The 52,357-nt window shown below is 41.5% G+C and overlaps 3 protein-coding genes across 8 annotated transcripts; 1 reads left to right on the top strand and 2 right to left on the bottom strand.

Annotated features, from left to right (window-relative positions):
• Positions 1-8,403: 8,403 nt before the first annotated feature.
• LOC146659949 (apoptosis-associated speck-like protein containing a CARD) lies at positions 8,404-8,746 on the bottom strand (the record flags this gene model as incomplete). The annotated part of the gene is made up of 1 exon (XM_085423937.1): positions 8,404-8,746. A coding segment is annotated over one exon (267 nt), but the record flags the coding sequence as incomplete, so codon positions are not given.
• A 3,839-nt stretch (positions 8,747-12,585) lies between these two features.
• Positions 12,586-31,543, bottom strand: LOC146659948 (uncharacterized). Of its 6 annotated transcripts, none has more exons than XM_085423928.1 (7): positions 30,357-31,543; positions 19,079-19,331; positions 18,056-18,084; positions 17,134-17,416; positions 15,959-16,903; positions 13,669-15,360; positions 12,586-12,686 (listed from the first exon to the last, which is right to left on the bottom strand). In XM_085423928.1, exons 1-5 carry the CDS (start codon positions 30,387-30,389, stop codon positions 16,845-16,847), a joined length of 657 nt encoding a protein of 218 aa, XP_085280054.1. In that variant the 5' UTR covers positions 30,390-31,543; the 3' UTR covers positions 12,586-12,686; positions 13,669-15,360; positions 15,959-16,844. The 6 variants fall into 6 exon arrangements, 5 of the variants coding, with proteins under 5 accessions (XP_085280054.1, XP_085280056.1, XP_085280057.1 ...); XM_085423930.1 differs by having other exon boundaries at positions 13,669-16,094; positions 16,229-16,903; XM_085423931.1 differs by having other exon boundaries at positions 13,669-16,094; positions 16,769-16,903.
• Positions 31,544-32,486: 943 nt separating this feature from the next.
• On the top strand, positions 32,487-46,769 carry LOC146659947 (uncharacterized). Its single transcript, XM_085424217.1, has 15 exons — positions 32,487-32,493; positions 32,577-32,621; positions 35,770-36,069; positions 39,768-39,815; positions 40,103-40,146; positions 40,520-40,802; positions 41,175-41,218; positions 41,775-42,060; positions 42,570-42,613; positions 42,917-43,190; positions 43,574-43,623; positions 43,712-43,785; positions 43,962-44,080; positions 44,348-44,395; positions 46,294-46,769. Exons 1-15 carry the CDS (start codon positions 32,487-32,489, stop codon positions 46,563-46,565), a joined length of 1,938 nt encoding a protein of 645 aa, XP_085280343.1. The 3' UTR covers positions 46,566-46,769.
• The last annotated feature ends 5,588 nt before the right edge of the window (positions 46,770-52,357 follow it).

The following is a 52,357-nucleotide window of genomic DNA, read 5'->3' as shown; positions in this document are numbered from 1 at the left end:
TTCCCAGATGAATGTGCCTGATCCCATCTGCCGGTGGATCACTGACTTCCTGTCGGACAGGAAGCAGCATGTGAGGCTGGGAAAGAATGTCTCGGACTCCTGGACCATCAGCACCAGCTCCCCTCAGGGCTGTGTTCTTTCTCCTCTGCTCTTCTCCCTGTACACCAACTGCTGCACCTCCACCCACCAGTCTGTCAAGCTAATCAAGTTTGCAGATGACACCACCGTCATTGGGCTCATCTCTGACGGGGATGAGTCTGCCTACAGGAGGGAGGTTGAACGTCTGGTGTCTTGGTGCAGCCACAACAACCTGGTGCTGAATGCCCAGAAGACAGTGGAGATTATTGTGGACTTCAGGAAGCACACAGCCCCACTCCCCCCCATCATCCTGACTGACACCCCCATCACCTCTGTGGACTCATTCCGCTTCCTGGGTACCACCATCACCCAGGACCTGAAGTGGGAGCCCACCATCACCTCCGTCATTAAGAAAGCCCAGCAGAGGATGTACTTCCTGAGGCAGCTGAAGAAATTCAACCTGCCAACACGGACGATGATGCAATTCTACACTGCAATCATCGAGTCCATCCTCACCTCCTCCATCACCGTGTGGTACGCTGGAGCCACTATCAGGGACAAACAGAGACTGCAGCGTGTTGTGCGCTCTGCTGAGAAGGTGATTGGCTGCAGACTCCCATCTCTGCAGGACCTGTACACCTCCAGGACACTGGGGCGTGCAGCTCGAATCTCAGCTGACCCTTCTCACCCTGGACACAGTCTGTTTGACCTGCTCCCCTCAGGCAGGAGGCTCCGGTCCATTCGCACCAGAACCTCTCGCCATAAGAACAGTTTCTTCCCCTCTGCTGTTGGACACATGAACAATAACCACATGACTGTCCCCGCCACTAACACATGACACTGCACTGTCATGTGCAGTGCAGTGTGTTCACTGCATCATTCCATGTTTGCACTGATCACCACCTGCACTCATGTATATATCTTTCTACATAGCACTTTTAATTCTTATTCTTATTTTTATTTTCATGTCTATTTAAGCATTTATGACAGTATGTTTGCACTGAAGCACCGCAGCAATTTCCTAATGTTGTAAACCTGCTCAACATTTGGCAATAAAACCCTTCTGATTCTTCTGATTCTGATTCTGATTCTGAAAACACAGATACATTTAGTAACGAGGGCCTGAGCATTCACAGTGTGAAGACCTTGTTGTGTATTCACTATTATTATTATTATTGTTTGTGAAGGTTCTCAGTCATCCAGGTCATCGTAGTCTAAGGAGCTTAGAAAGAAAAGTGTCTGGACTTCTTTAAGTTGCTTGAAGACGTTTCACCTCTCATCCGAGAAGCTTCTTGAAGACCATGGCATGAAGACCATCACTGGATTCAGGCCAACCAACAGCAGGGGAGCTGAGGGAGGTGAGAATAGAGCCAACGAGTTGAATCTGTTTTTCAGTAGATTCGACACCACAGTGTCTGCTCACTCCCCCACAACCTCACCTGTAGTCAGCCTGGAACCCAGAGCCACACCACTGTGCCAGCCTCTCTCTTCACATGTTGCCTCCTGTGAGATTCCTGACACCCCTCCCCCACCCATCACCTTCACTCAATACCAGGTTGAGATGCAAATGAGGAGACTTCACTCAGGCAAGTCTGCTGGACCAGACGGAGTGAGTCCCCTTGTCCTCAAGACCTGTGCCCCCCAGCTGTGTGGAGTCTTTCATAAACTGTTTATGCTGAGTCTGAGTCTGCAGAGGGTCCCGGTGATGTGGAAGACATCATGCCTCGTCCCTGTACCAAAGACGCCACGTCCCAGTGGCCCCCAGGATTACAGGCCCGTGGCACTGACCTCCCACATCATGAAGACCCTGGAAAGGCTCATCCTGGACCAGCTGCGACCCATAGTAAGACCACATCTGGATCCCCTTCAGTTCGCTTATCAGCCTCGTCTCGGAACTGAGGACGCCATCATCTACCTGCTCAATCGTGTCTACACCCATCTGGACCAGCCGGCGAGCACTGTGAGGGTCATGTTTTTTGACTTTTCCAGTGCTTTCAACAGCATCAGGCCGACCCTCCTGGGTGATAAGTTAGCAGCGATGCAGGTGGATGCTTCTCTGGTGTCCTGGATTGTTGATTACCTGACAGGAAGACCACAATATGTACGTCTCCCACAGTGTGTGTCTGACAAGGTGATCAGCCACACAGGGGCACCACAGGGGACTCCCCCTTCCTCTTCACCCTCTACACCACAGACTTCAGCCACTGCACAGAGACCTGCCATCTTCAGAAGTTTTCTGATGACTCTGCGGTGGTTGGATGCATCAGCAGGGATGATGAGACAGAGTACCGGGCTGTGATCGACTCCTTTGTCACGTGGTGTGAGCAGAATCATCTGCAGCTCAACGTGGCAAAGACCAAGGAACTGATCGTGGACTTCAGGAAGACCAGGAAACACTTGACCCCTGTTTCAATCCAGGGGGTCAGTGTTGACATTGTGGAGGACTATAAATACCTTGGAGTACACATTGACAATAAACTGGACTGGGCTAAAAACACCACAGCACTTTACAGGAAGGGCCAGAGTCGTCTCTATTTTTTGAGGCGACTGAGGTCCTTCAACATCTGCCAGAAAATGCTGAGGATTTTCTATGAGTCTGTGGTGGCCAGTGCGATCCTCTATGCTGTTGCATGCTGGGGGAGCAGGCTGAGGGTCGCAGATGCCAACAGACTTAATAAACTGATCCGTAAGGCCAGCAATGTTGTGGGGATGGAGCTGGACACCCTCAAGGTGGTGTCAGAGAGGCGGATGCTGTCCAAGATAAAGACAATGTTGGATAACACCTCCCACCCACTCCATGACATGCTGGTCAGTCACAGGAGCACGTTCAGTGAGAGACTGAGATTACCGAAAAGCACCACTGAACGACACAGGAAATCTTTCCTGCCTGTGGCTCCCTGTACAACGCATCCACTTAACACACTGTTTGCTGCTACAACTACACATGTTTCTTTTCCAACTATTTATTTATGAGTGACTTATGTATGTATGTATGTATGTATGTATATATATGTATATATTGTACTATTCTTAGTTAGTGTATTGTCTGTCTTGTCTTAATGTTGGTTTAAAATGGAGCACTGTAACAAAAAATAATTTCCCCCAGGGATCAATAAAGTATTCTGATTCTGATTCTGATTCTTCAGTTCTAGGATCAAATGGTGGAGAGTCCCAGATTTAAACCCAGTGGGAGTTTCCCCCCAAAGACGGACGAAGGACCCCCTGATGATCCTCTACCTAATCACATGAGCCAAGGTGTGAAAACGGGTGTGGGTCACAATCAGCCAGGGTTTCAGGTGAGCTCATTGTGAAACCTGGCCCCACCCTATCATGTGATTTCCTGAGGTCAGACGCCCCAGGATGTGAGTGGGCGTTAAGGCGTCTGGGAAGGATCTCAGAACTGGATTATAGATGGCAGAGAGTTGGTGTCATAAGCCGTGTGTACATTGGCATCCTCGAGGATGCCAATGTACACACGGACAGACAGGACAGATGGTTTGAAAGAGGAGTGAAAGAAGCCATTTCTGTCCACTGTGAGCGACCATCTTTGAACAGTGGCGGTGGTTTACGACACCAACTGTCTGCCATCTATAATCCAGTGTTGAGATCCTTCCCAGACGCCTTAACACCCACTCACATGCTTTTCTTTCCAAGCTCCTTAGACCACTATTATTATTATTCAGGCAAATGAATCACTTTTTTGAGGACACACATATAACTGAGAATTGGATAAGAAGGGCCTCTGCCTTTGACCACCACTCAGTACATGTTAAACCCACCCACTGCACTGCCCCCTGCAGGTGGTGGGCCTACAGGACGATGGGCCCGAGCCACCCAAAGAGCTATCCAGTCTAATTGATTACATTATGATTGTCATTCTGCATCTTACTGAATAAAAGCTGAGCTCTGCACAGAGAGGATGAGGGAATATGTTGAGAACAAGTTTTGGTATTTTTAACTATTTACTTACTTGTTGGCTCTGAGCTGCTGTCTGACAGCTGCTGAGTCAGATCCGTCATCTTCATCTCCTTTAAAACCTCCATGGTTTTCTTTACTGACTGTTGGCCATAAGCCTGTAACATTAAAAACACTGTGTCCTGCGGGTCTGCCACCTTCAGCAACCTCCATGGGACGGCTGAGTTATATTTCCTCTTGAGGCCTTTCTTTAAGTCCATGAGCTCGCTGTCACTCAGATTCCCCAGTGTCTCTGAAAGCAGCTGAATGAGAGACTCCATCGTTTCTACCTGGCAAAAACAGAGGTCACATGACAGACATGTGCAATTCAAATGGTTGTTCCACCTCTGATTAACAGAAAATTGTTCAGTTTGTTAAAGGAAGATTCATTTTCAACATGATACTTTTCAAAGCCCGAAAATACAACTTTTCACCTCTGACCCATTTTCAGGCATGAAAGTTGTCTTTTATACTGCCATGACTGAATTTTTGCAATCCTTCTTATCCACTGCAGACCTATTGCAACTATTATATCATGATGAGATGCTGTGGGTGAGGACACGTTCAAGTGCAGCAGTAGAGACACCACAATGTTTGGAGCAGGGGCGATTTTAGCCCATTTTCGGGGGTGCTGAATGAATCAAAGCACCCCCAAAGATTTCTTACTTTTTTTGACAATATTTGCTGTTTGTGTGACACACTGCTAAAAATATAAAAAGCATACAGTACTTGGTTGAGACATAACATTTTAACAACAAAAGTATAGATAACCCCTCCCCCCTCCCAAAATGGTTTGTTCCAGCTCCCCCCTGCTCTGGCGCTCTTGCTGCCAGAGCGATGGTGGCTGAGACGCAGGGGAGTGGAGGTGTAAGTGCCTGGCTTAAAACAGGACATATTAGCTGCATTTAACCTTCAGTTGCTCTTTATATAGTTAGGTAGGAGTCAGGCCATGTTTCTTTTTAGCTGAAAAACATTACACCAGGCAAGGGCGTAGATTTGGTTTTGGCATTGGTGGGGACGGATGATTCAACCACCGAACCCCGCCCTGTTTCTTTTTTTCCCCTTTTTGTCTTTGCTTCTTGATAAAAGGAGAAGTATACTTGCCTACATATGCTATTCTACATGCTTTTAAACCATTTAAAATCACAACTCATAGTTTTATATGTGAATGATATAATGTTAAATTACTATTAAACAAATGACTGCCTAAGTATTTCAGGCTTTAGTTCACTTCAGCCATATTCCATATAAATCAGGTATCATACAAAAATAAAAATAGCTTCAAATACTGTCATGACAATAAAAGAATATGACTTTAAGGACTTAACAACATTACTTCAGTTATAGCACACCAACATCTCTGATACATTAGCACTAAGGGAACACTGAATGACCTGCTGGTTTTTGTCCATAAAACTACTCATCTCAGATTACCACAAAGTAAAAGATCTCTCAGCAAGATTATGCAACATTTTAGGCACTATTGCCCCGATCAAGTCAGTGAGCTGAGATTTTCTATTCTAAACATGAACTACTGTTACAGCAACATGGACTACTGGTGTCCCACACAACTCAATGTCCACTGTGTGAAGCAGCCAAACACAGGCCTGCTCCTCTCGTTAACTGAGATAAACTGCTGGCATATTGGTTTTACATCTATACTGTCCAGTCTCTCCTGGTGGACACACAGCAGCATTGTTTAATCTCATTTGAGTCATTGTTGACCTTAGCCAACTTTTTAGTCCTCTGAGAGCACTGAAGCTTCTTTCAGCCTCAGTACCTGCGTTCTATCCTCAGATTAAAATTATTATTAAGTGCCTGATGTGCCTCATGTTTGGCCCTGGCTCTTCCCCTCTGACTGCACTAGGACATATTGCCACCTGATAAAATAACACACTGATTCGTGCCATATAAAACGTGAGACATGTCAATTCAGATTCTTTGTCAAATACACTAATGAATCAATTTACATCAGCAGCCTAACAATTGTCATGATAATAAATACTATTTAATCTACAGCACCAAATCATCAGTCAGTCACCTGTGAGCTCACCTCTCCACCTCTGTCTGAGCTACAACATGGCAGAGCTGCCTCTGTCACCTGATCAATAACAGTGAGACATTCCACATACATGCAGTCACACATGTGCTTCAAATACAGTCATGAACCAACAAGTCATCATCAAATTTCACCTGTGATCTTGTATCACCATTGCTCTCTGAGCTTTGTGTTGGTTCTGCTGTCACCTGACAAATAGGACATACATGACAATAAGAATAAAATGTGGAGCTGCTTCAGTGTTTCTGTCACTTTGTGCAGATCTTGACTGATCAGTAATGTTTGTAGGCTGAGTGCATTTTTAAAACAATGTGTGCAAACTGCACTACAAGGTGGATATTTGCAAAAGCATGACTTCCTCATGACATTTTGTCTCAAAAATTAACCCTATGAATACGTCAGTGCCATTAGGATGTAATTATTGTGTCACCAACATTTTAACGTTAGACATATAATTCTAACAGCCTCTGTAAACTAATACTGTTCGAGGCTGCTGTTTTCTCTGACAGTTTCAATCAAAATTAGAAATGCTGCTCTGAGACTGAGAGAACTAATAGTGCTGCCTGTTGTGCAGTTAGTTTCCAAAACACGTTATTCATGGTTACATACAATTTTAGACTGATGTGGGCCAAAGCCTAGCACAGCCTGTAACGTTATTATGACGGACACATTTTATGAGTTAATTTGGCTTTAAGTGACTTGCAGGTTTCTTTGAAAAATACTTTCTTATATCCAGGTTCTTCCTTTTTGCTGCCATCCTCCTCTCCTCCTTGCAGCGCAGGCTTGCAGCTGCTAAAACTAAACAGAGCTCCCTGAAAGGCTCAGCCAATCACATTGGCCATATTTGTCACATGAGGTAGGACTCCAGTAGAGAACGTAATTTAACCCTTTCTGCACCGCTGGGTGAATGAGACGCTGACAGATCTTTTTTTTTCTTTTCTTTCTATCGGGTTTGATTTTCTTTACTCGAATAGATCAAATTATTGGTGGGGACATGTCCCTTCCGTCCATGCCAAATCTACGCCCTTGCTCCTTAGACTATCTGGGATAATAAATTTCATATTGCATGCATATATGTCTACCAATTAAATCTGGCCTGAGGTCTGCCATGTTTTAAATTCAGTTATTTCTCTCAGAAATTTGAGATCAAAATTACGACTGTGTTACCTTTATACTGTCACTAGTTAGTGCAAATAGCTCAATGGGACATAGAAACCTTTAAATTAAATTCCATCACCTGATATATATTCTCAAATGATATCAACGCTTTGAAAGCTGTTTACGGTCAGAATTTTTTGAAAACTGTAATTGTAAATAAATTCAAACAATTGAGCTTCTCTCTCTGTGTTAAATATAATTCCCCAAAGCAATGATAACTTCATTGTATCCACAGAAGGGAGTTCCAAGCTCGAGTGAATAAATAACTACTTGATATCTTCAGTGGCACAGGAGACGAGTGGACATCATATTTCTTGCAATGATGCAATAAATGACTTTGCCTCTAGAAAAACTAGAAAACAGGTTCAAAGAAGAGGGAGGAGAACTGAGGAAAAGTAGAGTTATGTTTGATTTCTAAACCGTGTTTTGGGAAGCTCAGGTAGATATTATTGGCTCATCATTCAAACCCTTTTTACTGCAGACAGGCACAGTGCAATACTCATTACACTAGAATTTAAAATCTGACATTTTACTTGATGCCAGAGGAGAGTCCTGAGGGTCGTTTTACATTTAAAAAATGCAAATTTAAAAATATGTACAGTTTGAATATAGATACAGTCACCTAACACTATATAACAAATTCAAATCAGCTGCAACAAAAGGCTAATACACACATTAATGAATCAGTAATTAAGGCCAGTGACATCATGTAAATGATCCTGATTTCATTTTAGGTACTTTAGGTGAAGTCTGATGCTCAAAGCTTTGCAGATTAATTACAAAGTAAGTTGATTGAGGAGGATCGTGACTTTATTTGTTTAGCCAGTTTCAAAGGTCAATTTATTAAATTCTTTTAATTCTTCGAGTTTAATTCTGGTTTATTTTTAAGGACAATAAATGTTTGCTATATATGTTTTACTTTATAGAAGATAATGAAATCTGAAAATAAATTTATGACAGTTTGAGTCATGGATAAAAACATGGCTGATGACATCGTCAGTTCATCTTTAAGTGATACAATTTACATTTTTAATATAAAAAAATTTAAATATCCAAAGTGTTTCATGTAAAATGGATCAATTAAAGGAGAGTCACTGAGGAGCAAAGGCACCACATAGCAGAACAATTTTCCACAAAGAAAAGACATCTCCACCTTTTTAATGTAAACATGTTATGTTCAGGTAGATCGTGTACGTTTGGTCTAAAAATGTGTTTTTTTCCCCAACACATTTACTTCTTTGAAAGGTCTTCAACGAGAAATTTCTCATTTGCCAAAAGGCTTTCATAGAAGATGTCTTTGCAGGCTGCACTGGCTTTCAGGGGACCACTGTAGAGCTCCCTCATCCTGTCCTGAGAGGTAGGCAGAGCTCTAATTTTGTCATATTGTTCTTGGTCGATAACTCCCTTGTATTGGAGCTCATCCAAAATGGGTGCGATGTTGCTCACTCTCTGGATCAGCTGGACTCTGTGTTTATCCACAAAATGCTTTCCTGGAGAAAAAAGGAAAGAAATGACAATAAAAGTTTACGGTTGTTTATCATGTGAAAATTTTATTCACTTTATTCTCAGCTTTCATAACAAAATGCTTTAAAAAAATCACACTTATTTCATAATTAAAATTAATTAAATGTTAAAAATAGAACATAAATGATGTCTGTAGGAGCCATATGAGTTGTTCCTTTTTGACTAAGTGGGTTGGTTTAAATGGACTCACTGTATTGGTGCACAGGCGTGTGGGGCGTGTTTCATGGGTGTGGTAGATGATAAATGTGGTTGCACTCACCTGTTTACGGCACCTGATGTTGATGAGCAGAAAGGTAAGGTGAGCATGAGGCAAAACTTTCTGTTGACCGCAGCTTGAATGATTTTGATGTATTTTAACTGGAACTTGATGGTTTATGTATATTTATGCACTAATTGATGCCATAGGCCAAGTTGTAGTTTGGTATAGTAGTTAGTGCAGTTCTTTGTGAGTAGCAGTTATTTGTTTGTGCAGTCTGTGCATTTGTTTAATAGTTAATCCCACGTGCTGATTTGTATATTGGACAGCTGCATGTGGAATAAAAGAAGCAAATGGTACAGAAGTGTATTTTATGCTTTTATTGTTGCGTGTCATCTGTATCCTCATGTTTAGCCTGCCGCGGCCATAGTTGGAAGAGCCACAACAAATTGTCAACAGAAAAGTTTATAGGTTTTATTGGATTGTTTATATATAGATGAGTTTTATTGGTGAGAGTCTTATGGTTTGCTGTTGCCTTTGTCCACGCAGCTTTTAGATTAAGCCTTTGGCTACACAATACAGATTTCTTTCAGGAGTCTTATTCCCCTGTTAGGTTTCAGCAGTACAGCTGCACAAGGCGTTGTACTGATTTGCTTTCTAGTTATTGTGCATCAGGCGGCTGAAGCCATTGGCTTGGGAGTACCGCCGCAGTTTGTGTTTAAGACAGTTTGTCTTCCTCACAGCTGACGGTATGGAGGTACATAAATACCCACCGCTAGTATGTACAGAAGACTAGGTTGAGTTAGTTAGGTTTAATAGGCAGATAGAGGGGGATATTGCTCCTGTTAATTGTGTATGTCCAAGGTTGATTGAAGGGAATGTCATCAAGTTGATGTGTTGGGATGAGGCTGTGTGGCATAGGTGCAGTTCAGCGTTTGGATTTTGTAATGTTTTGAAGAAAAATGGAGACACACCAATTAATACAATGTGGTGATGTGGATGGAAAGAAAAGACAGCCGAAATCGACTGCTAAGGCTTTGGAGAATCAGATAGAAAGGCTGCAAACAGAACGTCATACTAAGATTAATAAAATTAAAAAGGTCGTAAAAATTATTAAAGAGTTAAAGCAATCTGAGGATAATGTTTCCACTGTTCAGGCTCAGTTAGAGAATTTGTCTGTGTTGCTTAATGAGGCAACTCGTCTGCATGAAACCTTGCTTCCTTTGCTTCCTCAAGAAGAGCAAGAGAAACAAACTGCTTGGTTTATAAGTGTGAAAGCACATAATACTGAGTTTGTGGAAGAGATAAAGAAATGGCTTCGTGATGCAAAGGGAAACCCTCAGAGCAAAAATCAGGTGTCTGAGCTTGATTTGCCACATTTAAATCCACCTGGTGTTGAGTCTTCTGATGTATTACCTGCTGGAAATGGTTCTGGTGCTTCTAGGCACACCGGGAATGTTGGTAAAGGTGCTGCGATAGATGATGTTAATCCAAGTGATAGCGTCTCTAATGTTGCAAGCAGAAGTTGTAGGAAAAGTAAATCATCACTCAGTGGCTCAATGGTTTCATCTGCCTTGTCAGCACGCATAATGGCAGAAGCTGACATGGCTGCCCTTCTTGTTCGACAGAGGTTGTTGAAAGAAAAGCATGCTTTGGAAGAACAAGAAACACAGCTTAAGAAAAGAAAGGAGCTGCTTGACTTAGAAACTGAAATAGCAGCTTCAGCAGCAGAGGTGAATGTTTTAAAAGTTTCTGAAATGTCCCGAGTCTCAAGTGCGGTTAATGGTAAATCTGATGGAATGAATTCGTATTTAGAACGAGAGCAGGGGCGTTTGGGCGTTTTAAATCCTAACGCTCCTACGTTCAAACCTGTTACCAGAGCCCCAGGCCCACCAGAGGTGTACGAAGACCCCGAACCTCCCTCCACCCGCTCATGTGTAGTGTTGCTGTGTCCTGTTCTAAAGTGCTTTTAAAACATGGCAGGGCATGGCTTCCTGCCAGAGAGCAGCGAGTGTCAGCACGGCCCCTCTTGAGAACCCTCAATGTTTACATGCATTTAAAATTCAGAGGTGGCGCCAGAGGTGAGGCTGGGCGCTGTATAGTGTGTCCACCCCCACAGCCCTATATGTATGTGTGAGTGTGAGTAATGTGGATGTCTAAGTTGTGGAATAACATTTTATGGCCCGCAAGATCATTTTATATAGATTTATTATTATTGTTATGCATGCCCCGGCGATATGGGGTCCTCAGGGACTAGTAAAGCGCTATACAAATACAGGCCATTTACCAATTCAGCAGACGTTTGTCACCAGAGCAAAGCCACAAACTGAAGCTGTTGTGAAAGCAAGTTCTATTGTAGCAGAGGAGCCAAATCAGCCCGGCCATTTACCGAGGGAGAGTTTCTGAAGAGCTGCATGATGAAGCTGTGCAACGTCTTGTGTCCAGACAAAACGCAGATCTTGGCAAATGTGAGCCTGAGCAGAAATACGATTGCTGATCGGGTTGGTGAGATGGCCACTGATTTAAGAACACAGTTGTGTGAAAGAAGCAAAACCTTCATTGCATACTCTCTTGCTGTGGATGAAAGTACAGACATGATGGACATTGCACAGCTGACCATCTTCATCCGTGGAGTGTAAATATTGAACATTAAATCAATGCACGGGACAACGACAGGAAAAGACATGTTTGAAAAAGTATTTCAAAGTGTAACCGACATGAAACTGCCCTGGGACAACAGATGGAGCGCTGGTGTTGTGCAGGATGTAGGATCTAGTAAAGATGCAGGAGAACTGTACGGTGAGTTAACAGCATATCACTGCATCACACACCAGGAAAGGCTGTGTGGTAAAGTCCTAAAAATGGAGCATGTAATGATCACCGTAACACAGACCGTAAATTTGATCTGAGCTAAAGGTGTAAATCAGCGTCAATTTCAGTCTTTTATGTGGGAAATAGATTCAGAGTTTGCCGACATTCCTCATCATACAGAGGTCCGCTGGCTGAGTTGGGGAAAAGTTCTCAACAGTTTTTGAGCTCAGCAAGGAAACCTGTCAGTTCATGGCATGTATGATGCGGTGGAGGCATTTCAAGTGAAGCTGTCACAAATGCACCAGTGCAACCTGCCTCACTTTCCCTGTTGCCGAGTAATGTTGAACAAAGTCGGCGCACTTTGCTCGTCTACATGCGGCTCCAACCTTGTGTTTGCTTTCATTTATTTTTTCTGGGTTTTTTGGCAGCATGTTCATATTTCTAATTTGCATAATTTTGACAGGATCTATTTTTATGGAGAGCAAAATATAAAATAAATACAAAGTTAAAGTTTATTTTAAGTGCATTTATTCTGGAATAATTATTAACAACAGAGTAAACATTCGTAGCCTGTATGATGTCACCAGGTCCAAATTATAACCAGTGTTATAAATCCGTTATAAACACAAAATGGATTTCAGCAAACGTCCTTTCAGCAGAGGTCATTAAGAAGGAGTCTCTCGTGTGTCTGAAGGATTTGGTAGAAGACATCTTTGGAGGCACTGCCAGCTTTCAGGGGACCCCTGTAGAGTTCCCTCATCTTTTCCTGAGAGGTCTGCAGAGCTCTGATTCTGTCATAACTTTCCTGCTGGATAACTTTTTCTTTCAGGAGCTCATCCAGAATCGGCTCGATGTTGCTCACTCTCTGGATCAGCTCCACTCTGTGTTTATCCACAAAGTGGTTTTCTGAGGAAAGATTGCAGAGATTCATCACATATGTTGATAATCAAAGACTAAATCCATGCATAGCTTACATCCTCTGTTACTTATTTCCAAACAGAACTCACTGATATGTGTTAAACATTAAAGACTGATTTATTGTTGTGCTTCTTTTTACTTTGTACATAATCAAATCTAACTCAGTATCTTTCTGCACTAATGTTGTCATACCAAAGGGAACCCACCACAGCCAAACACAAAGTGCAGTTCTTTTTATACACAAATCATGTGAAACATCTTAGCTTGTACTTTACCACTTCTTTGGGATTCATCTGAAAGTGAAACAGATGAACCAGTAAAAATACAGAAACACCGTATTTACTGGGCTGATCTACCAGTAGGCGTTAGCTTTAATAATAACTGTCGTCTAGCTGAATACAGCCACAGATGATGTCGTCTTCACTGCCCTGCACTCTCTCTTCATACATGTGAAATATAACAAACTCTCTCTCAGCAGGCTGTTTGTGAAGCTGACTGGCAGACTCGTCACTCTGGTCTTCAGGAACACATTGTGCAACTGGATACTGGACTTCCTGTCAAACAGGCTGCTGTTCAGATTGTTAATCTTCATGAAGTTAGAAGACAACACAACCATCATCACTCTGTTGGAGGGAATCAGCTGTTCAGGAAAAAGCCTGGGACTCACAAACCCCTCCAGCATGATAAGGAAGTGATTCACAGAGGGCTGAATACATGAATATTATATTTATCTCTGTAAAGAAATAAATATAAGCAGGATTGAGTTTAGTGACTCGCTGCCACCGAGAGCTGAGAGACTGAGAGCTCCTCCTTTAGAATGAAAACTTGAAGACAGAACAAAGTATGTAAGCTAACGAAAAGTAAAATTGTGGCGGGAGAAAAGGTGTGATTGACGGTTCACTAGGATTCATCAGCGTTCTATGTGTCACATTATATAAAACCACAGAACAGGTAACATTGATGAACCTACCAGCCGACTGAGAGCTGACAGCAGCTGCTCCCACTGAGGATCCTGCAGCTGTTAATAAATAACAAGGAAAGTTTTTAATTTCTTAACAAATGTTCAAACTTTTTAACTTTCATTATGCTAGCAAACTGAAACATTTTTCAGTCTTTCAATCAATTTATTGGGAAAACCAGGCTCCCAGTATACAAATTGGTGTCCATCACCACGGATGGTTTGCCACTCAAATGGATTCACTGCCAGGTGCAGGGAGGACAATGTTATTCCGGATTTCCTCAATTACCGCTGCATAATACACCAACAAGCGTTATGCGCAAAATTGCTCCACATGAAAGAGATAATGGATGCAGTCGATACATTCACATGCTACCCTTTTTGGGAAGATGCAGAGGTTGATTCACTCGCATCAAAATTTGAAACACTGTGTAGCTGTTGGCATGATGATATTGTTTATATAATTTAGATCATTTCTTTATCTTGTCAAGGTCCATGTCATCGTTGTAAATTGTTTAAGCTGTACATTATTTATGTCATTTTATGTAGTTCAAGTTATGGTGCTTTTATTTTTAAGGTCAAGCCTGCTTACAAGTCTTGTTGTCTCCTTTTTGGAAGCCTAAGAAAACACCTGCAAGCAGGTAGCAAGAATGAGCCGTAATGCTCTTTATTGAAAGTTAAGTGGAATGGACTTTAACTAGACACTTATAAGGAACCCTCAGAAGAATGGGGAGTAATTCCCTTTTTGCAGCATGCAGCCAACAAGGTATTTATTGATTTTATCTTTGTTTTCTTGTACAGTGTCGTTTTAGGTGCTGTGTCTTACGTTGAGTGTTTATTTTCTTAATGCTGTGTAGTTTCCACAGTGGCTTAGGAGAGAAGTCTTCGAATGAACCAATGAAGAAAAACAGGTGAATTATACACTGTTTCACCGGAACTTTTCTGAAATAGAGGATGAGATTTTGACACTAAGCTGAGTTTAAGTCCAGGGCTAACGGACAGTTCTGGAACTTGCAGAGGAAAAGTACCCCAACATTAGGAAATGTGTTACCTCCTTGACTGCAGCTGCACTTATTCATGTGAGTCAGCCTTTTCCCAGAAGATTATTAAGTCCAAATACCGTTCCACCATGACTGATGATTATTTGAAAGTGTACTTGAGGCTGACTATCAGCAGCTACCGTCTGGACTGTGCATCCCTGGTTGATTCCATTCAGTGCAAGTCATCAGAGTAAGGTAATATCAAAAAATGTACAGAGTTGTGTTGTGTAATATGGGTTCATACAGTTATGCAACATGCCTGAATGAATACTCCATATGTTTATAAATAAATATATGTTTTGCATTTTCATAGTAGGTCAATCATTTTGACTTGGTCATTTCATAAGTCGCTCGCATGCTGAAAAAGTGTGTGCACCCCTGATTTAAATTCTCAGATTTCTAAATGAAGTCCTCTCCTCCTCAGGCACAAGTTGCAGCAGTATGAAATACGACCAACAATTAACAGTGGAGTCATTAAGCGCTGGAATTGGGCTATGGCATGGATGAGCAACGTCTCTGGATTAACAACAAATTTTGGTAAATTTTGGTAAACTTGTGAAATTTAAACCAAAGAAAACTCACTACTGTAAAATGTTAAATGCAGTTATTATACAAATAATTTGAAATATCTTACCTTGTGCTTGATCAGTGCTTTGGTATTCGGCTGAAAATAATCAAGGAACATAAAATGTATAAATATAAAATTTTAAAGAAACTTTACTCCAATCCATCGGCCATATTTAAGTATTTTGTTATGATCTTTAATTTGTGTTGTTTCTCATTTTAATCTTCAATATTTTATGTTGTAATTTAATATATTACGCTCTATAAATTCATCCCGCTTTGTTCTATTGTGTTGTTTGTAGGTGTAATAAAACGGTGTGCACTGGGCCACCGTGTGGTGATGAAAGGTTGGACAAGTAAGCAACACTTTTCTGACCGTCACTGTTTATAGCTGTTTTAGGTATAATATCAGGAAAATGTCAACGGGGCTCCAACCAGAGATATCTGTTCTGTAGTTTTGGGTTTTGCGTGGAATAAATAACATGTTTCCTGTTTTACATTCGCCTTGTTTCTTCCTACAGAATAAGACACAAACTATCTTAGAAAAGGACGAGTCAGAAAATGTACGTCCTGCAGAAGCGGCAAAGAAGGACCGAAGATTGCTGCTACATATAGCTTACTGACAATGTTGAGCTAACATGTAATTGTACTCATTTAATACAATAAAGTGATGATAAATTTGAAAATGTAAAGTTAACCTTTTCGAACTGTACAGGTCCATACTGGCTGAAGATCTTTTTTTGATGTGAGTTTAAGGTGGAAGTTTCCATCTGGATTTTCAGTGTAAACTTCAAAGAAATTTGGCTTTCCACTTGGATATCTGAGCTTTAAATCCTGTTAAAGAAAGAAAGAGCAACGGGAAAGAGAGAGGTATGGTATGGATATTTGTAAGTTACTATTTCTGCCTTTACTACTCCACAGTGATATTTCAAAAGCTGCAGCTTCAGCAGGTTCTCAAAGCTTTCCACCTTCTCTCGTCCACAAATGGACTGCTGGTCTGCACCGGCCTATGGTTCATGCATCTGATCCAGTTCCAGCATCATCCTGTATCCATGTTTTCTCTCATCATTCATGTTTTTTCTTTTCCTGGTTCAAAGTCACTCAAATGTTAAAGTCCTGGTAAGTCAGCATATAGCTGGTGGTGTATCAAAGCCTTTTGTATCTTTTGTCATGTTTCTGCTCCTGCTAACAAGCGTTTCACTCTCTGAGCTTCATCAAACTTCAATCTCTTCTGTCTGCTCTCCATTCACCATCCAGGACTCCAGCCTCTGATGTAGGCTCGGTCTCTATTGTGCTTGTGCCTTCTTTTTGCTACGATCACTTAGTATATCCTATTTATTATAATATATTACACTCATTTTCTGTGCTTTGGTCATGCTTGAGCTAACAATACTGTTTTCATTCTATGGAGTCAAACTTCCCTGCCACAGTAAGAGCAATCTTACTGTGGCAGGAGCTCTGCCACAAAGTTCAGAGAGGAATGGAAAAACCAATAGAAGAATATTAACCATATTAGATGGTTAGGAACAGCTAGTTTCAGCAGCCGCTCCACCATCCTAGAAAAGTCCATTTCCTGGAACGGTTTCATTGAGTTCTGAACACTTTATGGATCAGTGCAGACAGATGTTCATCCAGATGTTTGTCTTAAAAAAGAGAAAATAACAAAAATGGAAATAAGTGTTTAATAAAAGCTAATCGAGCTTTAAAAAAAATACAGAGAGATCAACAACAAAAAAAAGTTACATTTAAACCTGCTGAACATCATTTTCTGCTCGTCAACAATGCTCTCTTTGCTCTGTAAATCTGACTGTTTCTAATATGAACTGAAGCAGAAACACTTTTATGATTTTAACATGTTTTGTCTTTATCTTACTTTGAGCTTCTGAGCTGCTGTCTGTCAGCCTCTGAGCCAGATCAGTCCTCTCCATCTCCTTTAAGACCTCCACGATCTTCTCCACTGACTGTTGGCCAAAAGTCCTCACCATCAAAAACACCACGTCCTGCACATCCTGCAGGTGTGACATCTCAGGCGGACTCATGGGGCTCATTGAGCCATGTTTTCTTCTCAGGATCTCGATGAAGTCTCTGACCTCGCTGCCTCTCAGATCAGCCAGTGTCTCCAAAAGCAGCTCAATAAGAGACTCCATCGTTTCCACCTGGTAAAAACAGAGGTCACATGACAGCGATGCACCATTCAAATATCTGTTTGATTGTTAATCAACAGAAACATTTTAGTGTGCTAAAAATAAATTCATGTTTGAATCCAATTCTTTCTAAAAACCTGAAAAGATGACCTTTGACCTTCAAAGCTGCGTCTTTTTAAGGTCATGACCGGTCGACCAGATGTAGAGCAGAAAATAACCTCCATGAACATCTGGTGCTCGGTGGGTACCTGCTTGGATTGGTTTTTTATTTCTTGGCTCATTTTTTCCTCTTTTTGAAGGATTTAATTTTCATGAACAGGTTTGTGACTCTGTTTTACTGCCTGACTGTAACTCTGTCAAAGACTGAGCTACAAAAACTGCAGTGAGTCTCCTGATTTTACAAACAGAGGGGAGCTTTAACTGCTCACATCTTTACTGATAAACAGAAAGACTTGAGTTTAATCTGCTTTTAAAATGTAAATAAGGTTTAATATTTCTATACCAATCATGTATAAAACTCATGTGTACATGACAAAGCTGCAGCTTGAATCTCATGTGTATGATTTGTGTTTAAGATGAAGATCATTTTCAGTCTTCATCTACTGAATCAAAGCTGAACTGTGTGAAGTCGACTGATGTGACGTTACTCACTCTCTGGCTCAGTGGAGGAAACTGTTTGTCTGAGGAGAAAAGAAAGAGAAAAAGTCAGATTAGAAACTGTTTTATCATCAGGCTTTATGAGGATTTAGAACATGAAAGATTTCACATCAAAGTGACACTTAAACCTCGTTAACTCGTTAATAATGATTTTAGAGAGAGGCCTAACTTTGTGAATGAGAGCACACACAGGATACTCTGATCGCTGATCACTTTTATGTGTGTGTGTGTGTGTGTACATACAATTATTGAAGTTAACTCAGAAAGATCAATTGGAGAAAAGAGTCTAACTTAACATCAATGGTACTAAGAGTAGCTGTAGATAATATTACATCTGTGGGATGATTATTGGTAATTTTTTCTCTAATGATTAAAATTTTATTTGTGAAGAAGTTCATGAAGTCATTACTAGTTAACGTTAAAGGGATGGTTGGCTCAACAGAGCTCTGACTGTTTGTCAGCCTGGCTACAGAGCTGAAGAGAAACCTGCGGTTGTTCTTATTTTCTTCAATCAGTGATGAATAGTAAGATGTTCTGGCTTTGCGGAGGGCTTTCTTATAAAGCAGCAAACTATTTCTCCAGGCTAAATGATGATCCTCTAAATCTGTGACACACCATTTCCTCTCCAGCTTACGACTTTACAGAGCATGTGACCTCTGTAACTGTCTAACTGTTAATAAGAAGAGTTTCAGTGGTTTGTTGTAATTGTGAAGTCCTGAAACAGTCACATAATATCACTGCACACCGGCTATAAGCTGCTATTATTTTGTAGTGTGCTGTGTTTGAGCCTCCTGTAATGAGCCAGCCTGCCTGACCTGCACATATTCTGCTCTAATCCACGTTATAAAAAGCAGCACGAAAATATAAACGTCTTTGTTCATCATTCACTACACAACACAGAGTCAAGAGATTTTTCTATCAGTCAGCACCTGGTTTCATATGAATGTGATAAACTATGTGCAGTATTCTCACATATTTAATTCTTTGTTCTCTTATTTGTGGTTCCTGAGGTGATACCTGATAATCTCTGCACCAGATCAGTCCTGTTCATCTTCATTAAAGCCTTTCTGGTCTCCTCCACACTCTCTCCTCTGTACGTCTCCACCATCAGCTTCACTACATCCTGTGTGTTTGATGTTTTCAGTCGGCCCCTTGGCTCGGATGATAGATCTTTCTCCAGTTCAGTGAGTGACTTGAACTCAGCAAAGTCCTCTGGACTCAACTGGTTCAGTGTTTCAATGAGCAGCTTCTTAGTCGTCATAGTTACCACCTGGAAAATGAAGAAATCATATTATACATGAAGGACAGCATGTCTGCTGTTTGTTCATTTGATGGATGGAAACTGACTGCTTTGTATTTCACTAATGACAACATTACTGACATGGACGTTTGTTACTTTTCTATCACCCAAATGAAAGCTGTGATTGGACGTGAACGTCAAACATCAGCTTGAAACTTGAGTAAAATTGTGTAATAAAAACATGCAACACAGCAGCGTGAGTGTGTGAGTTTGAGTTCAGCTTGTTGGAAAGGCCCTCCACAACAGTTTCGTTTTCAAATCTGCCTCCTTGCAACAATGAATTGCCCACCCCTGGTTTATACAAACTCTTTCAAATTAAAAGCCCTCTAGATTCTCACAGGTGAGAAACACTTTAATTCTCAACAAGGCTTTTATTTACTTACATGAAGAAGCCTTTTAAAAACAAGCGTGTCCATGCTCACAGGTGTACACACGGGGACTCACACACACAAACTACACCCTTTTTGGCTCCTACCTCAAAGCACACTGTGCGCTGTCGATCTTACGTGCTGCACAATAAGGTTTAATATTTACTATTTACTGTTATATTCACATATATCATCATGATGTTGTTTATTGTATTGCTCTCGTCTTCTTCTGCTTGTTTTCTTTTTTCTTTCTCAACAGGTGATCCAGGTAAAAAAAAAAAAAAAACTCTTTCTCTCCCTCTCTTTCTTTCATTCTTTCTCCCTGTCCTATCCCCCAGTCATGTCTGTCCCGTCTGTAACAACCAAAAATAAAATAAATACATAATTATAATGAAGGTCAATCAAATGGACAAATATGGCAAGGCCATGATGATCCAATTGGTAAAGTAAAGCATCTTTCTTGGCCTTCAGGCAACAATTCTGATGGCTAAAGATCCAAACGGGACACACACAAAAAAAAAAGTCTTTCCTGGAGAAATTTGAGGTTGCAGATGTTTCAGGGCTGAAGCCTTATCATATGTGTGCTCTTTGGTCCAGGTCGGACAATGTATGACAGAGTGAGAGGCAATAAGATTTTCATGGCGAATCATAGAAATTCGCCGTGGCGCCACGGCCTCACCGTGTTCCGAAAACTCAAAAGCTCCGCAGTTTAACATGGCCCGGGTGATATTCTGGGTTAGGCTCTTTGAAAAGATCAGGACAGAAGGACGTGGATAGGTGCCTTTATTGAACAGCAGGACATCACACACTAACTTGTTGTTTTCTTAGCGTGCAGAAACTACCCTTTTTTGTTGTTATATATTGGTCAACCAAGAACTAGCCCTGTAATGGGCACTTCTGTATTTTACCACTGGGGGGCAACAATTCACTCTATTACATTCCTCCCCTTTTAGATTTGTAATTGAAATAAGCAACCCTTTAAAGAATGTATTTCACTGCCCCCACCAAAAGAAATATTCTGTGGCCCTTACGAACAAAGAACAAATGTAGCCATTACTTTTATTATTAAACTGTTCACTTCTAAAATAACTGGCAGTAAATAGCTAAAACATAACTCTACATTTGCAAAGATTCAGTCTCTTTGGGGGAACTCTGCGTCTCTCTGGGTATCTGCGTTCCACAGATGGGCTTTGGGTGGTTTCTGGGGTGGATACTGGTGGTTCATCGGTTGTCTGTTTAGGTGGTTCAGGAGGTAAGGGGTGTGATGTTAAAATCCCAGGTGGACTTGGTGGTATCTCTGGAACAACACCGTCCATAATCACTTCTGGCCGTCCCTCCGAAACCGGTGAAAATATAACTGGGGGTTTCTCCACAGTCTGTCTCCATGGTAACAGGTGGTCCACATGTATTGTGCGTGTTCTCTGTCCCTCTTGTATCAGGTAAGTAACACTTCCCATTTTCTTCAGAACCGTTCCCTGAGTCCATTTTGTTTCCCCCCCCCCTGAAGTTTCGGATACGCACAGTGTCTCCCTCCGAAAAAACACGAACAGGTTGGGTTTTGTAATCATGGTGTCGCTTCTGCTCAGACTGTTTCTGTTCAATGTGTCTGCTTAGTTCAGGTTTCAGCAGGCTGAAGCGAGTCCGGATCTGACGTTTCAGGAACAACTCTGCTGGTGTACGACCCGTCACAGTGTGCGGTGTACTGCGATACATGATAAGGAAGTTTGCCAAACGATGACTGAGTGGCAATCTGGCCTTACCATCTGCTTCCAGCACATTCTTCATCAGGGATCGTTTCAGGATTTGTACTGACCTCTCTGCTGCCCCGTTTGATGCAGGATGATAGGCAGGAACAGCTGTGTGTCTGATTCCATTTAACTCCAAAAACTGATTGAATTCCTTTGACACAAGTTGAGGTCCATTGTCTGAAACAAGCTCTTCTGGAAGTCCATATGAAGCAAATAACCCTCTCAAAACCTCAATGGTGTTGTGTGAGGTAATGGATGGCATAGGGAACACTTCCAACCATTTTAAATGACTGTCAATGACAACTAAAAAGTACTGCTTGCCTTTTTCAGCGAAATCAATGTAAATCCGTTGCCAAACTCTCTCAGGCCACTTCCACGGATGGAGTGGTGCAACAGGTGGTGACTTCTGTACAGCCTGACAGACTGAGCAGCTTTGAACCAGTTCTTGTATATCACCATCACAGCCTGGCCACCACAGGTAACTGCGAGCGTGTGCTTTCATACGACAGATACCTGGATGTTCATGATGCAGGTCTTCCAGCACTTTCTGTTGGTAAACTGGTGGAATGATGACCCGTTGTCCCCAAAGAACATGTAAATGTCCAGTTTTGTTTATTGATCTAAGCCTGAACAGCTAGGCGTAGTGTCCAGTAGAGGGCTCTGTTGTTTAGTTAGCGGCAAGCTGCACTTCCAGCTCAGACCGGTTTTTGTGGCGCACATGTCCCAGTTGGCAGCTCTCAATGAAGCGTGAACCAGCGTGATACCGGACTCTAGCGAAATTAACAATTTGCAGCCCTTGGAATGCGGAGTACGTTTTAAGTGCGGTACATGTTTTAAGTTGTATTTCTTTGCTTAACTGATATTTTGTTGTATTTTCTGCTTTATTTGAGTTCATAGTTGTAATAAGCGTCTAAGAAAATGTATTTTGTGTTTCTGTTTAGTTTTCACGGTGCATTGGTGCACCTCAGCACTGTTAGATTCTGAATGAATCTCAAAGTAAAAATTACTGCACCCGTCGAGGCTCTCTCTATTTATTCCTTAGTCCGAGGGACTGCTACAGTGAAAACTCGATCGCTGAATGAAGGCTTCTTGCTAGCTCCCGTGCCAGATGAGTGCAGCCCGTGCCACGAGGTGGGTCCGTGTGTCAGCTGTGAGAGATTTCTACACCAGTCAAGATCATCTTTGCTTCGTCGCCTACCTCCCCTTTGAACTCTGATGGTCACTTTACAAAGGTCCAGGTATTATGCCCATTAAGGACTTTGCTGATAACAAAGTTAAAATGTCTGCACACTAATTCAGAGTTACTTGCCTTAAATATTTTTGTTGTTACAGCCTTAAAGGTATACTGCATTGCACTGAGTAATTACAATCTTTAAATTGTATGGGTTTATTCTTCTTGAAAGCAACGTTATGGTGTATCAGCAGTATTTACAGTTACATTTTGTCTAATATGTGGATGCTAATCTGTTTATTTATGTGATGTAAACGTCTGATGTGAGCATTGTTTCCAAAAGTAACACTCACATAAGTTTAAGTCCAGACGTTATCGCATAGAGCAGGGCTGCCCAATCCCAGTCCTCGAGAGCTACTATCCTGGAGCTTTTAGATGCATCCCTACTCCAACACAGCTGAATCAAAGCATACTGTCAGTGATCTCATCCCTGTACGACCCACTAGGGTTCGTAGCTCCCTTCACCTTAAGAGGCAAAGGTATCCTACAGGAACTGTGTCGCAGAGGCATTGAATGGGATGACCCCCTTCCTGACAACTTACGTTCACGGTGGGAGGACTGGAAAGATGGGTTGGAAAGACTAAAATCGGTTGCAGTGCCTAGATGTTACCACCCACCAGAACTAACAGACATTGTAAAGGTGGAACTGCACCACTTTTGTGATGCTAGTGATTTAGGATATGGCTTCATGCTCCTACATTAGGTACCTCAGCAACGAGAAGGTCCACTGTAGTCTTGTTATGGCTAAGGCAAGAGTCGCACCTACCAAGGTGACAAGTATCCCACGATTAGAACTCTCAGCCGCAGTCACATCAGCCAGAATGAGCAGCATGCTAAAAGCAGAGCTTCAGATGTGCATTAATGAAGAGTTCTTTTGGACTGACTCCCAAGTAGTCTTAGCTTGTATTAACAATGAGGCACAACGGTTCCACGTCTTCGTTGCCAACCGTGTTCAGTTAATTAGGCAAACTACAGATCCCAAACAGTGGCACTACATTGACACAGCTCAGAATCCTGCAGATTACGCCTCTAGAGGGCTCAGTGCATCAGAAATCATGTCAACATGTTGGTTGTCTGGTCCAAAGTTTCTGTGGGAACATGACATTTCATATGCACCCAGCCCCTCAGCTGTGTTGTTAGCAGGGGATCCAGAAGTCAAAGCAGTCAAAGCTCTCACAACTCAAACAAGTGAACAAGACAATATCCTCAGCCGTTTGTCAAGGTTTTCAAGCTGGTCAATGCTCCTTAAAGTGGTTGCAAGGATAAAAAGATTGAGATCCAGCAAAGCCCAGTATGGAAACTTTGTAACAGTAGATGAACGGAAAACAGCTGCTGACACAATAATAAAGCTCCTTCAGCAGCAGGCCTTTTCTCAAGAGATGGAAGTGTTGAAGGTGGGAGATAACCTTCCGAGTTCAAGTCCCCTCTTTAGAGTAGATCCAGTACTAGATCAAGGACTTCTCCGTGTTGGAGGAAGACTGAAGAAGTCAACACTCTGTCAGGGACTTAAGCACCCCATCATCCTCCCGAAAGACCATCACATTACAAAGTTGATCATTGCTCATTTTCATGCACAGATTTGTCATCAAGGTAGAAGCCAAACTCTCATGGAAATCAGATCGAACGGATTTTGGGTGATTGGTGGGAGCAAGGAAGTTGCAAAACTAATAAGCAAATGTGTTCAATGTCGAAAACTAAGACGTTCACCAGAAGAACAACGCATGTCTGAACTTCCAAAGGAACGAGTTGAAATCTCAGATCCTTTCATGTATTGTGGAATGGACTGTTTCGGACCATTTGTCACAAAACAAGGTCGCAAAGCGCATAAAAGATACGGACTCCTCTTTACTTGTCTTTCCTCACGTGCAGTCCACATTGAGATGCTTGAGGATCTTTCTACTGACTCTTTCATCAATGCTCTGAGATGTTTCATCAGCTTAAGAGGAGCTGTTTGTAAGTTGTACAGTGACCAGGGTACAAACTTTATTGGAGCCAAAAATGAGCTAAGAGAGTCTCTTAAACAATGTGACACAGATGCCTTAGAAGCATTCCTTGCCAATAAACAGTGTGAGTTCGTCTTCAATGCCCCATCTGCTAGCCATGCTGGGGGTGTGTGGGAACGACAGATTCGAACCATCCGCAATGTTCTCAATGCCACCATTGCTCAATGCCAAGGCAGGCTGGATGACAGCTCTCTAAGAACTCTATTCTATGAGGCGATGTTTATCGTTAATGGTCGACCACTGAGCGTCGATGGAATCAATGATCCTAAATCTCCTGAACCTCTAACTCCAAATCACCTAATATTGATGAAATCAAAGGTTGCACTGCCTCCACCAGGAAAGTTTGTGAAAGAGGACTTATATGCAAGGAAACGTTGGCGCAGAGTCCAGTATCTCACTGAGCAGTTTTGGAGTAGATGGAAAAGAGAGTACCTTCTGAACATATCTACGAGACAGAAATGGCACGTACCACGTCGAAATCTTAAAGTCAATGACATAGTCATTATCAAAGAAGACATGCTTCCCAGAAATCAGTGGCAACTGGCTCGAGTGGTTGAAGCACCAGAAGAAGATGACGGTTTGGTCCGCAGAGTCAAGCTTCAAGTTGGCGATCGAGGCTTAATAAAGAAGCAGGGAACAGCACACAAACCTCACGTAGTTGAGCGACCTGTTCAAAAGCTTGTAGTTCTATTAGAAAATAACTAATTGATGTTTCAATCAATACTGTCACATCAGGCGTATTTTTGCGAAAGTTTATTGATGATGTATTTGAAATTGTGTTCGTTCTTGTAGTAATGTCCATATGTTAAAGCTGGAAATCATGTAAAGAATGTTGTTTGTTATACATGATTTGGTGGGAGTGTAAATGTCCAGTTTTGTTTATTGATCTAAGCCTGAACAGCTAGGCGTAGTGTCCAGTAGAGGGCTCTGTTGTTTAGTTAGCGGCAAGCTGCACTTCCAGCTCAGACCGGTTTTTGTGGCGCACATGTCCCAGTAGGCAGCTCTCAATGAAGCGTGAAGCAGCGTGATACCGGACTCTAGCGAAATTAACAATTTGCAGCCCTTGGAATGCGGAGCGAGGTACATGTTTTAAGTTGTATTTCTTTGCTTAACTGATATTTTGTTGTATTTTCTGCTTTATTTGAGTTCATATTTGTAATAAGCGTCTAAGAAAATGTATTTTGTGTTTCTGTTTAGTTTTCACGGTGCATTGGTGCACCTCAGCACTGTTAGATTCTGAATGAATCTCAAAGTAAAAATTACTGCACCCGTCGAGGCTCTCTCTCTTTATTCCTTGGTCCGAGGGACTGCTACAGAACACATCCTTATTCTGCTGACAGCTCGTGTCTGCGTGTAAAGTAAGGCTTAAGTGATTCGTCTTGCATATAACTCGGCCACCCATTCATGGTGTAGCTCCAGACCTTGCTGAGGATTGGATCCTTCATGGTTGCTCTCTCAATGTCTTTAGCTACTATTGGTAGCTCTTCCACATGTGAGAAATAGAAGATACTTCCCTCCTCTGCAATGTTGTCTGGCGTATTCCGAGGTAGACGTGACAATGCATCTGCATTAGCATGTTCAGCTATCTTCTATATTCAATGTCATAGTTGTATGCCATTAGAATAAGAGCCCAGCGTTGCATTCTTAGTGCAGCGAGTGTTGGGACAGCTGACTTTGGCCCTAGTATAGCCAGCAGTGGCTTATGATCTGTTATGAGGGTGAATTTCCTTCCATACAGATATTTATGGAATTTCTTTACTCCGAAAATTATGGCAAGGGCCTCTTTTTCTATCTGGGCATACTTTCGCTCAGCTTCAGTTAATGTTCTTGATGCGAAAGCCACAGGCCTTTCCTCTCCATTTTCAATGACATGAGAAATGACTGCGCCCAATCCATAAGGTGATGCATCGCAGGCTAACTTCAATGGCAGATTTGTGCTGTAGTGGACCAACACTTTGTTCTGCAGCAGTAGACTTTTTGCATTCCTGAATGCTTTTGCACATTCCATGGTCCAAATCCATTTAGCATCTTTTCTCAACAGGTTATGCAAAGGCTGAAGAATGGTGGATGGATTTTCCAAAAATCGACTGTAGTAATTTAGAAGACCAAGAAAGGACTTCAGTTCAGTGACGTTTGTTGGTTCTGGTGCATTTGCTATGGCTGCTACCTTTTCCTCTAAAGGATGCAGACCATCCCTGTCAATACGATGTCCCAGGTACTCCACACTGCTCTGAAGAAAGTGGCACTTGGAAAGCTTCACTCTGACACCATGCTTCTCCAGACGTGTGAGTACTTCCTCCAACCTCTTCAAATGATCCCTTTCAGATGAAGCAGTGATGAGGATGTCATCCAAAAAGCAGGTCACATGCTCCATCCCCTGAAGGATTTGATCCATCACAGACTGGAAAAGAGCCGGAGCACTGGAAACACCATAGCTGAGGCGATTGTACTTATAGAGACCTTTATGTGTGTTGATGACCAGATACTTCTCTGATTCTTCATCCAACTGTAGCTGCTGATAGGCATGAGAAAGGTCAAGTTTACTGAAGGATGTTCCTCCAGCTAAAGTAGCAAACAAATCTTCCGTATTAGGAAGTGGATATCTTTCCTCTTCAACACACTGGTTGACACTGACTTTGTAGTCACCACATATCCTAATTGTTTTGTCTGCTTTTGGCAAAGTAACAATAGGGGATGCCCACTCACTTTTCTCAACCTTTGAAATAACCTTCACCTTTTCCAATCTGTCCAGCTCCTTTTCCACAGCTTCTTTTAGTGCATAAGGAACTGGGCGAGCTTTACAGAAAATTGGTGCAGTGTTTGGTTTAGTGTGGATTCTAGCTTTAAATCCCTTTATGCAGCCTTGGTCATCCGAAAACACTGCCTGATGGCGCTGAATCACTTCTAGTACTCCTGGCTTTGCTTCTTTCTGCACCAGTACCTTGTGTACTGTGAAAATCTGTTTCCAGTTCAGCTGTAGTTTCTTTAACCAGTTTCGTCCAATCAGAGCTGGTCTGTCTCCCTGAACAACGATCAGTGGTAGGGTGATGTTTTGAGTCCCATACTGTACTGGTAACATAATATATCCACGCACAGCAATGTGTTGGCCTGAGTAGGACTTGAGCTTTAGCCCACTGGCTGGTTTTATAGGGAAATGAGTGAGATGCATCTGATAATACTTGTCTGATACCACCGACACTGCTGATCCTGTATCCAGCAGCATGGTGGTGTTCTTGTTCCCAAGCGCAACATCCACTGTGTATCCCTTCTCACTGGAGGTGATGGAGTACATTGAATATACTCCAAAAAGTTCAGCTTCATCATTCCTACTTGAGCATTCATCCTCAGTTTCCAAATACTGAGTTTGCTGACTGAATTTTTTATTCCAGCAAGCACGTGCAATGTGTCCTATTTTTGCACAAACATGACACTTTTCACTCTTAAATTTGCACTCACGTGCTGAATGCTTTCCACCACAATAATAACATGGTTGCTTCATTCCTGTGTTTTTTTTAGGTCCCTTCCAGTTCTTTGGCTTGTTATTGCCCTCTTGCCTGTTCTGTCCTTTCCATCCTTTGTTGAAAAAATTTGGAGCATTTGTCAAGGCATTTACGTGGTGAGGGTCCTGGCGTCCTGAGAACTCCATCGTATTTTTCGAAGCGAGTTCCATGATGGAAAATCATTCTTCAGTGTTTGTGAAGCAGCTTAGTGTGAGGCACTGTTCTCCCGCTGCTTTCTCTCACTTTCTGTAAACGCTGAGGCGGAAAAACTTCCGCGTTTCTGGGTCTCTCTCCTCCCAGCTGTCAGCCCGCCTGGATAACGGAGGCGCCTTGATGCGACTGTTGTTCTAATTTTGCGCCATAGAAATAAACCGAGTTGAAATAGATGTTACCGCCTTTCCATCAACGTTACCTTTGGCTCAGGTATGAGTAGAAAGAGTGACGTCGTGTCTCTTTAATCAGTCTCTGCATCTCCAAAGCAACAACGGATACACCCCCAGATAGCAAGGAGACATTGAACAGATGTTGATTTTCCATCTGAACCATCAGAATCGTCAGGATTGAAATGTTAACACAAAACCAATGTTGAAACAACATTGAAATGCTGATGAAACCTGACACTGACATTGAAATAACATTGATTCACTGTTGTTCTGTCATCGTTGATTGTTGATCTATTTATAGTTGACAAGTTGACAACAATCACGTTGAAAAACCAATGATTTATGGTTGAGCGGGAAATTGAAGCTGCAACCACTTGGACTATTCCATAGCACCCCTCTCAGTGGTACATCCCTCCAGGTAACCATTGTCTTGTACAGTAGAGCGGGACATTCGATTTACTCTCAGCGGAATTGACCGGAGAAGGCATCAGTTCATGCATTGCACTGGCCCGCACCACGATTAGTATAAGGTAAGAATGAATGAATTTTCTTCTATTCGTTATTTCCACGGTCGCATTTGAATAACAGTAAAAAAAAAAACTGGTTAATGTACAGTTTCGGACAAAATGTGGGAGCCCGAAATCGTGTCTACTTTCATCATACAATCCGGCAACAAGTAAATTGCACTGCGAACAAAGTCTATCAACAAAGAAAACATTTTCGTTTCATACTTTTCTGTTATATTCCCTTACAAAACTAGCTTTAACGCTTCGAGGGTTCCTTTGTTCTTGCCGTCGCCTCGGCGCTTGACCCAGACTTTCACTCTGTAGTTGCTTTTTAGCATAGTACTACAAAAAAATTGTAAATCTGTGATATATGATTGATAAGCGTAACGGTAACTGTATAAATGTGTTCAATGACTTTGTTACTTTTAATGATTGGAGAGCACCCGCTTCGATTCGCACTCAATAGTTGGGTTGCGGTCACGTGGTTCTGATGACGTGCGGAGGCAGCGCGATTTTTGAGTGGAGGGCGGAAGTAAACATGGAGGACACTGTGGAGAGTCAGGAGAGCAGCTATTGTGCAACTTTAGACCCCGTTTCTCGGGAGAGATATAAACAGATAGTTAAAAAAATATATCGGACGTGATCCGTATTCTTTGAAAATGTCCGAATACACCACAGAAGTAAAGGATTTGCCTACTATCGAGGCTGTGGATATCACCAACTACTTGGTCCTCCAGACTTCTTACTACACTAGGCAGCAAATGAAAGCTTTCAAGAGTCTGGAGGCGTACAATTTTTTTTGTCAGCGGGTGGGTCCACAACCTTGGAACAAAACGTCTCCGTGATGGATACAGTTTGGTGTTTGCAAGGGTGAGTGTTTGTTCTTATATTGCTTTATCTTAAACACGCTAACAGTTAGCGGTAGCGGCTTTAACGTCAACAAACATGCCACATCCTTAGGACTTCGTTAGAGTGACAGTTGTTTGTTTCAAGGTAAACCATTCAACACATCGATGCTGTTCTGCCTTAAGCTTCATTCTTTTCTCTCGTTTGAGAACTGATTCCGATCTGGGTTTTCGTTCGTAGCCGAGATTGACCGTCGGAGCCCAGTCCTCCGACTCTTCGTCATCCAAAGCACTTGGGCAGCCTATAGTCCCAATCAAGTCAATATTAGACTACTAACTTAAAAGCACTAAGTAAACGAGAATTTAACGACAACCTAATGCTAATAAGTTCGTTTGCAAACATAACATTACCTCTGACGAAGTGGTCGCTGCAGACACGGGCATTGGCAGACTCTGCTCCTCCCGACTGTAAACGTAAATTTAAAATCCATTTTTTCCTACGTTTTTCGGTTAGAATTTTCCATTTTTCTCCTCTTCGTTGGGCTATTTTTGGTACCCTAAAATACCGTTTATCAGTTTCTCTGGTCGACCTACTGGAGCATCCGTAAACACAACAGGACATAGGCATTTTGCGTACTGTCTGTCTGTGATTTTGCGCTTATCTTTTTCACTTCCGACCGCCAGTCAAATTTCGCGCTTTACGTCGACGTCTACGTCAAATGAAACCTAGCTAATAGCTAGTAGCTAGGTTTCATTTGACGTAGACGTGACGTCGACGTTACTTTACGTTGCACGCTCACCTAACTTTACGTTGCACGCTCACCTAACTTTACGTTGCACGCTCACCTACCTTGCGTTTCCACCTTTTGTCCACACTGTGTGTGCAAACCTGGTAAAAACCTATAGTAAACGTTTGACCTCTGTTATTGCCAACAAAGGTTATGTTACAAAGTATTGAGTTGTATTTTTGTTATTGACCAAATACTTATTTTCCACCCTGATTTATGAATAAATTCTTTACAAATCCTACCATGTGAATTCATGGATTTATTTTTTTCACATTTTGTCTCTCACAGTTGAAGTGTACCTCTGGTGCAAATTACTGACCTCTGTCATCATTTTAAGTGGGGGAACTTGCACAATCGGTGGCTGACTAAATACTTTTTTTGCCCCACTGTTTAAGAATCCTGAGCGTTCATAAGGACGCAGAGGGGTACCTTTCGCATTACTATGAATCATCTGTGGCCGTGAAGCTGTGAATGAGTTTTATCCATAAATCATCCAAAGCCTCATTAATCTGTTTTTCAATGTCATCATCTTATTGTAACTTGAAACATAGTGACAAAGATTTACTGTCCTTAAAAAAATAAACCAAAATTAAACTCTCACGTTTTTCTTGTTCATTTTGATGATTAATTAAAACGTTTTATAATTTAATCTTTGAAATAAAATCTTTATTTTTATCAAATGATTTATTCAAATAATAATGCAGTGTACATTATGGAGGGACGGGGGAGGCAGAAAATCAGAATATTCATTCAAAAAAATATAGTGGTAAAACACTGGGAACAATTTCTGCACAAGATTTTAAATTATGTTTAAAGGTCACAGACTTTACCGCGGAGGAGGCGCTTCGGTGGTTCTGGAGATCCTGAAACAAATCGACAGCAGCGCAGAGGTAAGAATCTGCGATTAGATTCATATTTTAAACCCGACACAAACCGCTGCGCTAGCTCGGTGTCAGGGTTTGAAGACTGAGTGTTAGATTATTGTATCGTACGGAGCGAAACCTAACGGCTGATCGCCTAATAATGAGCAACTACTGGAAGGACCGCTGACGTATCCGCACATCTGTACAACAAATAAAGTTTAAAACGGAAGCAAAAATGTTTGAAAAACAAAACAAAATAAACAAAAAACTTCCCGCTCGTCTTTGCTCTTTTTTCAGTTTCACTTCCGTTCTTCAGAGCCTCTCGATTTTACCCCCCAGTCCCCGTTTATAACAGCTAACAGAGTCACTGATCCTTACACCGTCCGAGAACATTTTATTCCCAAATCGCAGTTTTAAAACGCAGTTTGGCGAATTTGTGCGAGTTGCCTACAACGTATTTCCACGACGGTGTTTCAGCTCATATTTGTCCCCAGTGTGATTCCACAGTGTTCCAGATGTTGCTTCCGCAGGTTGATCATTTTCACTGCCTCTGACTGCAGATGTCGTGCGGTTTGACAGGATTAAAGACCTCGGATGAAGAAAAACGTTGTGGAATAAGGTGCAGGTTTATGAGAGAGAGAAAGCTAAATAATAAAAATGAAATTAAAAAGCGTAGGTCTCCGCGGCTAAGAGGTTCAGCTCCACAGCTCCAGTTTCACATTACAAATCAAAGTCTTGACTTCTTGTGTAATAACAATCATATATAATGTGCTGATGGAGCTGCTTCATTCTTCTGTATAAATGTGGAGCTGAAGCCATTATACGTGACGGCTGTGAGGGTCACTGCATTTAACCTCCAATAGTTCTTTAATGCCTGTAACATTACACCCATGTATGGTATTTTAATATTACTGCTCTTAGCACCATCACACATTCATCACACATCAAACTCTAACACTGTGTCTTCCTCATTTCCGCAGAGAACGCTACAGGTGGACAGTCCTCAAAACGTGGTTCCAGTGACGGTGAGTTCCGTATTGTTTATCAAAATGACGTAGTATAAGCTTAAATTTTAGTCTAAATTATTGTGCCGTGTGCTTTGACTATAGAACTTCAAGAGTGGAAACTCGTCTTTATTGTCCCAAAATACAAAAACAACAGAAAAAAGCCGTAAAAAACTAAAGAAATGCAGAGAACAACATTCTCAGTATTTAAGAAAATGGAGAACGTGCAGAGTTGTTGTTTTCTGCAGATTTGCAGTTTTTAATTTTAAAAGCTGGAAACTAATGAAAGCTGAAACGATTTTAATCAAAGGAAGCCTTTGAATAAATATCATGGTTTCTGTCTGAAGGGGGAACATTTTCTCAGCTATTCTCACAGTTGTAATCAGCACATTGGTTACTAGGGCAGCGTGCTGTTTTTATTAGCAATGTTTTATTAGCAATAGATCGAATAAAATAAAGAAAAGAAAAGATAACTTAATCCTGAAATGAGCTTATCTATGTATGTTCAGTGGAGCCAAATATTAATAACCTAAAGAAGAGCCATGATTTAGTTGGTTTTAATGTTTTCTGGTGCATCAGCCCATCGTTTATTGTTTTCAACCAACTGGAAACAAATAAGGTGCACAGTTTTAAATATGAGCAGCCCTTCATCCTGTGGACGGAAGGAAGTTGTTTATATTCTATCAGTGTAAAACATCATCATCAGTATTAATCAATAGTTTTTCCCCTCTGCTTGTTCCAGCTGCAGCATCTGGTGGATGTACAATGGCAGACGGTAGGTGCAGCATGAAGTCCTCTCCCTGTAACTGATCCTGACTCAAACTATAACTTAGCCTGAGGTCAAGAGTAATGGAAAAAAAAAAAAGATGTGTGCACTGTGAGGCACAGAAATGAAAATAAGTCTTTGAGATTTTGGTGACGTGTGCTTTGTGGTGTTCCTGCAGTCTAAAAAGAAGTATCATTTTAGCCAGCTCCTGATTTGAAAGAGTCTGCACTCAGCTGTTTGGTCTCCAAAATCAATGAAATGCAGCCAGATGCTGCTCCTTTTCCATTTTTGCTTGTTTCTTCACTTTTCTGTGGTGCTCTGAGTACCTGGTCCGTACCACTACACTCGCTGTTCGCCCCCTTCCTTTATTCACATAACTGTCTGATCCTTATCTGTCCCTGCATGCCATTGGTCACACGGTGTGCCCATCAAAGCTGCTGGTTGCATGGATTCTCAGCAGGGCTGAGTGGTTGAGGCTGAAGAGTCGGCTTTTGTCATTTGCTACAAAGAATGAGCTCTTTGTGTCGGCTCGTTTGTGAATGACACATCACTAAACCCTAAGTTCGGCTGTGGTGCTGCAGCATGAGGACAGAAATCACTCAAAAATAAATCATAATAATTTCTCTTGTGAGCACAGGTGGCTTCTGTGTAAAGGTTATGATCAGCTGACCGACGCTGCTACTATTTGTGGATTTAGCCAACTGAACTCAGCAGGCTTATAAGCAGATGTTCCATGAGCTGTGATGGCTGATTTCCAATTCAATCAGTTCAATTTTATTTATATGGCACTGAATCAACGATTGCCTCAGTGTTCTTTAGTACGAAGAATGAAGCTGCTGTTAAGGTGGAATTCAGTATCATTACCTTAAATTTAATTTGGTGTTTGCTGCCCTTGATGTAACCTTGACCATGAGCACCACAGTCTGTTCTGCACAATCCAAAAACAACAACTAAAGCAACCATTCCCAAAGTCAGGAGTGCTGCTGCTAAAAACCCAGGACAGGTCTGGGCTGAGACAAAAATCGGTGGCGGCTCATCATGATGGGTCTGTCTGTCTAAAAAACCTGGACCCCCTGGCTGACAACCAAGATCATGTGAAGTACCCTCTGAAAGTCAGCTAAAAGATGTGAATGAAGCATCCAGCAGCGAGCGAAACCAGCTCATTAGATTCTCTGTAATAAAAGAGGAAACTGCAACATTAACTTGACTCTTGGAAATTCATCCATCCATCCATCTTTATCCGAGGCCGGGTCGCGGGGGCAGCAGCCTAAGCAAAGAGGCCCAGACCTCCCTCTCCCCAGCCACCCCCTCCAGCTTATCCGGGGGAACACCAAGGCGTTCCCAGGCCAGCCGAGAGATATAATCTCTCCAGCGTGTCCTTGGTCTGCCCCGGGGCCTCCTCCCGGTGGGACATGCCTGGAACACCTCACCCAGGAGGCGCCCAGGGGGCATCCTTGTCAGATGCCCGAACCACCTCAGCTGGCTCCTTTCGATGTGGAGCAGCAGCTGCTCTACTCTGAGCCCCTCCCGGATGGCCGAACTTCTCACCCTATCTCTAAGGGAGAGGCCAGCCACCCTTCGGAGGAAGCTCATTTCTGCCGCTTGTATCCGCGATCTCGTTCTTTCGGTCACTACCCACAGCTCGTGGCCATAGGTGAGGGTAGGGACGTAGATCGACCGGTAAATTGAGAGCTTCGCTTTTACGCTCAGCTCCCTCTTCACCACGACGGACCGGTGCAGCGTCCGCATTACTGCAGCTGCAGCCCCAATCCGTCTGTCGATCTCCGGCTCCCTTCTCCCATCAGTCGCGAACAAGACCCCGAGATACTTGAACTCCTCCACTTGGGGCAGGAACTCATCCCCGACCCGGAGTGGGCACTCCACCCTTTTCCGGCTGAGAACCATGGCCTCAGATTTGGAGGTGCTGATCCTCATTCCCGCTGCTTCACACTCGGCTGCGAACCGTTCCAGTGCGAGCTGGAGGCCCTCACCCGATGAAGCCAACAGAACCACATCATCCGCAAAAATCAGAGATGAGATTCTGAGGCCACCAAAGCCTTCATGTGATTACAAACTGATTACAATGTAAGCACATCACGTAAAACAAACATCTTAAAAATATTGGTTTTATTTTAGAAGGGAAAACAAAAAGTTATGAGTCCATGGACCGGGTCATGATCTCACTTGGAAATTCAGGAAACACAATAATGTTTCAATGTCTGGCTGAAAAAAGTGAAAGACATCATTTATGTTCTATTTTTAACATTTAATTAATTTTAATTATGAAATAAGTGTGATTTTTTTAAAGCATTTTGTTATGAAAGCTGAGAATAAAGTGAATAAAATTTTCACATGATAAACAACCGTAAACTTTTATTGTCGTTTCTTTCCTTTTTTCTCCAGGAAAGCATTTTGTGGATAAACACAGCGTCCAGCTGATCCAGGGAGTGAGCAACATCGCACCCATTTTGGATGAGCTCCTAGACCAGGAAGTTATCGACCAAGAACAATATGACAAAATTAGAGCTCTGCCTACCACTCAGGACAAGATGAGGGAGCTCTACAGTGGTCCCCTGAAAGCTGGTGCAGCCTGCAAAGACATCTTCCATCAAATCCTTTTGGCAAATGAGAAATTTCTCGTTAATGAGCTCCGAGCTGCAGGATCCTCAGCGGGAGCAGCTGCTGTCAGCTTTCTGTCGGCTGGTAGGTTCATCAATATTACCTGTTCTGTCTTCTCACTAAGTTTTATATAATGTGAACAGTGAACAGTCAATCACACCTTTTCTCCCGCCACAATTTTACTTTTCGTTAGCTTACATACTTTGTTCTGTCTTCAAGTTTTCATTCTAAAGGAGGAACTCTCAGTCTCTCAGCTCTCGGTGGCAGCGAGTCACTAAACTCAATCCTGCTTATATTTCTTTCTTTAGACAGATGTCAAAATGCATAAATCGAGTCAGTTCTACTTTTACCACCAGTTTTTAGCACCAGTTAACGAATGTTTTTAGATGTTAAAGAATTCAACAGAACTTGTGGTAAAATACCAAATATAGAACTGTACCACATAGTGCCATTTTCTGTATGAAGCTGCTGGCTCTGTGGACATGAGGACGATCAGTTTGAGATATTCTCAGATATCTATTATTTGCAGCACTGAACTGGTGTCCCTGACTTGACTGAAGACAGGTGGGATAGAGTTTTATCCTTAATGGGGACGATGTTCAGGAAACTGGAAGTGTCAGCAGGTGTTCTAAGGAGCTCTGAAAGAAAAGCGTCTGGACGTCTTTCAGTTTCCAGATTTTAAGCCCTATGGGAGTGTCCCCAAGAGGGTCGGGGACCCCCTATTGATCCTCTGCCTAATCACATGAGCAGTACTAGAAAAATTACCATTCCTGGTGCAACTCTGTAAGCCTTAGTCTTCTGCAAGAACAACACATTTCACAGCTGTCTGTGGCTGTTTTATCATGTCATCAATACTTGCATGCAATGTGGCAGCTGTTGGAGAGATGTGATATAAAACTCTACAGAAAGATCCACAGTAAACACTGGAGTGGAGCTTGAATCTGAGGCTGAAGAAGATGAGGAGCAAGACGGTGCACTGAAGTGTTCACACTGTGTACACTTCTCTGTCTCGCTCACCTTCCTGTGAACTCATCAAAATCATGCAGAGCAACAAAATCTGCAACCTGGGGCAGTCCTTATTAAGGGTTACTTACTGTGGACTACATCTCAGAGTGTTCATATTTAATATCACTGATGCTGGGATTCTTATATTTACATAACACAAAACTAAGAATCAGCTGGACAGGAAATGTTTGAAAGGCTGCCTGAATCATTAAGAAGGGTCTGATGTGATCAGCACCTGGATGTGAGCTGATTGTCAGCAAAGTTTCCTTCACTTTGTCTGGAGTCAGTCTTGGCTGTTGAATCATAGAGAGTGATGGATTCAGGATTTGCTGATTGGGCATTTTGTGACAGAGAAAAGTTGTTTCATTTATTATGTATCATGTATTTATTTTTGTTACATCCCCACGATGAAGGTCTAGGGGTGTGTGTGGGGGGCCTGGTAACAAATGGGTCCAGAACAGAATGAAAGGAGAACAGACAAAAATGTGTAGTAAATAAGGTAGTTTTTATTATAGAGAACCTTAACATAAAGAGCCGGCAACGCCGTTTTACCAATAACACCAGAAAAAGAAAAAGGTTGCAAAAACAAAGAACACAACAACCAAACAAAAAACTCCACACCACGAGGAGGCACTTCCAGGGGCCCACAAGCTCACCCTGTCACTAGCAGCAGCTAGCTTTACTGTGTTGAGGCCAACAAGCCCACACTACTCACATGAAGCAGCTACACTGCTTCCACAACTCCACACTCCAGGCAGGACAATCACACATCAAGATCACAAAGCGGAGAAAACCACACTCTCACATCCGGTTCATCCCCAGCTTATATGACCTCAGAGAGGTGATTGCTGACCGGGCCCAGGGTGTAAACGAGAACGAGGCCAATGAACAGCAGCTGTGTCCTGGGGATAGAGGAGCGAGAAAGGGTGGAGCAAGAGGAGGCGGAGAGAGAACACCACACCCACACAAAGCAGTTAGAGGCTGTATCCCAATTCAGGGTCTGCAGCCTTAAAGTACGCAGCCTCAACGATCCTCAAGGGCCGCGTACTCAAAGACCGCTAAGGCCGGAAGTGCGAGGCTTGTGAAATGGGACGGTCTAGCCTCCGTTGCGCTGCCCAGGTTGCCTAGCAACCATGATACTAACAGCTGGAAGCGTGTCATACAGCTTTGTTTGACAGAGATGAAGGAGAAAACCTTTTGTTCATTTGTTTGTTTCTTTCTACATGAGCTTTGATCATTCTCTGTAAGATGAAGCTCAGCTATTGGACGGCGTATATTTTAAAGTAAAGGCTTTAAAACCGAGTTAGTACAAACGTCACTAATGTCACATAACTTTGCCGACATGTGGCCAACAGGAATGTTTTAATGTTCTTCGTTATTAAACATTTGCACATAAATAAGTGACATAATATTCAGTACTTAAAGTTTACTCTTCGGGCGCCCCTCATCCGCTGTTTTTTTTCGGCAAAATTATCCACACCCACCGCCACGCTATGCATTCTGGGATATGTTGGGCCACGAAGTCTACACCGCCACGTCCTTAAAATTCATCGAAATGAAGGACGCATTTGAGGGCCGCATTTCGAGCAGCCTTCGAATTGGGACAGCCTTCGTCGCATCGCTGTGACGTAATCGGCCTTAAAATGCGGCCTTTAAGGCTGCAGACCCTGAATTGGGATACAGCCTAAGTTTCAAACTTGGTCATCAGTCTGTGGAGGCGACCATGGAGGTTTTAACAGACATGAACAGACCTGATCTGATGCTGAGGCTGTCAGAGAGCAGCTCAGGTGAGACCAAACAAAGTTTAATAAACAGATTTTCATAATTTACAATAAACTTGTTTAAACAACTTCTAATCAACAAACATTAAAATAAACAGGAAACACAACAGACGTCCAAAAGTAACTTTGCATAAATGATCAGAGCTGAATCCAACCTTTCTCTCTGTCTCTGTCTTGTTCTGACATCACTGGTGAGAATATTTGGATTCATCAGCTTTTGATCATCTTAGACGTCACTCAGCTGCACGTCCTGCTGAACATGTTGTTCTGATGTTGAAGCAGCACTGCACAGCATAAAGTGATCAAACAGCAAACATGTGGACAGTTAGAGGATGATTTTATATGTCAGCATAACATCATTCATTTGTGTGTGGAAGGATTTTAAATATAATATTACACCTTACAGTAAAAATTAATTTAAAGAATTAAATCAGAGAAACTCACAACAAGAACTGCATAATATAAACTTTATTATCATTTATAAATGAAAGAATTTGTGTCCTCTGATTTATTTTGGACAGACGTTGATAAATGAACACATTCAGGTTGTACAAACACAGTAAAATTAAACAGATTTGTTTTCATATTTCAATGTTTAAAGTAAAAATATTCAGCTTATTGAATCAGTGACTTTCTTTAGTAAATGTTGTTTTAAAGCTCTTTGAACTTCTTTCCTTTGAAAATATTTTTCTTTGTTTTTTGCATTTTGAGCTCATTAATATCAGTCTTGTGTTGTAAATGGATCTTTATGTTAGCTTTGAAACTCCACTATGGAGACAGACGACCTGTATGAGGTAAATGATTCAAAGTCTTTTCAGTGATTTCTCTGTGATTGTGTAACTATGGCCTCCTCCTGCCTTCAGTCAGCACAGCTGAAAGTGAAATATTAAAGCTTTTTATTGTCAGGACTCAGTGTTATACTCAGGATGAGCACACATAAAGGACACACACAGTGTCTGTATCATGTAGTTACAGTTTGTATTCAATGTGTTGCAGCTGCAGGATCATCAGCTGAAGGATTTGATGTGGAGGAAACAGAGAAAGGTCAGTGTCCAGAAAACACATGAATCAATAAATACACTCATTGATATGAAGATGAAGAAGATGAAGAAGAAGAATTACTGAATGAAACAGAACTGGATCATTTCCTCACACGTTGATAGTTTCCCATCAAATATGACTTCATGTTAACAAGTTTAATGTTGTTATTAATCCAACTTACAAGGATCATCAGAATGAAATCAAAGCATCAGTTATTTCAAAGTGTCTGATTATTAACACTGATGTTAAATCAGTCATGAATGAAGCTTTTAATCTTTCTTTTCTGTCAGAGAAACACTCTGAGGATGAACGTTGGCCTGCACTGATCCACAAAGTGAGTCATGTCACATCTGTCTGACTTCAGATCATCCAGCTTTCATTTCATAAACACAGGATAGAAATCTTCAATAGAAACAAATGATTTGATTTTGATTGGAAAAGTCAAAGTTTGATAAGTTGAGCGTGTGCAGTGAGGGAGGTCTGCAGCAGGTCAGAAAAGTCCTGAACTTGTTAACAGAAGCAGAATAATTGTTAATCAGCTGTTTGTGATCATTGTGACAAAGATGACCAATGACATCATCACCTTATGTGATGGATGATGTCATCTAAACACGTCTACATTTGTAAAGTGTTGATGAGAAAACAAACAAACCTGAAAGTGAGAAATGTCACATTTATCTCATGAACATTTTCTTTGAATTTTCCAGGTAGAAACGATGGAGTCTGTTATTGAGCTGCTGCTGGAAACTCTGGATGGTCTCAATGAGCCGGAGCTCAGGGAGTTCAGTCAGACCCTGCGACAAATTCATCGCAAATATTCATCCGACTTCTCATGGATGTGGTACATGAGGACAGACCTGCAGCACACAGTGTTTCTGATGGTGCTGATTTACGGCCAACAGTCAGTGGAGAAGACCATGGAGGTCTTAAAGAAGATGAAGAGGACTGATCTGGCTCAGAGGCTGTCAGACTGCAGCTCACTGCCTCGAAGTAAGACAACAAAATCAAAACTCATTAAAGTCATAAAACTGTTTTCATGTCTCATAAACGTCTGACTAAAGTCTTCTTTGACTTTATAAATAATATTTGTAATAAAGACAAAATAAAACATCTTTAAAACATATTTTATGGCTGTTCTGGAAAAATCTACTTCAATAAATACATAAAAATGAGACCAGATTAAATCCAAATACTTTGTGAGGAGGAGTAAAAATGACTCCTTCATACTGTTTATTATTGCTGAGGAGGTTTCAGTGTAATTCTGCATATTGTCCATTTTTCCAAAGTCATATTTCCTGAATAATTGTCAGTTAGTTGTTAAATGTGTTTGTCATGAGTGACTTTGAGCACTTTTCTCCTCAGAGAAACACTCTGTGGATGAACGACGCTCTGCACTGATCCACAAAGTGAGTCATGTCACATCTCTGATTCAGTACAAGACAGCAGGCTGAAAGTCAGAGGACTAAAGTATCATCAGTTCTCATGTTGACTCATTTTCTCATGATTTCTGCTGGATGTTTGTGACAAACTGAAGCTTCATTCAGTTTGTCTTCTTCAGCAGTAATTTTCTGCAACACTAATGTCAGGATGTCTTTACCACTGAGGATGAGCTGAGGAAGTGTCAGCATGTACATTTGTCCTGACTCTTCAACAGGACAGAGAAATCTGAAAACATCAAACACTTTCAGATTAAACAGGAAACTTTATTCTACTTACAAATATTAATAAAGAATGAAAGATGATGTGAAATCAGGGAAAGATTCTTGATGGATATATTTCAGTTTTTATCTGCACAGTGAGAGAAGAACTGCAGCCTGTAAAGAAAAAGTATTCAAACCCATAAAAGTGGATCACAGTTTTAGATTTTCTTCATTTTTTTGATAAATGTACCACAACTAGTAAATAGGCGCTTGTGTTTGGCTAAATAAATATGTGACCCCGTGATTGTGTTTATTGTTCCAGATGGCAACAATGGCAGCTGTTAAACATCTGCTTTTAGAAACTTTGAATGATTTGAGTGATGAGGAGCTCAAGAAATTTAAGAGGCTCCTGCAGACGATCCTTCCTTGGAGGAATCTGTCATTCTTCTCACGGAGGTTGAGTCGATCATCAACCAGAGCAGATGTAGTGAATCTGATGGTGGATGAACTTGGTCATCAGTCTGTGGAGGTGACCAGAGAAGTTTTCATGCACATGAACAGAACTGATCTGGTGCAGAAGTTACCAGAGAGCAGCTCAGCATCCAGAGGTAAGACCAACATGCATGAGTGTAAACTCTGTGTCATCAACAGGTTTTTGTGTTGGTGGTGTCATGGTGGTGCAGTGGTTAGCACTGTGTCCTCACAGCATGAAGGTTGTGTGTTTGAGCCTCCTGGTTGGCTGGAACCTTTCTGTGTGGAGTTTGCATGTTCTCCCTGTGCCTGCATGCTTTTCCTCAGAGTGCTCTGGTTTCCAGTCCAAACACATGCTTGTTGGCTTTATTGCTGGTTCTAAATTAAATGTGGGTGTGAAAGGTTGTCTGTCTGTTTAAAACCTGAGGTGGACAGGTGTACCCTCTCTCATTATCACAGCTGGGAACCCCCAGTTACTTTGGTTGGACAGGATGGAGGGTTTCTTTGTTGGGTTCTTGTGTCATTTTATTTAGTTTCACATGATTTTCTCTTTTAAATCATCTGTGTCGTCTGAAGGCTGATTCTACTTGGATGTGTGATGATGTTTGAATCCTCAGAGTTGATGGTAAATGTCTTTCCTCCTCAGAGAAACACTCTGTGGATGAACATGGAGCTGCACTGTTGAAGAGAGTGAGTGTGACTTTAACTCAGCTTTTACAAAAAATAGTTTTTAGTATTGATAGAAATGAAATAATGTTTTCTTATGAAACTTGAAGTTTTGCAGTTCATAAAGAGAGTGAAGTAAATATCAAAACCGCCAGCTGTCTCTTCAGTGATTATTCTAAAACATATAAATATTAATGAAGACATCTTTTTTTTATTAATATTTGATATTTCTACTACAGTTTCTCTGGAAATTAAATAAAGAGAAATCTTTAAATCGTCCAACAGAGATATTATACAGTAACTTAATACATTGTTTTGGTTTTACAGGAAAAAGAACAGGAAGCTGTCAGACAGATTCTCTTGGAAACACTGAATGAATTTAGTCAAACAGATCTAAAGAAATTCAAGCAGTTGCTGCCGTTCACGTGCTTTAAGATGAGCCTGCCACAAATGGAGAGTTACCGGTGTCAAAACAGGACAGAAGACCTTGTGAATCTGATGGTGGATAAACTTGGTCATCAGTCTGTGGAGGCGACCATGGAGGTTTTAACAGACATGAACAGACCTGATCTGATGCTGAGGCTGTCAGAGAGCAGCTCAGGTGAGACCAAACAAATGTTTAATAAACAGATTTTCATAATTTACAATAAACCTGTTTAAACAACTTCTAATCAACAAACATTAAAATAAACAGGAAACACAACAGACGTCCAAAAGTAACTTTGCATAAATGATCAGAGCTGAATCCAACCTTTCTCTCTGTCTCTGTCTTGTTCTGACATCACTGGTGAGAATATTTGAATTCATCAGCTTTTGATCATCTTAGACGTCACTCAGCTGCACGTCCTGCTGAACATGTTGTTCTGATGTTGAAGCAGCACTGCACAGCATAAAGTGATCAAACAGCAAACATGTGGACAGTTAGAGGATGATTTTATATGTCAGCATAACATCATTCATTTGAATTCTTTGTGTCTCAACAAGGACGAAAAACTGAAAGAAGTTCAGAGCTTGAAGGTTGTCAGAGCCTGACGGTAATCCCTTCCATTCATCCATTTATTGCTAAAGTTTCTTTCTTTATAAACATGTGTACTTATTGACTAAAGAGACTGTCCTCTGCAGCAGGACTGCAGTGATTGGACTAAACTTGAACCTGAGGTGAACAGTACAGATGCAGACGAGGCTCCAACTTACAGGTAAATCAACTTCCTGAATGCTGCAGCACAGCAAACTGGAACTACAGGAAACAGTTCAGCTTTGGATTTATTCCCAGAGGAAATTCTTCATTTTGCATCCGATTCACACGACTACTCTCTGTGTTTCCATTCACTCTGTTGTTCCTTCATGAGTGTGTATTTAATTCCTGTTTCAGCCTTCAGTCTGCAGCAGGACACTTTGAATGCAGAGTCTCGGGCTTGCGCTGGGTCTGTAAGGGAAAGACCACTGCTGGGAAGTTAAATGAAGTTCACCTGCCACACTGGATCTGCATCGGTAAGAGGACATGAAGGAAGACTTTCAGATGTTTGACATTTCTGACAGTGAGCGCACAAACTGTTATAAACTGTTTTCTTCTTTTTTTTTTTTTTTTCTTTTTTTTAAGTAGACCAGAGTTTAGTGGAATATTCGTTGGTGTAGTTATTTAATTGTTTTAATTTGGTGGCACTGAGTCTCTAATGTTTCAGTTTGCTAGCATAATGAAAGTTAAAAAGTTTGAACATTTGTTAAGAAATTAAAAACTTTCCTTGTTATTTTTAACAGCTGCAGGATCCTCAGTGGGAGCAGCTGCTGTCAGCTCTCAGTCGGCTGGTAGGTTCATCAATATTAACTGAGTTTTATATAATGAAACACAGAAAACTGATCAATACTAACTGTACTTATGTTCCCCAATGACTAAGATGTTGCTTTAAATTTTAGAGATGATTAAATTGAAACTGAAGCTTTGTCCTGTATGGCATGACCCTGACCTTTGACCTTGAAGTATTGCATACTAAGATGGTGTGTTTGATCATCTTCACCCATGTGATTGGAGCAGAATTGGCTGAAATCTTTGGCTTCTATAAGCCTTCAAAACTTTATGGCATCATTGTGAACTGAAAAAATAAAAAGTGTGTTGCACATCTCCTTCCATGCTGCTCACATGTCGTATTACTGGATATGGATTTTTGTTTTTTTACTTGATTATGGTTTGACCTTAACCTTCATTGTTAGCGTCCAAGGTCAAAGTTACCAGTGATGGTCAAGGTTATATGTTACATATAACCTTGACCAAGGTTCTTTGTCAAGGTTATAAGAACCTTGGTCAAGGAAATAACTTCAGACATGGTGTGTTTTAACATTAGTAAAGGAAAACTGAAGGAGGGACAAAGAACAAACTAGCACAGACAGACAGGATGATCTGGAGCTGATGCTGTTAGGTATCAGCTTGTGATAAGAAACAAAATGGCACCATTTATTACAGAAAGGTTTTAGAAAAGAGCTCCATAGAACAGAAGTATGGTTTACTTGGAGAGGAAAGGATGCTGGTTTGATTCCAGTCAGAGGCACAAATCCCCCTTTGTGTTATGTCAGGAAGGGTATCGGCTGTAAAACTGCCAAATCAAACATCTGCAGTGACCCCGTATGGCAGGGCGCAGTTGAACGTAGCTTATTCCAGATTTCAAAACACATTTTTCAACATTATTCTGAAATTGCATTGAAATGGTCTGAAACCAAATCTCAGACATGACGGCTACACCTGTTTAATCAGATGACACAGCTCATTATTAAACTCTGATACATCAAACAATGACATCAAGCGTCCATATTCCAATTTTTCTTACATTAAACGTGTCATCCAGTTTCTGGCCACGTTGCAGGTTAGAGAATTACATATATTACATATATATAATAAGTATTTATGTTGTGTTAGAGCTGAGATGACCCCTTATACAGGAGATACTGGACTGGTTTAAAGGTTTGGGGTCTGTTTTACTGTAGAGTATTACCCAGTAATCACCAGAAATCAGTTTAAGCTGCTGGTGGGGAGACTCGCCTCCCTGTAACTGCCTTTGTCTGTATCTCTTTCTTGGCTCTTGACGGAGGCAGTCGCACTTTCTCTTTTTATCATTCACCATCCTCTGGTGAATAATAATCGAACAGGACCGCCTACCATGTGTTTCTCTTCAGGTTTAAATCGTTTGGATGTTTGGAGGCTCGCAGTGACGAAATAATAACTCGACTAAAATGCGTTAAGGCAAAAGTAACGAGCCGGTTTAGAAAATGTGAGAAGTAGAAAGTACAGATATTTGTTTATAAAGGCAGGGAGTAAAAGTAAAAAGTAGTCAGAAAAAATAAGACTCGGGTAAAATACATTTGTATTTGTACTTCGTTACTTCTCACCTTTGTGCCCGAGGCCTTGAAACTGCCAAGCAGATGCACGCTCATGCAGCTCCTCATTTCCTGATAATAAAAGAGAAGACTGCAACATTAACTAGATACAATAATCTTTAAATGTCTGGATGAAAAAAGGAAAGATGTCATTTATGTTCTTTTTAAATAGTCGACCAAAAGGAACGAATGTGTTTTTAACATTTAATTAATTTTAATTATGAAATAAGTGCGAATTTTTTAAAGCATTTTGTTATGAAAGCTGAGAATAAAGTGAATAAAATTTTCACATGATAAACAACCGTAAACTTTTGCCGTTTCTTTCCTTTTTTCTCCAGGAAAGCATTTTGTGGACAAACACAGAGTCCAGCTGATCCAGAGAGTGAGCAACATCGCACCCATTTTGGATGAGCTCCTAGACAATGAAGTTATCAACCAAGAAACTTATACCAGAATTAGAGCTCTGTCTACCACTCAGGAGAAGATGAGGGAGCTCTACAGTGGTCCCCTGAAAGCTAGTGCAGCCTGCAAAGACATCTATGAGATCTTCTATGACATCCTTTTGGCAAATGAGAAATTTCTCGTTAAAGAGCTCAGTGAAAAGGATTAAATGTGTTGGGGAAAAAAAAACAGTTTTTAGACCAAATATAGATCTACCTGTTAGCGCCATTTATAGTCATTACATGTTTTATTTTGAAAGGCCTAAAAAGGATATGGTGCTTTGTTGTGAAAGGTTGTAAAAAATAAAGCAAGCGAATGGCGGAGCGACACGATGGTTTTACCGTCGTTGTTGCACAAACCGACACGTAAAACAGCCTCTGTCCATCCAGACTCTTATTTTAGATATAAGAGAAATAGAGAACTCCAAGAAGAAACAAAGATAGCCACTACATTAAGTAAAACCATCATGCTCCCGAGCAAGACGACTGCATCGCTATGAGATCGTGCAAAGTTTGATACAGCAAGTCAGTTAAGTGCACAGAGCTGTATGCATGAAGAATCTAAGAAAAGAAGAAATAAACTTTCATGGATAAAGTTTTGGACTATGATATGCTGCTAAGCTACAAGTTGTGTTAAAACTGAACAATTGCGATTCTCAACTTCTTACAAATAAGTCAGTGACAGTGTTTTTGGTCTTAAGAAGATGACACTAACTACGAAAGCCTCAGCTTTGTGTCATAGACCATTTTGTTTCATGAACACTTTTTGAATAAGAAGTTGTGTAAAAGGAGCAGAGATGGCAGATAAAGACCCGCAAGATTGCAGGCCCAGGGCACAGAGCTGCAGTAGCGGGACCGGCCATAAGAGGGCGCAGAAGTACACCGAAAGAGGTTTGGAAGAACAGCTCGGCAGGCACATAAACGCAAGAAGGTCCAAGCTGTCACAATTAACTTCAAAAATGAATAAAATTAGCGGACTGATGAAAGAGAATGAAAGCCTTGACATTGTTGATGAACGTTTAAGCAACTTTTCAAAGCTGCATGAAGAATTCTTACAGGCAAATGATGATGTACTGTCGCTGTTGCCAGAAGATGAAAGGAATGTGGACCAGATGCTCTGGTTCAATCCAAAAAAGGAGCAGTTCAGTGCATTTATGACCGAAGTTGAGAAATGGATCATCGTAACAAGACATCAGCATCAAGACGACGTGAGCCCAGATGACAGCGTGTCAGTGACTGCTAGACCAACTGCAAAGAAATCAGGTACCAGCGTTGGAAGAAGCTCAGTCAGTAGCCGCTCATCAAGATCGTCCAGAGCTTCTTCGGTATCATCTGTACGGCAGAAAGAAGAAGCAGAGCGCGCTGCTCTGCTCGCACGAGCCGCATCCTTGAAACAGAGACAAGCCTTGGACATTGAAGAATGTAAGTTAAAGGCAAGAAGAGAACAGCTTGAGATCGAGACAGCTATTGCTGCTTCTACAGCCAAAATAAAAGTGTTAGAGGACTGTGAATATGACAGCTGTAAAAATGATGTGGAACAGTGTGAATCGGCTGTTAAGCACTTCAGCTTCCAAGAGCCAAAGGTACAAGGTGAACATGATGGGCATTCAAAGGTAAACAGTCACAGTGTAAAACAAGAAGATGACTTGCACCAAACTGATGCCAGTGTTATTCCAATGAATCTATGTGAAGTCATGTTGAAACAAAATGATATCACTGAGATGTTAGTCAAACAACATAGACTGTCACATTTGCCTCAAAGAGACATTCCCATTTTTAGTGGTGATCCACTTGAGTTCATACCATTTACAAGAGCCTTTGACCATACAATTCATGATAAAACTGACAGTGACAGGTTATATTACCTTGAACAGTTCACCAGAGGTGAGCCCAGAGATTTGGTAAGAAGTTGTCAGCACATGGATCCTCAACAAGGCTACAGTGAGGCAAGGAAGTTGCTGTTTTGTCATTATGGTAATGAACTAAGAATTGCAACTGCCTACATGAACAGAGCATTCAATTGGCCACAAATCAAAACAGATGATGCAAAGGCTCTTCATAGCTATTCACTGTTTCTCACTGGTTGTAACAATGCAATGCAAGACATCAGTCAACTGCAAGAGATGGAGATTCCCACGAACCTCAGAGTTATAGTCTCCAAACTGCCATATAAAATGAGAGAAATGTGGAGAGTCTCTGCCTTTGACATTCAAGAAACAAGTGGAAGGAGAGCAAAGTTCTCAGATCTGGTTAGATTCATAAACAGACAAGCAAAAATAGTTGCAGATCCTTTGTATGGTGACATTAAGGATGCTGAAGACAAAGCAAAGTCATCTGCAAATCTGAGAATGACTAGGTCAAAGTCAAGTCAAAGTCAGCTTTATTGTCAATTCTGCCACATGTACAGGACATACAGAGAATAGAAACTACGTTACTCTCAATCCCTAGATAAAATAGCAAATGAACATTTAAATATAAGAGTGATTAAAAATGCAAGTAAAAATTTAAATAAATACAATACAATTTTACATATAACAAGAAAGCTATACAATATACAATATAATGAGTAAATGACATTGAGTGCAAACCAGGCAGAGTAGTGCAAATGGAGATTTGGTAATGTACGGTAAGAGATAGTGTAACAACAAAGTCTTATGAGGTAATGGCAGTCCAATGCTCCACAAAGTGACTGGTAACTGGTGCAGGCCAGTGAGTGAGTCAGAGTGTGTGTGTGTGTGTGTGTGTGTGTGTGTGTGTGTGTGTGTGACAGAGTTCAGTAGGACCGTGGAGGAGAGAGGGGAGAGGGGGCAGAATCGGGAGGGAGTTAAGCTTCCTGACAGCCTGGTGGATGAAGCTGTCCTTCAGTCTGCTGGTCCTGGCCTGGAGACTCCGCAGTCTCCTCCCCGACGGCAGCAGCTTGAAGAAGCTTTGCATTGGGTGCGTGGGATCAGCCGCTATGCAAAGGGCTTTTTTAGTGAGACGGGTGCTGTAAATGTCCTGGAGGGAGGGGAGAGAGACACCAATGATCCTCTCTGCAGCTCTCACTATGCTGCTCTCACTATGCTGCTGGTCATCCAGGCAAAGGGGAAGCACATTTGCTACAAGTGTAACACAAGCTGCAAATGAAAGGTCACCTGAAATTAATAAAAGCGCTTCTTGTCACACTAGCAATGCCTTCCAGAAACCATGCATATACTGTGAAAAACTCCATACACTGGCAGAATGTCAAAAGGTCAGAAACCAGCCTTACAAAGAAAGACTGGAGTTCCTTAAAGCAAAGGGTCTGTGCTTTGCATGTCTGACACAAGGTCATCTGAGTAAGGACTGTAAGAAAAGATCATTGTGTGAGTACTGCTCTAAGAGACATCCAAGTATGCTTCATTGGACAAAGGAGGAGGACAGTAAGGCAGACGATTGCATCCAGAGAAATGTCTCAGACATTCCCACAACAAGTGATGAAACACACACTCCAGGCAGAATTTGCGGAGTCACAGGGGCCGGAAAAGGCATTCATGTGTTATCGATCGTTCCTGTGTGGGTTAAGTTGAAGAAAGGCAATAAGTTGATTGAGACTTATGCATTCATGGACAATGGGAGCCAAGCCACGTTTTGTTCAGAAAAACTGATGAGACAACTGGGTGTAGAAGGTAAGAAGACAAAATTCATGCTTTGCACAATGGGACAAGAAAAGATGATGACAAGTTACCATCTGTCAGGATTAGAAGTGTGTGGTTTAAATGAGAACACCTATATAGATCTTCCTGACATTTACACTCATGCAGACATTCCAGTGTCTAGAGAGAACATCCCTACACAGGATGACTTAAAAAGGTGGCCACATTTTCGGCAAATCAAGTTCCCACATTCAGATGCAGACATTGGACTTTTGATAGGATGTGATGTGCACAAGGCTATGGAACCATGGGAGATTATTCATAGTAAAGATAACGGTCCATATGCTGTTCGAACAGTCCTGGGTTGGGTTATCAATGGCCCTCTCAAGAGAGATTCCTGCTCTACTCCTTCTGACAGAGAGCTGAGTGTTTCAGTAAATCGCATCTCTATCACTAATGTTGAGAATCTTTTGATGCAACAGCTCAACTATGATTTTCCAGAGAAAGCTTCTGAGGAAAAACGGGAAATGTCACGAGAAGACATTATGTTTATGGATTCTGTCAATGGCACAGCTGAAAGGATTAATGGTCATTATAGCATAGGTCTTCCTTTGAGAAACAATCAGCTCTCTGTCAGAAGGAGTAGAGCAGGAATCTCTCTTGAGAGGGCCATTTTTTTTTTTTTTTTTTTTTTTTGTTGATGAGTGAGTATAGGGGTGGGATTTAATAAGTTTTCTTCGTCCCACTCCTTTTTCAGGCAAGTTTTGTTTTTTGTTTTGTGTATTTTATGTTCAATATAGGTATTTGTTGTGCCTGAAAATGAATAAATAAATGAAAAATGAATGAAATGAAAACAAAGCTGTCAAAATGCCAAACAACCGCAGTGCAGTAATGCAGAGGGCAGAGAATCTGAAAAGAAAACTAATCAGATACACAGAGTTTCATAAGGAGTATCAGAGCTTCATGTCTGACTTGCTGAATAAAGGCTATGCAGTTCAGGTACAAAACATAAAGACTACCCCTGAAAATGAGAGAGTTTGGTACATACCACACCATGGGGTGTACCACCCTCAGAAAAGAAAACTCCGTGTAGTTTTTGACTGTGCAGCATCCTTTCAAGGGAAATCACTGAACGAAGAACTCTTGCAAGGGCCAAACCTAACGAACACACTGATTGGAGTACTAACAAGGTTTAGGTGGGATCACATTGCCTTGATGTCAGACATAGAAGCTATGTATCACCAGGTGCGAGTACCTCCAGAGGACAGTGATCTTTTGCGTTTTCTCTGGTGGCCAAACGGGAACTTGAATGAACCTCTGCAAGAATACAAAATGATGGTGCACTTGTTTGGGGCAACATCCTCCCCAAGCTGTGCAAACTATGCACTAAAAAAGGCAGCAGAAGATGCTAAAGAAAAAATGCCACTAGCAGCAGTTAATGCTGTTCTGAACAATTTTTATGTAGATGATTGTCTTCTGTCAGTTTCAGATGAAACAGAGGCATGTACTATGGTCAGGGACCTGTCTGCATTGTGTGAGAGTGGAGGATTTCACTTAACAAAGTGGATGAGCAACAGCAGAGCTGTCCTTGCTTCCATTCCTGAAAAGGAAAGAGCAAAGGAGATGAAAGATTTGGATTTGAGACATGATGCACTACCAGATGAAAGAGTCCTAGGAGTGAACTGGTGCACAGAGACAGATGTATTCAAGATCAGGATAACTGAAAAACCTGTGCCAACGACTAGGCGAGGCATCCTCTCATTTGTAAGTGCAATATATGACCCATTGGGCTTTTTGTCTCCTGTCATTCTGACAGCAAAAATCATCCTGCGAGAGCTATGTGGCAGGAAGATTTCATGGGATGAGGAAATCCCAGCTGAACTGGCTCAAAGGTCACAAGTTTGGCATTCAGAGCTTTCAAAACTTCATGGCTTCACCGTCAACAGGTGTTTGAAACCTGCTGGATTTGGAGTGGTCATATCTACACAATTGCACCGCTTCGCTGATGCCAGTGAGAGAGGTTACGGAGTCGTTACTTACCTCCTTATCACAAACCAGAAAAGAGAAACTCACTGCTCATTCATTATGGGCAAGTCCAGAGTGTCTCCTCTGAAGCAGATAACAATTCCACGTCTCGAGTTGACAGCAGCTGCAGTTGCTGTAAAAATGGACAAGCTCATGAGAAAGGAGCTGCAAATGCCACGAGAAGAATCTGTGTTTTGGTCTGACAGTAGCACTGTTTTAAAGTACATTTGCAGCGAGAACATCAGATTTAAGACATTTGTAGCAAACAGAGTGTCACTTATTAGAGACAACACAAAACCAAGTCAGTGGATGTATGTAAACTC

This window comes from Rhamphochromis longiceps, linkage group LG11, assembly GCF_057381845.1.
Source record: "Rhamphochromis longiceps isolate RC_006_pf linkage group LG11, R_longiceps_female_GT1.1, whole genome shotgun sequence".
In the NCBI taxonomy this organism is placed as follows: Eukaryota; Metazoa; Chordata; class Actinopteri; order Cichliformes; family Cichlidae; genus Rhamphochromis; species Rhamphochromis longiceps.
This window is presented reverse-complemented; position numbering and strand designations above follow the sequence as displayed.

Coding starts and splice junctions, on each gene's coding strand:
- LOC146659948 (XM_085423927.1), bottom strand. CDS start 30,389: ATGCCCGTGTCTGCAGCGACCACTTCGTCAGAG. Junction 17,417..18,055: donor TTCCTCCACTGAGCCAGAGA/GTGAGTAACGTC, acceptor TGTTTTTACCAG/GTGGAAACGATGGAGTCTCT. Junction 16,904..17,133: donor CAGCAGCTCAGAAGCTCAAA/GTAAGATAAAGA, acceptor CTCTTTTTTAAG/ACAAACATCTGGATGAACAT.
- LOC146659947 (XM_085424217.1), top strand. Junction 32,622..35,769: donor AAAACGTGGTTCCAGTGACG/GTGAGTTCCGTA, acceptor TTTTTTCTCCAG/GAAAGCATTTTGTGGATAAA. Junction 39,816..40,102: donor TGTGGAGGAAACAGAGAAAG/GTCAGTGTCCAG, acceptor CTTTTCTGTCAG/AGAAACACTCTGAGGATGAA.